General features: G+C 44.4%; 1 protein-coding gene across 1 annotated transcript; it reads left to right on the top strand.

The window, feature by feature from the left end:
- Positions 1–32,006: 32,006 nt before the first annotated feature.
- RCN1 (reticulocalbin 1) lies at positions 32,007–45,122 on the top strand. The gene is made up of 6 exons (XM_049648734.1): positions 32,007–32,389; positions 36,770–36,963; positions 37,986–38,164; positions 39,885–39,945; positions 42,653–42,852; positions 43,980–45,122. The coding sequence occupies exons 1-6, from the start codon at positions 32,136–32,138 to the stop codon at positions 44,085–44,087; spliced, it is 996 nt and encodes a 331-aa protein (XP_049504691.1). The 5' UTR covers positions 32,007–32,135; the 3' UTR covers positions 44,088–45,122.
- The last annotated feature ends 26,967 nt before the right edge of the window (positions 45,123–72,089 follow it).

Genomic DNA, 72,089 nt, shown 5'->3' with positions numbered 1-72,089 from the left:
GACAGAGCATGAACGGGGGAGGGGCGGAGAGAGAGGGAGACACAGAATCGGAAGCAGGCTCCAGGCTCTGAGCCATCAGCCCAGAGCCCGACGCGGGGCTCGAATTCACGGACCGCGAGATCGTGACCTGAGCTGAAGTCGGCCGCTCAACCGACTGAGCCACCCAGGCACCCCGCGGCTACTCTAAGAAGCAATGGTTCTTACTGTCAAATGTCATCATGACAAAATCTTTATGCCTCCCCCCAGTTCATCCTTTAACTGCCAAGGCTTCAGGAGGGCACAAGTATTGTGGCCTCTTGGCAGCCTGGGTCTGAGAAAGAAGCAGACTCTGATCCTGACTCTCCAATCTTCCAAAGCCAACTAAATAGATAACTTTATTTCAGCCCAATTGCCAGCTGATCTGTGAGCCACTCTCTGGCACACTCCTGGAACATAGTAGGTGCTCAATACATACTGTTAGATAAATGAATGAGCTAGGGAGAGAGGACTGCAGAAGAAGCTGAAGGAATGGTTTTCATAGAAGATTCTATGCAACTCAGAGGGCTTTTTGCTGATTTCTGCTCAGAACCCAGCTCTGGAATGCTCAAGGATGCCATCTGGGATCAGTAGAGATGTATCCTTGGCAGAGATATCAGCATTCTTACTTCAAGGGACTTTGCAGGGAACTGACATCTGTAAGGGGGCAGAGTAGGAAAGAAATACCATAGCTGTGAGGCAATTTATGGAAGATATACTAATTCTTGAGTCTATATGTGATATCCCCTAGGAGTCCTTGACTAACTCAGCATTTGTAGGGGGCTAAGGTGGTGACAGCATAGGAGTATAAGAGAAAGAGTCAGTGAAATTAAGGAGGGGGGCTACTATTACAATGAGTCCATTTTGTGCTCTAAAAAAATCTGTATTGAGAGTGAATTATGTGTTAGATCCCATGCTATATTCTTCAGATATGTTATTTTGTGCAATTCTCACAGCAACGCAATTAGGTATCTCATTTTACAAATGAAGAAACTAAGGCTTGAAAAGGTAACTTACATAAAGGTGATGGTTATGGGTCAACTTGACTGGGCCATGGGATGCCCATATATTTGGTTAAATGTTATTCTGGGTATGTTATGTTTGTGACAGTATTCTAGGATGAGATTAACATTTGAATCAATATACTAAGGAAAGCAGATTGCCCTCCCCCAATGTGAGTGGACCTCATCCAAGCCATTAAAGGACTCAACAGAATAAAAATGCAGAGTAAGAGAATTCTTTCTCTGACTGTCTTTAAGCTGGACATCGGTCTTCTCCCACCTCTGGACTCAGTCTGGAACTATACCATTGGCTGTCCTAGGTCTCTAGCTTAGTGGCTGCAAACTTTGAGACTTTTCACTGTAATCACATGAGCCAATTTCTTATAATAAGTCTCTTTATATTCATATACAAATTTGTTTAACTTTAACTCAGTAGTTCCCTGGTGTGTGTGTGTGTGTGTGTGTGCGCACGCGCATAGTATTATTATATTCTGTTAGTCAGGAGAATCCAGACTAAAATACTAAGATCATGCAATTATATAATAGACACTCTTGGCTGAGACACCCCACTCCCCTTGCTGGTAGGACCCACCTTCCACTATGAAGACTTAAATTTCCAAATACTCCCCTTATCAGCTTCTCATTCAGGGCACAGGCATGCAACCCACACCTCGTCATGTGAACCTAAAGGAGAGTTTGGAGGGAGGTAGTCCTGCAAAAGAGTTTCTTTCCTAAAAAAGCAGCCAACCAGGAGGAAATAGCTCTATCCAACTTGGTGGAGGATTTCATCTGCCTGGTGCCAGAAACTACAGCAACATCTTGCAATCAGAAGGAAGACATTGCCTTTGTGCTGAGGAAGGCAGAACAGAAAAAAAAGTGTGAATTCATGACATTACTGTAGAGCTGCTGGATTAACCAATTTTGAAATCACTGGCCCTCCAGATTTCTTACATGACATAATATTCTTATTGTTTAAGACCCCTTTAATGTCAATACTACCCAAAGCAATCTACACATTCAATGCAGTCCCTATCAAAATAACATCAGCATTCTTTACAGAACTAGAACAAACATTCCTAAAATCTGTATGGAATCAGAAAAGACCCTGAATAGCCGAAGTAATATTGAAGAGGAAAAACAAAGCTTAAGGCATCACAATTCTGGACTTTAAGCTGTATTACAAAACTGTAATCATCTCCACAGTACAGTATTGATACAAAAACAGACACATAGATCAATGGAATAGAATAGAGAACGCAAGAATGGACCCACAAATATATGGCCAACTAATCTTTAACAAAGTAAGAAAGAGTATCCAATGGAAAAAAGACAGTCTCTTCAGCAAATGGTATTGGGAGAACTGGACAGCAACATGCAGAAGAATGAACCTGGACCATTTTTTAACCCCATACACAAAAATAAACTCAAAATGGATGAAAGACCTAAATGTGAGAAAGGAAACCATCAAAATCCTACGGGAGAAAAGAGGCAGCAACCTCTTGACATAGGCCACAGGAACTTCTTATTTGACATGTCTCCAGAGGCAAGGGGAAAAAAAGCAAAAATGAACTATTGGAACCTCATCAAGATAAAAAAAACTTTACAGTGAAAGAAACAATCAACAAAACTAAAAAACAACGGATGGTATGGGAGAAGATATTTTCAAATGACATGTCAGATAAAGGGTTAGTATCCAAAATCTATAAGGAACTTATCAAACTCAACACCCCAAAACCAAATAATCCATTGAAGAAATCGGCAAAAGACACGAATAGACACTTTTCCGAAGAAGACATCTAAATGGCCAACAGACACATGAAAAGATGCTCAACATCACTCATCATCACGGAAATACCAATCAAAACCACAATGAGATACAACCTCACACCTGTCAGAATGGCTAAAATTAACAAGTCAAGCAACAACAGATGTTGATGAGGATGCAGACAAAGGGGAGCCCTGTTGCACTGTTGGTGGGAATGCAAACTGGTGCAGCCACTCTGGAAAACAGTACGGAGGCTCCTCAAAAAAATTTAAAATAGAACTACTGTATGACCCAGCAATTGCACTACTAGGTATTTATCCAAAGGTTACAAAAATGCTGATTAGAAAGAGCACATGTACCCCAATATTTATAGCAGCACTATCAACAATAGCCAAATTATGGGAAGACCCCAAATGTCCATCAACTGATGAATGGATATATAATGGAATACTACCCAATGATGAAAAAGAATGAAATCTTGCCATTTGCAACAACATGGATGGAACTAGAGTGCATTATGCTGTGCAAAATAAGTCAGAGAAAGATATCGTATGATTTCACTCATATGTAGAATCTGAGAAACACAACAGATGAACATAGAGGAAGGGAAGGAAAAATAAGATAAAAATAGAGAGGGAGGCAAACCATAAGAGACTCTTAAATACAGAGAACAAACTGAGGGTTTCTGGAGGGGAGGTGGGTGGGGGGATGGGTTAAATGGGTGAAGGGCATTAAGGAGGGCACTTTTGGGGATAAGCACTGGGTGTCATATGTAAAAGATGAATCACTGGGTTCTACTCCTGAAGCCAATATGACACTGTATGGTAACTAACTTGAATTTAAATAAATTTTTTTTATAATGTATGCCCAAAAGACCCTTTAAATGGAAGTCTGTTTCCTGCATCCAAAATCATCCTAACCTAATTAGCTGATTTAATTTTCACTGTACGAACTCACATTAAAGGGCATCAGTTTATCTAGTCACAGGTATAATTAGAGTTTCAACTCGTATTCTTCTTTATTTACAAATAGTCCAACTAAACGCTAAGTATGTCTATACATCTATGTCCATATCCATCCCTGCATCCCTTCATCCTTCCATCCCTCCATCCCTCTATCTATCAATCATCTATCATCTATCTATCTGAGTTCTGTGATTGAAAAAGTTTGGGAAGCTGTGATTAGAGCATACTATAGCTCCTTTGGAGAATCACAGTGAACATTAACATGGGAAAGCCTCTGAGAAGTTCTACAGTAAAGAAACTTCAACTCAGTATTTCTCACGTTTTTGTTATCTAATCACAGAACTCTTTCTTTGAGCACACACTGTAACAGCAACCAAGTTTGGGAAACACACAAGTGACTGGGTAACTCTCTCTCTCTTAAGATCCCACACACACACTTTAAGAGGGCAATTGTTCCCTCTGAAGGCAGCACTTGTTATCCTGAAGCACTCAAGCAAAGCCTCCAGCACAGAGAGGCCACTTGGAATTTGCTTAGCAGATGTTTACATATAGCTGATGTTAATTTCTACACAAAAGGTTTGTTTATGGCCTTGACTTATTGTTTAGGATTCACAACTACATTCTAGGACCCTCGAGTCTGGCCCGTCATCCTGCTTGAGCTAACCATATTTGACACAAACAGTTCCTATTCAGGGTGGCCCTATCCCCTGTTTACACCATCCACAGCCCAAGAGGCAATCTCGTGCTTGTGTGTGAACATAAACTTCAGATCACATGCATCCTAACACTACTTCATGAGCAAGAAATTATTACATCTGGTTCATTGACATTTACTTCTGGGAAGTGTTTCCATCAGATTAATCCGTTTATCTAAATGATCTTCCACTCACTTCACTACATCAGAACTCACCAATACATTTTCTGTTGATGCTTCCAGTCCTCCTTTATGTGGCCCAAGATACAGGGTCATTATTGCCTGCGGATCTGCAGACTGGACCCTGATCCAGTCTGCTGTGAGGTGCGAGGGAGCCCAAAATAGCATGTACCCCATCAGCGTTCAGGAAAGGGGAGAAAGAGTCTGACAGCTAAATGTGTCAGCATCAGCCTGTTGCTGAGACTGCTTTTGGGAAAAGTGGCTTAGACGTGCAGGAGCAAACAGGCCTTGTGTTAGGACAGGTAGTGTATGCCACAGTTTTAACAACCAACCAGGACTCTCGGCGGCTAATAAAAAAAACAAAGGTTTATTTCTGATTCACATGCCCCCCGTGGCTGGCTGAGGGTCTGTGCCATGTCATCTTTACCCAGGGACCCAGCACTTGGAGCAGTCACTACCTGGAACGCTGCCAGTCATCACAGCAGAGGGGGAAATATGAGTGGGGAGACACACACCCACTCTGGGAGCTTCTACTCAGAAGCGATCACATCGCTTCTGCTCAAGTTTCATTGGCCATGTGTGAGCTCCATCACCCAGGCCCCTTACCTCTGAACCCCAGAGCCAGACAGATGTGTTCCTCTAGAACAGGCATCACTGGAAAAGCTGCAGGCTGCATCTCACAAAGAGCAGAGCCAGGCAGGTGCTCTCTGCAGACACACAGATCCCAGAGCAGTCGATGGGGTAAACAGAACTCCCCATCAGGTGACAGGGTGGACATGGCCAGGCAAAGGCAATCAAATCACACTAAGACTTCTGCACAACAGGTTATTCCTTATGGCTTCTTCAGTATGAAGTTCCCCATTTCACTCTTGAACCCCTTCTTCTTCAACATGTCCTCCACCTTCCTCATAATTTACTTTCCCATCACTCTAGCCTGCTTCCTCCTTCTCCAGTGACAGCAGTGAACCCCACTCCACTGCTGGGCGCCCAGTGACATGAGCCAACAACCCAGTGGCTGAATCACAAACAGCAAAGGTGATGTTTAGATCAGTGTGAGACAGGCTTTTCTGTGACTGGCCGCCATAGGCTTCCTGTGGGAGCACTGAGCATGTAGATAAACAAAGAGATAATGTCCCGTGTGCAGTAGGTACAGTAGCTGCTCATTCAATGTCAGTTTCCACCTTCAGTACCTTTGCTTATTCTGGTCCTCTCATGGCATGCCCTGTGTTTTTCTCTTTCTGTATCCAAATGCCAACTATTCCTCAAATGTCAAGCTTAGGTCCCACCTCCTCAGGACACGTTCATATCTCTACAGCCAATGGTGACCCACCGTGATGCTTTGTCTACATCCCTGTGCTAACTCTTGGAACTCAAGTTGTTATCTGACTTCCATGTGTGAAAATGGACTTTACAAGTTACCTGGAAGCTCTTGGAGGGTGGTGGCAATGCCTCATATGCCCTCTGCTCCCCTGACAGAAACCAGGACAGTGCTGGATGCAGAGCAACTTTGTGACAGATAGTTTCTGGAATGACTTGGCATACAGGCTGTGCGGGGTGGTTGGCGAGGTCTGCTCCTATTACAGCGGGTAGGGGAATGAATGAGCACCAGCCCGGGCAGGATGGACACTTGATCATGCCGAAACCCAGGAGACAGTCTCCACGTGAGTCCACGACTGTGGGGTAAGATGAGACTCTCTCTTTCGGGAAAACATGTCAGAACTGCCAAGGGGGAGGGTTACTCAGCTGGAATCAGTAAGGAGATAAAGGAAATCTAACACAAATTTTATTTTAATTATTACATTATTCATTTCTCCCAGGATTCTGGGTTTTTCATTTGCTTGCTTTTACTGGACATTTTTTAACAAGTAAAGAGGTGAATTTTGCCCTGTTAACGACCTAGGAGCTGCAGCTGATTCTGGCTTGATGTCAGTGACTTTCAATGAGGTGCCAATGGCACAGTGACTCTCTTGCCTAAGTTTTGATGTACCAGTAATAACAATTATTATGAGCCAGTTACTATTCCAAACATATTATTTGTACTAATCCATTTGATTTTTACAAGAACTGTACAAAGCAGGTGCTATGAATGTCAATGGCTCAGAGATCAGAAAGCAGTGTAACAGAGAGGTTGGGTTATTTGGCTAAGGTTACAGAGCCTGGAAGTGCTGCAACCAGGTTTTGAACCCCTGTACTCTGCCTCCAGAGCCCTGACCCTTAACCTCTACACTGAAGGGCAGGTGGAGCAAGAATGGGAAACTTGGGCCTTCTGAAACAAGTCACATAGGGCATGGCCTTGAGAGACAGAGAGCCTGGGTTCTTTACTGTCTACTAGAAGTTTCATTTCAGGCCAGTTGCTTCACCCTCCTAGGTCTTAGTTCCTTCATCTGTAAAGTGGGGTTAAAAGAAATTAATATATAAGGTGTCTGGCACATAGTAAATGCACAGTAAATGTTAGGTATGAGTTGTTCTCATGTTCTCTTGTCTCCTAAGACCAGAGTCTTTATTTCATTCAGACTGCATTCCATCTGCCACTCTTCTCACCCAGCTCTGTGACTTGCAAACACAGGAAAAGAGAATTCTCTGATGAAATGGAGTTTCCAGGCCGGCCAAGCAGTGACTAGATCACCAGGCACCTCTGTCCAACACCTGCAGTCAGAGGTTCATAGGTCCCTTAGGAGACCCCAGATTCCACCGCTTTAGCTAGGAATAAAGATGTGGCTGAGAAGAAAACAAGTTCCTTGGGTATTTATCGTTATAGTTCGTTTATGCCTTTTTTACCTTCCCCCTCTCTGGTCCTTAATCAGATATTTCACATTTGTTAATAAATCCAAAGTCCAATGACAGAGCTAAAAACGGCAAACCAACCAGTGTTTCCCCATGGCTACTTCGTAAAATGACAGAGACCTAATCTAGCTGCAAAGAGGGTCAAGCTGGTTAAATTAGTTTTTTTACAAAAAGAGGAATTCTCTTCCATTGTGTTTTACCTCCAACAATATTGAAGGCAATTTAATAGCTTTATATGCAAACAGCCATGTCTGGTTCTCAAGTAATTGCCTTCCCTGATGTAAACACTGGTTTGGGCTATTCACCCTTCACCCAGGATAGCTGGGTGAGCAGGTGTGGTCTGGAGAAAGAGAATGCCTGGGTTTGAGCCCCACACTTGCCATGTGACTTTGGGCAAGTCACTTGCCCTCTGTAGGAGGCCTCTCAAAAATAATCATGTCCTAATCCCTGGAATTCGGGAATGCTAATATGGGGAAAATTTCGAAGGTATGATTAAATTAAGACTTTTGAGATGAGAAGATTAGCCTGGATTATCTGGGTGGGCCTTCAATGCTATCACAAGCATCCTGCAAAGAGATGTAGGAGTTTATGCCCACGCACGGAAGGCAGCCAGTGACATGATGGGGGAAGGAGAGCGACAGATTTGAAGATGCCATACTGTTGGCTTTCAAGATGAAGGAAGGAGCCATGATCCAAAGAACGAAGCTCCAGGAGCTGGGACAGAGAGGCAGCAAATTTCCCCCTAGAGCCTCTGGAGGGAATAGAACCGTGCCTTCAGCCTGATTTCCATCCAGTGAGACTGATGTTGGACTTGCAGCTTCCAGAACTTGGAGGGGAGAGTACATTTATGTTATTTGAAGCTGGGAAGTTTATGGCTGTTATAGGCAGCCCTAGGAAACGACCAGAGCCTCTAGGAGTCATGGTCTCCATGACCACCAGACACAGGATGGGACAGGGCCAAGCAGGTGATGTGGAGGTGGGGACTGTGACAGAGGTGCTAAAAAGTGAGATGTGGAAGCTGGCTACAAACGCCATAGCGGGGCAATTTCCTGGTGACCCAGGGCAGACCTCCACACATCTGCTCAGCACTTCTTGAGTGTGAGGCTCTCGTGTAACTCTACACAAATCCTAGTGGTATAGACTCTGCAGCCAACATTTCACTGTGCCTCTAGGTACCTGGAGCAGGCTATTTAATCCCAATGGCTCAGTTATCTGAGCTGTAAAACGAGCTAAATGAGGTAATGGTACAAAGGACTTGGTGACTTACCTGGCACAGAGAGGTCCCTGAACAAGGCGGGTTTCCTTACGGTCCTCTCAAAGGACAGAGAAGCAGGAGGGGCTTCTCTGGGATCTTCCCCTCCACCCCCTTCCAGCTGGAAGGACACCAGTTCTGGACACCAGCTGGACACCAGTGACAGAAGAAAATGACCTGAACTGTGATTCCTGTAGCTGTGTGAAAGAGCAGCACCGTGGCCACGAAGGTCAGCTTGCAGACTGGGAATGGCCCTTGATGGTGTTCCCGTCAGCCCTTCAATGTTCACTGAACATGTTTGTTGAGCATCTACTACATGCCAGGACTGGTCAAAGCTCCCAGTGAAAGCAGAACAGTATAGCACATGGCCACTGCCAGCTCCAGAAGTGTTTTGTGCAGATTAGAAAAAGTTGCCCTCTCTGGGCAGACACAGCCCTGTTGGCACACAACTTGGCAAGCAGGAAGCCCCTTTGCATAAAGGAAAAGGTGTCCCCTCATCCAAGTGGACACAGCCCATGCAGGGCTCATGGTTTGACCAACAGAGTGAGGACAGGTCCTGCGTACCCTTCATCCAGGTGGCCTGGCTGTTCATAAGTGTCCTGCTAGATGCAGTGTTCCCCTAGTCATACTTTACAATTTTTTAATTTGAATATAGTTGATACATGATGTTACATCAGTTCCAGGTGTACAACATAGTAATTCAATTTCTCTAGGCTTTATGCTATGCTCACTACAAGCACAGCTAACGTCTGCCACCCTATAACACTATACGATACCAGACTCTGTTCCCTATACTACACCTTTCATTCCTGTGACTTATTCATTCCATAACCAGCAGCCTGTATCTCCCACTCCCCCCTTCACCCATTTGCCCATTCCCCCACCCTCTTCCCTCTGGCAACCATCAGTTTGTTCTCTGTATTTATAGGTCTGATTCTGCTTTTTGTTTATTCGTTTGTTTTGCTTTTTAGATTCCACATATGAGTGAAATCATATGGTATTTTTCTTTCTCAGTCTGACTTATTTCACTTGGCATAGAAACCCCTAGGTCCATCCATATTGTTGCAAATGGAAAGACCTCATCTTTTTTTATGGCCGTGTCTTATTCCATTGTAACTATACATCACATCTTCCTTTTACATTCATCTCTTGATGGACACTTGGGTCGCTTCCATATCTTGGCTATTGTAAATAATGCTGCAATAAACACAGGAGTGCATCTATCTTTTTGAATTAGTGTTTTTGTTTTCTTTGGGTAAATACCCCATGAGGAATTGTTGGATCATATGTTATTTCTATTTTTAATTTTTTGAGGAACCTGCATATTGTTTTCCACAGTGGCTGCATCAACTTTCATTCCCACCAACAGGGCAGTGCATTTTTCTTAAAGCTAAATGTGCTCTGTTCAAGAGCGTCTCTTTGATTCTCTCCTTTCAGATAAATGTCCTTCCATTTATGAAATGAGGGTAATAGTAGATGGCCATCGAGAAGTGTAGATGGCACTTGTGGGTTTTATCTCTTTTGTGACATGTTCTTACCTCACAAAATTAAGTTGGCAACTTTGTCAGTTCTCTGGGACATCTTTCTGGCCTGCAAATTTAATACCTTTGGAAATCACCAATCAATGGGAGGCGTTGCATGGTAAGAAGCCCTCTGTTCAAGCAAAGAAAAAGTCATTGCAAAACACAGAGCCAGGCAAGTACTCTATTAACATCAGTGTCCCCGAGCTGCAACGATCTGCATGACATCTCAGAACTGCTGGGTTGCTATGGTTATCACTATACCTCTGTAATTACCTAGGACGTTGCTGTCTTTGTGACACATGAGGCCCATGCCATGCAGATATTCAAAAAAGAAAAGATGTTTGCATCTGAGAAATGTACATGTGAGCAACAAATGCCACTACTGGAATGCAGCCGCATGCACACATGAAAACATTCATGCACACAGTTCTCGAGAAGCACTGCCTCTTGCATGCTTTGGTGATTAGATGTGCCTCATGTGAAGACCACATAGCTGTGAAGAGGCAGGCCTTGGCTCCAGAGCTTAATCTTTCTCTTTGAGAAAGACTGAAAGAAGCCAGGATTCTTTCAATTGCTGGAAGCAGAAAACTGGTCTCAGTGAGAGGGGAGTGAATTGGCTCACCCAACTGAGAACGGAGTGTTTCTGTCAGGAATAGCTTGATCCAGGGGCTCAGTGACAGTAACAGGATCTGGCTTTCTCCTCATCCCCCTGATGCTCTGCTTTCCCCTGTGATTACTGGGCACAGGCTCTCCCCTCAGACGGCCTCACCACGTGGCCGATTGGCTGCCAAATTTCTAGCCTTGGATCCACCAGAAAAAAGGAAAGCTTATCTTTCCCAACAGTTCAAACAAACAAAAGTTCTGCGTCTGGGTCTCATTAGCCTGAGTTAGATCATATGCTTATCCCTGCACCTCCCACTATAATCAGGGGCATGCTGAACCCTGAGCTGGGTTGTGGGGGAGCTGTAGTTCTCTAGAATATGGTCAGGGTCAACGGATGTGGCCAGCCTAGCTTCCTTTTACACCTAAAAGGAGTGGGTTCTAAGAAGTTAGTCCCCAAAGGGACATCGCCTATGCTGCTCATTCTCCCTTTGCCTCTGCCCGCCTCCTCCTTGATCTGTTCTCCCCTTTGAGATGCTGCCCAGTAGGGACTTTGTCCCCAGGCCCCTGGCTGGCTGGCTCTGATTGAATCAGATGATGGGAGGCACAAGCAGGAGATCTGAGGGAGGGAAGGAAGAAAACAAGGTGAAGGTATTTCTTCCCTGCTCCCTCACTGCTCTGGGACCTCCCAGCACCCCATTCTCACTGGGGCAAATTCATGGGACTTCTTCCTCCTGCCCTGTCAGCCTCCTGCTGCTGTAGTCTCTGGGTACCTCAGTGCCCCCTGTTTGTTCCTTTGACCCTGTCCATATATCTGTTCGTGGTCCCTTAAAGTTTTTTCATTAAACCAAGGGTCAGCAAACTCTGGCCCATAAGCCAAATATCTACGTCCCAGTCTCTCCTTGTAAAGACAGTCTTACTGAATGGAATTCAGCCTCACCCATCACCCATCACTTAAGTGTTGTCTGTGGCCAATTGTGGCAGAGACTATGTGGCCTGCAAAACCAAAAATATTATTATCTGGTCCTTCACGGAAAAAAAAATTACCGACCCCTGGGCAAACCATCCGTGATGGATTTTGTTTCCTGCTGCAACCCTGCCTATTACATTTTCTTACAAAACTTAAGAGTAGAGTGCTACTTTTGCTGGGAGATTTGCATGTAAATATCAATATAAAAGGTCAACGCTGCTGGCTCAAGGGGAAACCACATAGGGCAGACAGAGGCATAGCAATTTTTGTTCATACAGCAAGCCCTGCTCTCTCCCAGCCCTTGAGATGAGGGGGGCAGGACAGAGGGTGCTTCCAGGGCTGGCCGCTGGCCAGCACCCATATAGACGGCGCACCTGAGTACTCCAGCTTCATCAGAGCATGCCGGCGAACGGGAAAATCAATATGTAAAGAACCAAACCGAAATGCTGGAAGAAAAAGATGAACATTGCTAGGTTTAGAAAATAAAAATGTTCTAAACAGATAAACAGTAAGCATTGCGCTTTGATTTGTACTGTTTTCCAGTTCATAAAACCCTAATATCCACCGACGTTTCATTAAGAGCTTCTATGCCACTCGGCAAGCCTGCGGCAGCTTGAACAGATTGCTGCAAAAATGTTATCCGAGCCGCAGACCCAATCTTTAGCAATGTTTTACATGGGTGCTAAATGGGGGAGAAGTCTGATCAATCATGAACAGAGCTCTAGTTTAGGGGAAAAGTAAATGCTAGAGTTAAATGAACAATATCTATCATTCTGCAATGCAGTTCTTCCAGTCAATCAAAAAAAAAAAAAAATGCTAGGCAAAGAGCATTTATGGGAGTGAGGGGGAAAAAAAACTCAGCAATGAACATATGCAACCATATCCTTTGGCTTTTCAGAAACAGGGAGGATTTGTGTTGTGAATAATAACTCCAGTGAAATAAATGTTCAAATTATGTTGGAAAATTGTTCATTTGGACTCCTAGCCTTTCACAATCTCCAAAGCTAATAATACTCCAGTTTATGAAATCCCTAACTAATATATCAAAACCTCTTCGTCTGTTGTCATACTCAGTCCCCCAGTGGCCCCACTGAAAGTTTTCTGAATGATCAGCCAGCACTGAAGCCACTACAGAGGACACTTTCCTTTAATGATCTTCATGCTGTGACTGCAAGGAAGAAGAAAAAGCCCTAGATAAGAATGCAGCAACCCTGAACTGGATTCTAGGCTAAGCTGAGAAGCCTTCAGCAAATTACTGAATCACTCTCTGAGTGAGCCTCAGCTTCTTTATCTATAAAATGGGACCAACTCCCCCTGCTCCCCGCCACCCAGGTTCTTATGAATTCATCTATTTCCATTTGATGAATATTTTCTAAGAATCTTTTATGTGTCAGGAAAGTGCTGGGTGGGGAGGAAGGTGGAGGCCCTGCCCTCGTGAAACTCGAGTGCTGAGAAGAGAGGGCCAGTGACAGCATGCTGCAGTAAGCCCGAGAATAGCCACAGAGACAGGTCTCTGGAAGCACCCAGGAGGCACCTGCAGGCCAGAAAGAGCTTCTGGAAGGAAGGGATCCCTAAATGAATTCTTGAGGAATAAGTCAAAGAAGAGGGGTAGAATGGAGAATATTATCATCAAGGAAGACGAGAAAGAAAGTGGCCCCTTGGAGGTACTTCAAGCATCTTTGCATGGCCACATCCTGAGGTTCAAGGTGGAGTGTCACGAGCCCAGGGAAGGAAGGAGAGCTAAGCAGGACCCAGCTATCAAGGGGCCTCCTGGTTCCGCTGTGGAATTTGGACTTAACCTTAAAGGCAATGGGGAGTCCACTGAAGAGTTTCTGCTGGGGGAGGCAGCCTGATTTGCTGTGTTTTAAGAAGGCAATTGTCACCCCCCAACAGCTGCCAGGTGGAGGAGTGAGAGAGGAGGCTGGAGGCACGGAGGTCCACAGGCCAGAGGCACTGGCAGCTGCGGAAGAAGATACAGGGAGCAGAGATAAGGTAGAAGACGCCTTGTAAGAGGCATGGAGTTGACAGATCAACCTGCTAGACTGGTGGGAAGAGGAGAGGAAGGTATGAAGAAGGACACTAGGATTTGGGCTTGGACAAAAGGGCAGATGCTGGTTCTTGTCACTGAGAGGGAGCATGCTTGACCATGGTGCCTGGCACAAGGTAAGGTACACAGTAGGTGCTCAATAAATGTTTGCCAACTCAAAGCAGAATCCTTATTCTCCTAGCTTCGTTCTCATTCCACTCCTGCTGCCCCCACCCACTGTACCTCATTCTGTACATCACTGCCTCGTAAATCTTCTTAAAATACCAATTTGTCTGTCAAATTGAAATGGCTCATTTAAATGGCTTAGGATTTCCCCAGGCACCACTCAAAGCCCCTCCGCTCAGCCTCCCTAAGCCAGCTCGCCCACACTGAGCAGTGTTGTTTCTGTTCTACTTCAGCCAGGCCGTCCACACAGTGGCCCCATGACCTGCTGGCCTTCAGGTCTTTATTCGGGTTGTGCCCCCTCCCCGGAGCACCTGCCTCACCTCTCTTTTATTCTGCCACTGCAAATTCAAATCAGAGAATCACAGTGGAGACGAGGAAAAGAGAAAGCAATTCTCTCTGTACTCCTGTTAATTCTGTTAATTCAAGACAGGCATAGTTCTTTGACATCCAGGCGACTCACAGGTCTGAGGTTAAGGAAGTTACGAAAGAAGAGAAAACAAGAGGTAAGATTATCTAGGTTATAAATAAATTGGCTGATCAGATGAGTCTTAATGCATCCTCCTAGTACATTCCAGACTCTCGGAGTCCTTTTGATTTTGAAATGCGTTCTTAAAGCATGAGTGGATTATGATTGTCAGGGGGGAAAAGCAGTTTTCTTACAGGCCTGAAGCTGTAAAAACTGCTATTCCTGTTCTTTCCACAAATGAGCCCACTTTAGTATGTCCCGCTGGGAAATGAAGGCAATTGCTTTATGCCTGGGAATTACCAAAGATTTACTTGAAAGCACTACCTCACACTCAGTGGGAAATAAGTCTAAATGAAAGGGAAGACAATTAGCCCAAATGTGCCAACTGCAACGGTGTTGGCTGGCTGGTTGGTTGATTCTGAAAGCCCATTTTTGTTTCTAGAATCAAAAGTTGCAAAAACAAACAACAAACAACAAGACCCCCAGTGGTCATATAGTCCAAAGATGAGAAGCCCGTGGGGCAAACGCAGACAGGGTTACTTTGAAGGCCACCCATCTTTGTGTTTGAGCCCTTCCCAGGACTCTGGGACAAACTGCAATCCTTTGGGCCAAGAAAGCCACAGAGCTCCCTAAAACAACCAGCAGACCCAAGTTCTGTCCACCAGGCTTCCCCATTACAACATGACCTACCTCCTGCCCCAAGCTGGTTCCACCCCCTTTCCAGCCACCAGGGCAGTATTTCTCAAACTATGTCCACGAACTACCTGTACCTGCATTAATGCATCCCATGCTTCCTGGGTCCAAATCACTGAAGGTGGGTTCATTCTTCAAGGCTATTTGTGTGTAGTCAGACTAGCAAGGCTCCTTTTTTTCTCCCGGTAAATTGGCATTCTCCTTCCATTGCTCTCCTTATCCAATTTAGAGTATCCAGTCCATTGTTTTATTCTAAACATCCTTGCAATTCTGTGCCCTACAATTCTACTCTGTTCCCCCAGGAAACTCACTCCTCACGCACCTCAATAGTGTTGTCAAATCTCTTCTACTCTCTTAAATTACAATTTCCTAATTACCAATCATACAACCTTGTAGCAATCCCCTAATTCTCTGAAGATTTAGATGCTACCAAATGAGAATTCTCTCCTCCTCTAGATACCAACACACACACACACACACACACACACACACACACACACACCAGTCTTCTCTGGCCCCATCCTTCACCTTGACTCTGGATCCCACCCGGCCTTCCTTCTCAGAGCCTTACACTTTCATGTGCCTCCTCTCACCTGTGTTCTTAGTCATATTCTCTTAACTGAACTCTTCCCTTGGCTTTCCTTTCCCATTATAGAGCATCACTAGAGTAACAGATTAGTGTGGGGCCCTCTCCAATATCCAAGTTAGAGAATAATTGCATCCATAAGGACATGTTCTACATTCGGATACCACACTTGAATGTTCACCTGATTGTTGCCTATAAATCCTTAATAAAATGAAGAATATGTTCAATACAGCTTTTAACATTTATGATTATGGAAATTTCCAAATATATTAAAAAACAGAGAAACTAGTTTAATGAACCACCACGTACCCATCACCCAGCCTCAACAATTACTACCATTTTATGGATGTATTTTAAAGCCAATCTCACATATCAAGTGATCACAATATGCAACTCCAGATGATAAGGGCATATTTCAAAAACATAACATCTACCAATTACTACAGCTAAATAATTGACAGTAATATTAATCACCTAACATACAATCCATGTTCCATTTTCCCAACTATCTCAAGATGTCTTTATAAGTTGGTTTGTTCAAAAGCAAGATTCAGTCAAGATTCCCATATTGTATCTCATTGTTGTGTTTCAAGTTGTTTTCATCCTATAGTAGTCTCCTTGCCTTTATTTTTTTAAAAGGTTGATTTCGTGGGCCATTTGTTATGTAGATTATCCCAAATTCTTGATTTGGCTAATCATATCCTTACAGTGTTGATAACTTGTGTCTCTATTCCCCACATTTCTGGTAAAGTGGTAATTACATCAAGAAATTTCATTAGATTGGGGTGCCTGGGTGGCTCAGTTGGTTAAGCGTCCAACTTCAGCTCAGGTCATGATCTCACGGTTCATGGCTTTGAGCCCCACGTCAGGCTCTGTGCTAACAGCTCAGAGCCTGGAGCCTGCTTCAGATTCTGTGTCTTCCTCTCTCTCTGCCCCTCTGCTGCTCACGCTCTGTCTCTCTCTGTCTCTCAAAAATAAAGAAAAATGTTTTTAAAAAAAGACAACAGAAAAAGAAATTTCATTAGATTTGAGTTCAGCCTTATTTTTAGTAAAGTACTTCATAGATAGTGCTTTTTAAACAGGATGTGGTAGAGACCACTTTTAGAAAAACTCTTCCTCATCTCACATCCTCTTCCATCTATCAACCTTTCTATCTCCTCCCCATCCACAGCCAAATGTTTCCTGAAAGTGGCTGTCTTCACTTTCTTAATTTTTTTTAGCTTCTACCCACACTTTAACCCACTCAGATCTGGCTTCTGCCCCTGTTGCTCCTAGAAAAAGTAATGACCTCCATACCACCAAATCAAACAGACTTTTTTTTTTCAATTCCTATTTTGTTCCAGTATAAAATTTAGGAGGTTAAAACAAGAATTTATTTTTCTCCCTCATGGTCCTGTGGATTGACTGGGATCAGCTGGGAACTTCTCACTTGGGGTCACTCAAAGGGTTGGAATCATTTTGACATTCAAGATGGCTTCTTTCCTCATATGTCTGGTACCCAGGCTAGAATAGCTAGATTAACTGGGGATTGGCCAGGCATCTCTCTTCTTGGTCTCTCTCTCTCTCTCTCTCTCTCTCTCTTTCTCCCTTTCTTTTCCATGAAGCATTTCACAGTTAGTTTGGACTTCTTTACAACATGATGGTCTAAGGATAAACGGACTTTTTACTTGGTGGCTGGCCTCCGTCTGAGTAGGGAGGGAGACCAAGAAACACTGCAAGGGTTCACATGACCTAGTCTCAAAAGTCACACAGTGTCCCTTCTGTGCAGTTTATTGGTTGAACACAGACAACCCTCATTCAATGTGAAGGATACTACACAAAGGTATGAATTTCAGGAGGCATCCTTCATTGGCGGGGCGGGGGTGCGGGCGGGCATCTTTGGAGACTAGTGGTCATACTTCCTCTTTGACTTTTCAGCAATTATCAGAACCTTTGGAAACTATCTGTTTTCTTAAATACGCTAGTCCCTTGTTTCTATAACACACCACATTTCTGCTCTCTTTCTGCCTCTCTGACAGAGGTCTATCCATGGTCTTTGCAGGCCTCATCTTCCTCTGCCATTATCTTCCAGGCCTGGCCCTATGCCTCTTCTTTTCTATATCTCTTCTCTCCCAAAGCCATTTCAATGTCCACAGTTTCAATTAATCCCTAAAATGTGAATGATGAAAGTATTAATAGCTCCAACCCAATCTATCTGCTGAGCACCATACCTCACTATCTCAAAATCTCCCTTTGAATACCCAAAGGGACATCCAAGTTAGCATGTCCAAACTGAACTCCAAATGGACCTCTACCCCCAACTGGGGCCTCTTCCAGAATTTTCTATATTGTCTAATGACACCACCATTTCCTCCTTTTGCACAGAAATCTGAGGGTCATCTTCAACATCTCTCTTTGTCTCTCCTTTATTGGTTCAATTTATTCTTTCACCAAAAGACTGTTTCTGAAATATTTCTGCCCCCTCTCCCCCACCTCCATCTTTTATCACCACCTACTATCCACGCTACCATCTCACACATGTCATCTCTAGGGCTATCCCTTGAAGAAGGCGAGATCCAGGGCACCGCAAGGCAATGCCAAGTTCACCCAAAGTTCTGGCCCTTGAAAGGAGGCCATTCTGTATTGGCATATTTTATTGGCCCCTTGAGATATTGTTAAGAAAAGCAGCATCAAAATTGAATTTTAGTGATGTTGATTACAATGTATTCGTTCTGTCGCTTCCCATCCTAAGTGCAGGGCTCAAGAAAATGCTCCATATTCTCTACCCAAAGGAAAGGCCTGCTAAATGGTCTCCTTGCATCCACTCTTGTCCCTTTAGAATTTCTCACACTTAACTGACTGAGTTACCCAGACACCCCTAGAATTTCTCCATGCAGCACCAAAAGTAACCTTTTGCAAAATGAAACTATGGATCATGCTCTCTGATTAAAACTCTCTAATGGCTTCCAACTGATCTCAGCATAAAGGCAGAAAAAAAAAACCCAATCCTTAACATAGCCTCCAACACAAATAAGAGACATGGTCTGTCCCCTTCTTTATTGTTATGATGTTTTGACCACAAGTAAGAGAAACTTGAACTCAATAAGGAATCTCAGGAATTATATAGCCCATATAACAGGAAGTCCTGAGGTAGGGTGGCCTTTGGGACAAGTTAATTCAGCAACTCAGCCTATGTCAAGGAAAAAGGTTCTTTCCACATGTCTCCTCCATCCTTGGTGACAGCTTCATCTTCAGGAGGAGAGGATGGCTGAAGCTGCCCCAGGCTTCACATTCAGGTTTGACAAAATTCAGAGGAACAATTAAGGACCCGATTTCTTTTGACTCACTCTTAGGAGCAAGGACACTTCTCTTGGAAGTCCACAGGAAACTTTCCTTCTCTTCTCACTTGCAAGAATCAGGGCACAAGCTGATAAGTAAAACACTAACTGGGAAGGGGATCACCCCCTTGAACTGGGAGTGAAGTTAGTGTCCCCTGAGGCAGAAGACTGTGTTGGGGGGATATCTAGATTCCTGAACAAAGTGGGGGTTCTGTTGTGAAAGGAGAAAGGTATAGGGCATGCTGGGTAGACTCTGCAGTCTGATCTCACTCCAAATTCCCCTGCTTCTCTCCACTGCAGCTACATGAGCCTTCTTTCACACCCTTGTCTGTACCTGCTTCCTTTGTTCAGAGTCTGGTACATCCCCAAGAATGCTTCCTCCCTGAGGAAATACAAAGTATCCTTCCCGTCTCAGCTAGAGCATTACCTCCCCTTGGATTCACCCCTGACCTTTGCAAGATGAAATCTCTCTGCCAGACAAATGCTCTTAGAGCCATGGACTTCTCCCTTGTAGCACTCACCACTGCTGCAGTTGTACATGATTTCTGTGATTATTCCATCAATATTTTTCCCCCATCAGACTGAAAGCAGGGACCATGTCTGATTTTCCTCACTATTGGATCATCAGTGCCCAGTAGTGTCTGACACAGAACCACAAAGAAACAAAACCCAAAATATCATGAGTTGCATGAAAGAGTTTGAAATCAAAGAGAACGATTTTAGTTAAGGTGACTTTTACCTGAGCGTCACATAATCTGTGGTCCAAAATGGGAAACTTTTGAGAGTGAAAGCGGGCTCAGTTAATAGTTAAGCCAGGACAACAGGGTAAACCAAGATGTTTCCACGAACACCAGGATAGGTGGTTACCCTCTCTGTCCCTCAACATTGTCCCAGACTTCTTTTGTTGTTGACGTTGCTGTTGTTTTTTTTTGTGTGGGTGTTTCATTTGTTTGTTTGTTTCAAGTTTTTCCAACACTTCTTCAGGAAAGAATAGGGGAGGCATGCATTTCCAAAGGACCACACTGATGTACCTCTCTTGGGATTTCCAAGGTGACCTTGTTTTTCTTGGTTTATGTCTATGAACCTTTGGGGCACATTATGCAACTAGAGCACAGACTCCTAGAGTATCCATAGTTTGCATAATTTTTTTTTCTATACGTCATGGTCATTGAGAAATCTGCTCTGTCACTTGCTGTTCATGGTAATGTAAACTGGTACACCTTTCTGGACAGCAGTTTGATAGTTTATCTTCAGAGTCTTCAGAAAAGGATATACCTAGCAATTCTACTGGTAGGAATTTGTTCCATAGAATGGATCAGATAACACTCAAAAATATTTGTATAGGAATTTACTATTAAAAAAGTCCCCCAATTGTTCATCCTTCCCTGTGTCCACACCATTTGCCCATAATTGTGCTTAGCCATTCTACTCTGTGCAGTTGGCCACATGGCCTGCTTTGGCCAACAGGATGTGAGCAAATATGCCACAAGCAGAGGCTTGCAAAAGTGTTTGCACATTTCTGCTTAGCCGTTGCTCCTCTGAACAGCCATGAGAACATGCTTGGGCTAGCCTCCTGGAGGATTACTACCTGGAACAGACCAGAAGTGCCCTGGCTGTCCAAGCCATGAGCATCCTAAGGAAGCCAGTAGCCAGCCAGTCACAGACATGAGCAGGTCAAAATGAGAAGGACTGCTCAACCAGCAGGCAGTTGGCTGCAAAGGTGTAAGTGTGCCCAATGGAGAACAGCCAAGCTGAGCCCAGATCAGCTGAACCCCCCCCAATCTTGCAAACCAAGCAAATGTTTATTCTGGTATGCCACTGCAATTTTATCAGTTGCTCACTACATAGCATCATTGTGTCAATAGATGATACAATTGCAGTGCATCCAACAATTGAAGAATGGACCAATATCATGCAGCCATTAGGAATGTTGTGTAGATGTATACGGACTTGAAATGTTCACAGTAGACCGATAAGTTACAGAAGGAATGCAGAACATTGTATATAATATGAGACCATTTTCATAAAACGTAAATGTTTGTACCTGCAAATGAAAGTGTCAGGTCTAATATACAACAAGATGCTGACATGGTTATTTCTGGATGATAGAATTTGAGATGATTTGCATTTTTTGTTTATCTGCATTTATAGTTATTCTATAAGAACATGTGTTACTTGCATAATTTTTCATAAGGGAGAAAAAATATTTTGTTTGATTATCCTTTGGTTTGTCAGTAATAATCCTGAATGCTTTTTGGGTTCTTTTTGCAGATAAGGTCTTCAGTACTCTATTTCTACAATATCCTGTGCAGGAAACTTGGAAACATTGCCTCTTTCAAGATTCACTAGGGAGTGCAGGTAGTAGAACATCCTTTTCTAATCCCTCCAACAAACCTGAGAAATAAAGCTCTGCGTGTGGGGGTGGCTTTCACACCAGCCCCAAAGTTTAGAAGAACCCTGTTTCCAGCTCCCCTGCTGGAGCCAAGATACTGTAGAGCTCCCTCCCCCAGAGACAAGGGCTGGGGAAACTGGGAGCAGAGGAGTGCACCCAAGCAACTTCCGACCTACAGGGCTTAGTGACAACCCTTGAACAAACAAAAGAGAACTTTTTCTAAATTCCTAGTAACAGGGTATCAGATTTCATACATTCAGAAAAAGAAATTCAATGCCCCAAGGCAGGCCAAGCATACCTAATGCTAATTCTTCCAAAGACTAAAAGGACTTTTTCTTTTCTTTTCTTTTTTCTTCTTTCTTTTCTTTTCTTTATTCATTTTTTTCTTTCTTCATTTCTTCCCTTCCCTTCCTTTCCCCTCCGGTCCCCTTCCTCTCCCCTTCCTCCCTTTCTTTCCTTCCTCCCTTCCCTCTCTCCCTCCCTCTCTCTCTCCCCCCCTCTCTCCTTCCCCCTCCCTCCCTCTTTCTTTCTTTTCTTGCTTCCTTATCCAACATTTTGTAGTGAGACTCTCATTTAAAATCAGCCCTAGTTTATATAGCAACTCTATCCCTGCATTCTCCTTGCCAATCCTCAATTTGCAATAAATCGCACATCCACTTTTTTTCTGCCACAAGTGCTGCTGTTGCTCACACCTGCTTCACAAAGCTGGTGAAATCACACATCAGGCTGAAGGATTCTATAGCAGTCATATAATAATAGTATTATATGTAATCCCACCCCAGCTGGCTACCTTAAAACCCTGGATTTCTTTTTCTAATTCCTACTAATTTCCTCATCCTTTTCCCTAATTTGAGTAGATCTTAACCTTTTCAATCTTTTTCATGCCCAAGCATCTCTGCTCCCTTCCTCACACACTCTGTGGAATTGACTCCTAACATGTGAAATCCAAGGACTGGCATTCCTCCTTCTCCAACTGTCTCCCTGCCTCCTTGTGTCCTATGAACCCCCCCCACCCCCCACCCTGCTCTGCCCCAATCTTCCTCCAAAGCTCTTGGTCCCAATCAACAGGTTTCCCCAGGACAGAGGCTCTTTAAAAGCTCGGTTCAGGGGATCAAGCAGAGTTCACAAGGCACTCCAGATGATACAAGATCCTTCTCAAATTAATGCAGATTTTTGCCCTTATGTCAATCTTTAGGTGAGAGTCTCTAGCTTTCACCTAATTTCCAAAGGGTTCTAGTGATTGAGAACTTTGCTTCATCAGTTACCCACACTTTCTTGCATTTTCAGGCTCTTCCCTTTTGACAGGCATCCTCTTCCCTATCTACAAACAACCTAGGGCCGTGGACAAGCATGAAATATAACTGACAGGTTGACAGGTTATGCCAGGTCTGCTCAGGCTGCCATTACAAAATAGCACAGGCTGCGTGGCTTTAACCACAGAACTGTATTTTCCCACTTTTTCAAAGCTGGATGTCCAGGATCAGCTGCCAGCATGGCTGGTATCTGGTTTTTGATTGCCTGTCTTTGATTGTCTTTCCCTGACTAGTTTGCTTTGACGGTGAAATCCAAGGTTGGTAGTAACAGTCCCATCCACCTCAAGGATATACTTTATATTAGTTGAATCTGTTTAAATTTATTGAGACTTGTTTTATGGGCCAGAAGATTTTCTTAGTAAATTTTGTACACTTGAGAATAATGTGTATTCTGCTGTTGTTGGGTCATTTTTTAATTTATTTATTTTAATTTTTTGTTATTGTTTAATGTTTATTTATATTTGAGAGAGAGAGAGAGACAGAGAGAGAGAGAGAGAGAGAGAGAGAGACAGTGCATGAGCAGAGAAGGGAAAGAGAAAGATGGAGATAGAATCTGAAGCAGTCTCCAGGCTCTGAGTTTTCAGCACAGAGCCAGATGCAGGGCTTGAACCCACAAACCTTGAGATCATGACCTGAGCCGTTGTAGGATGCTTGCTTAACCATTTAACTGACTGGGCCCCTCAGGTACCCTGGGTGTTGTTGTTGTTGTTGTTTTCTTTTAAACATCAATCAGGTCAAGTATTGCTAGAGTTTCAAATCTACTATATTTTTACTGATTTTATGACTATTGTTCCATTAGCTATTGAGGGAGAATTTTTAAAAAGTTTTTGGCTATAATTGTGTATTTGTCTATTTCTCTTTGCAATTTTTTTCTCCATTTATTTTAAAATTTTGCTGTTAGGTACATAAACATTTAGGATTGTTAGGCTCGCTTGCCTAACTGACCCCTATGTGATTGTGAAAGGACTTTCTTTACTCTTGGCAATATTCTTTGCTCTGAAATATACTTTATCTGATATAAATATAGTCACTCCAACGTCCTTTTGATAAGCATCAGCATGGTCTATTTTTTCTATCCTTTTACTTTTAACCTATTTGTGTCTTTATATTTAAGATTCATTTCTTGTAGGTGGCATATAGGTGGGTATTGCTTTTTTACATAATTTGACAATCTCTGCCTTTTAAACTGGAGTATTTATACAAATTACCTTTAATAAGATCATTAACATGGTTAAGTTTGAGTCTATCATCTTGCTATTTGTTTCTATTTGTCTCTTCTGTTCCAGGTTCTTTTTCTACTCTTTTACCTGCCTGCTTTGGGATTAATTGAGTACTTAAAAAAATTGTTTTTAATGTTTATTTATTTTTGAGAGAGAGAGAGAGAATGTGACATTGGGAGGGGCAGGGAGAGTGGGAGACACAGAAACCAACGCAGGCTCCAGAAACAGAAACCAAAGAAGGCTCTGAGTTGATAGCACAGACCCCAACGTGGGGCTCAAACTCACGGACCACGAGATCATGACCTGAGCCAAAGTTGGATGCCTAACCGACTGTGCCACCCAGGTGTCGCAATTGAGTACTTTTTATGACTATTCTATGACCTTTGTTGGATCATTTAACTCTGCTTTCATAGTTTTGTGTTGCTTTAGGGTTTAGAGTATACTTCACATTAACAATGGAAGTTGAAGAGTTGACTGCTAAAGATTAAGACTCATGGAACCAAAAATGACAATATTTACATAGCTATAGTGTGTGTGTGTGTGTGTGTGTGTGTGTATACATAACAACATTAAAGAAAAGACATGCATGCTTCACATCATAGTGATGGGTCTGGAAAGGTCAGAAGGGTCTTCTATTGCCCTGCTTTCTATAAGGACCACAGCCGAATACAATTTATCTCTTGGATCAGGAACCACAGAACTCCTCAGAAATAAGCAGCCCCAAAGGGCACCTTGCCAGTCATGTAGCCATATATATTCTTGCTACATGCAGGCAGACTCCTCCAGGAGTCCCAATAAATGATGGTACAAAGTTGTAAAACTTGCACCCAAGTTTCTCAGACCCTTGGTTTCAAGGCAATACTACGATGGAGTGTGTTTCATGACTTGATTAGGGGTCATGTTTACGATGCAGAAACGTTAGCAAAATGGCTCAGATTAATTCCTACTCCACTGGAATTAAGCCTTACAGCATAATCTTTAATATATCATGGTCTACCATCAAGTGATAATACACCACTTCATGTGTAATATAAGAACCTTGGAACAGTGGACTTCCATTTCTCTTCTCGGGTCCTATATCCTACATACAGTTATTATATGCTTCACGTATGCATGTTATAAACCCCAAAATACATTGTTATTATGTTTGTTTGAGCCATCAGGTACATTTTTTATCTTTTAAATAATAAGAAAAATGTCTTATATATTTATCCTTTCAGGTGAACCATTTCTGGTGCATTTTGTTTCTGTGTGTTCGGCCAGATTTCTAGCTGGTGATGTTTTCCTTCTGTCTTTTTTGTTTCTCTAGTCCTCTTTTACTGCTTTCTTTTGCATTAAGTGAATGTTTTCTAATGAACATTTTCAGTCCTTTAATGATTTTTTTCCCTGTATATTTTTTGAGTTATTTCCTTAGTCCTTGTACTAAGGCTTATGTTATATATCTTAACTCATTAGAATCTACTTTAGATATTAATTCCAATGAAATATAGAAATGTTAATTCTATATAACCTTTCTCTTCCCCCCCTTGTGCTATTATTTTTACATGTATTACATCTATATATATGTTACAAACTCAACAATACATTGTTATAATTATTACTTTGTATCATTTTATGTCTTTTAAAGGAGCTGAGAAAAGAAAGAACAAACATATACTTGTAGCTTTTGTTATGTTTACCTTTTATTTGCCATTTCTGGTTCTTTTCATTTGTCCTATGGATTTGATTTATCACCTGGTCTAATATAGCCCAATATAGCTTTGTTCCTACCCACTGTCTTTATATTGTTTGCCAAATATGTTACATATCTATGTCATAGGCCTAACAATACCATTGGACACATATTTTACATACACCTTTTAAAATCAGTTGTGAGAAGAAATATGCATTTATACTGTCTTTTATAATTACATTATTATCTTTACTGATGCTCATGTAGGGGTGTGTGTGTGTGTGTGTGTGTGTGTGCACGTGTGTGTGTATTTGAATTGTTGTCTTAAGTCATTTGTTTTTTGCCTGAAGAACTTCCTTTAATGTTTCTTGTAAGGTAAATCTATTAGCAATGAATTCTCTATTTTTACCTATCTGGGCATGCCTTTATTTCATTATCACTTTTGAGAGGCAGCTTTGCTGGATACAGGATTCCTGGTTGATTGGCTACAGGATATGGTTCCTCTCAGTGGCCATTTCTGTTGCCTATATTTTTTTCCCTGTGTATGGGTCATATTTTCATATTTCTTTGAATGTCTTATAATTTTTAAATTAAAAAAAAATTTAGGGGCACCTGCGTGGCTCAGTTGGTTGAGTGTCCAACTTCAGCTCAGGTCATGATCTTGCGGTCTGTGAGTTCGAGCCCGCGTCGGGCTCTGTGCTGACAGCTCAGAGCCTGGAGCCTGCTTCAGATTCTGTGTCTCCCTCTCTCTCTGACCCTCCCCTGCTCATCATGCTCTGTCTCTCTATTTATATAAATAAATAAACATTAAAATTTTTTTAATTTTTTTTTTTATTTTAGAGAGAGAGAGAGTGCAAACAGGGGAGAGGGGCTGGAGGGTGGGGGGAGAGAGAGAATCCCAAGCAGACTCCATGCTCAACACAGAGCCCAATGCAGGGCTCAATCCCACCACCCTGGGATCGTGACCTGAGCCAAAATCAAGAGCCAGACACTCAACTGAATGAGCCACCCAGGCACCCCTGAATGTCTTGTAATTTTTTTTTTTTGAAAACTGGTTATTTTAGATAACGTACTGTCCCAACTCCAGATACTCATCTTCCTCCTCTAGGTCTTCTTGTTGTTTGCTTGTTTATTTGCTTAGGAACTGGCTGGACTCTCTTAGAGAAGCCTCTTCCTCCACATTGTGAAGGCTGTGGCATTGCTCCTTTGGAAGTGCTGCCTTAGACATGCACACAGTCACTGTCACCCTGGAATGACAGTGGTTTAAAGAGAGCTCTCTTCGACTATTTCCTGGGTCACAACCAAATTTAGACACCACTAATTGCCAGCTAATTGCTCTATAGTTTTAGACAATGTCCTGGGGCAAAGACAGCTCCCCAGTCTGATCCCATTAAACTCATAATCCTTGCCAAAGTTTTTTGGGATCAGTATTTGAGGTGGTTCTGACCCCAGGAGGCACCTAGCTGTCTCTTTTCTGGGTTCTCTCTGGTAAACTTGCTGGCTTGTGATTTCATGTGTGTTCTTGTTACTAATTAGCATCCTTTCTTTTCAACTTAAAGAAGGCCCTTTACCATTTCTTATAAGGCCAGTTTACTGGTGAGCTCCTTTAGTTTTTGTTTGTCTGAAAAACACTGTATCTCTCCTTCACTCCTGAATGATAACTTTGCCAGGTAGAGTATTCTCATTTGGAAGATTTTTTGGCTTTTTGTTTGTTTGTTTGTTTGTTTGTTTGTTATCCAGCACTCCCTTCTGGCCTGCTACTTTCCTGCTGGAAAATATGCTGATAATCTTATGAGGATTCCCCTGTAACATGTTGTTTTTATGTTGCTACTTTTAATATCCTCTTCTTGTCTGTAACTTTGGACATTTTGATTGTAATGTGTCTTAGTGTGGGTCTCTTTGGATTCTTCTTATTTGGAATTCTCTGGGCTTCCTGGGTCTGGACATCTATGTCTTTCCCCAAGTTAGGGAAGCTTCAACCGTTATTTCTTCAAATCAGATTTCTGCCCCTTTTTCTCTCTCTTCTCCTTCTGGGAGACCGATAATGAAAATGTTACTCTATTTGACATTGTTCCTAAAGTCTCTTAAGTGATCTCCACTCTTTTCTACTCTTTTTTCTTTCTTTGTTTTTGCTGCTCTGTTTGGATGAATTCCACTGCTCTGTCTTTGAGTTGACTGATTCTTTCTTCTACTTCATCTAGTCTGCTGTTGACCCCTCTAGTGTATATTTCAGTTCATCTATTGTATTCTTGAGCTTTGTGGCATCTGTTTGGTACTTTCTTACATTTTCCAGCTCTTTGTTGAAGTTCTCACTGTGATCACCCATTCTTCCCCCATTTGGTGAGCATCTTTATGACCATTACTTTGCATTCTTTATCAGAGATAAGTATAAATTCCTTATCTCCACTTCACTACAGCTTTTTCTGAGTTTTTAGTTTGTTCTTTCATTTGGAAACTATACTTCTGTTTTCTTCATTTTGCCAGATTCCCTGTGTTGGTTTCTATCTAGTAGATGAAACAGTCCCCTCTCCCAGTCTACACAAGGAGTAGCCTTGTGTAGGAGATGAACCTTGTCACTCAACCCTGCCTCAGCTCTTTGTTGCCTTTTAAACCTTTGTGCGTGTCCAGGGAGGCTATTATATATTTAACGGCTCCCAGTGGTTGAGGATGTACCAAGACTTGTCAGTGTCTCAAAGGGGGAGGATCTCAGCAGCTAGATTCAGACTTACTGGAAACCAAACCCTCAGGCAACAGCTTTTAAAAGTATGCAAATATAGGGGCACTGGGTGGCTCAGTCGGTTAAGCCTCTGACTTCAGCTCAGGTCATGGTCTCACGGTTTGTGAGTTTGAGCCCCACATCAGGCTTTGTGCTGACAGCTCAGAGCCTGGAGCCTGCTTCAGATTCTGTCTCCCTCTCTCTCTGCCCCTTCCCCGCTTGCATCCCCCCTCAAAAAAAAGTGAATAAACATTAAAAAACATTTTTTAAAAAGTGTGCAAATATATATAGTCCTGTGGGATCACCAGCATAAGCCCTACTGGCCACCAGAGCCAAGCAATGTAAATGTGTCCCCTGGCAACAGCCACCAAAATGGGGCACCAGACATGGGCACCCTCCAGGAAGACACTGGCACTTTGGATTGCAACAGAAGGTGAGACTAAAGATAGAGCCTACCCTCAGAGTTCTGTGGAAAGGATCACAGTTAGCACCTAGATGCCTGTTTAATTAGAACGTTGCCCCTAAAGTCTCAGTCTGATGATGATTAGCTAATGTGCCTCTTTCACAGAAAGACTGAGCTTCTGGGTCTGTTTCCTCTTGCTCTTCCTTCCCTGGGGTGTCAACTGGTTAAGAACTCTGTCTCCTTTGTTCATAGTCCTGTGGGACCCACTAGCATAAGTCCTGCTGGCCCCCAGAGCTAGGTGATGTAGAAGTGCCCCCCAGCAGTAGCCACAAAAATTGGTGCACCAGATAGGGCCTATGATGGTGACACCAATTATTATGGTTCCACGGGACAAGGGTTGCAAGCTCCCTGGTCTTCAGAGCCACGTGATCAAGAGAGTCCCAGGCCACAGCCACAAAACTCAGGGCACCACATGTGTGTAAAAGCTCCCTTCTGGGAGATTCTGGTGCTCTGGGATGCTTTCATATAGAGAGGTGAACCCCCTTCACTTAAAGTCTGGGTGCAACCAGCCATTCCTGAGCTGGACCCAGAAGCTGATGAGCCTGAGCCCTTGAGCCCTTGAAGAGCAGTTTCTCAGCTCACTCCCAGTCTTGTGGGTCTTGGGATGCTAGCCCCATTGGTTTTCAAAGTTAAATGTTTTGCAGGCTTGTCTCTCAAGTGTATGTTGTAAAACTTGGGATGCCTAATGTGGGGCTCACTGTGGGTGAGCTGTTTTCTTTTGTTGTTGTTGTTGTTGTTGTTGTTTTTTACTTTAAATAAATTGAGTTTTTGAAATGGTAAAGAAAACCTAAACTCCAAATAAATAAGGTCTTTTAACAAGTAGCGGGGGATGGGAAGAATAGTTATTTTGACATTTTAGTTTCCATCAAAAGAAACAGAAAAAGTGTATGCCATCCCAGGGGAAATTATATAAGCTCTTCCGGGTTTACAGCAGTGCTGGAATTCTCTGGTGATTCTCACAGGAGCCAAGATTACCTCTGGAACAATCTAACTATTGGAAAGCACTAGTGTCTGGCAGAAAGCCAACTAGGATAGGGCAAAGGATGTGCTGTCCTCAATCCTGAGAGTCTGGATCAATCCCAGGGGCGCAGCCTGCCTGTGGCAAAGCTGTGAATAAGCAAAGCAAAGACTATCTCCAATCCCCACCCACTTTCCTATTCCCTTCCTAATCCTCCTCCTCTTGATCTTTCTGTGCCTCCTCCCACTCCTGTTTCTCCCCCCTACTCAATTCACATCCTGCTTGTGTGATGAGCACTGAAGGTACAAAGCCACCTACTCAGGGCCCTTGCATTTTAATAAGGAGCTCTTATACACCCAGAGTAACGTTTCTCTATTGCTAGAAATTCAAGCCTCTGTACCGGCAGTGGGAAATACATCTGGTCTCAAGCACCACACTTCCTGTTCCACGAAAAGTCAGCTCAGGTTTGGTGAGGCACCGAGGACTACATCCCTGCATCTCACTGCGGGCAGATGGGGATGTACAGCATCACCAGGATAATACCTCAAACACCTCTGCTCTGTGCCCGCTCACACAGAAACTTGTTCTCCCCTCATATATCCACACCCCTGCTGTCTGGCTTAACCCACCTACCTTCAGTCTCTGTTTAGATGTCCCTTTCTCTAGGAGGCTTTCCCCAGTGGATCCCCAAATCTGGGTTCTGTCCCTCTGATGTACCCCCATAATACTGAATGCCTTCCCCCGCAGCACTTATCACACTGATTTGCTACTTGGTAAACCAGTACCCATCACAGCCCTGACATTTAACAGGTGCTTAATTTATTGAATGAATGAATGAATGAATGATCTATTCACAAACGCTGTAGCTGCAGAGACCATGAAGGTCTTATCCTGCATCGTACCCTCATCACCCAGGCCAGTAATTAGGCCATGATGGGCATACAATAATTATTCATTAATTGATTGAAAGAAGTCCTCATAAAAAAGGTACTTGGATCTATGCCAATAATGTCCTGGCATCCTTCTTACAAGAGCAAGAGGCACAGCCCAGTGACCTTTTCTAGACTATCAGGATGGGGAGACAGAACAAGATAAAGGAAATGCTCCAGGAGTACCTCTGTCCAGGGGGCTCCTCTCTTCGACCACAGGATTAATTTTCTAGGGATGCTGAACCTGAGGCACAAGAGTAGGCCTTCAGACAATCCATGAACATCCTGAAACTTTAATCAAACATTCATGTCAGTAATTATATGCACATTTTCCTGGAAGGAGGCCCTTGGTTTTCAATGAGTCTCAAAAGGCTATGACACAGAGTCATTGCTCTAGACCTGTACCATCCAGTATGACAACCACTGGCCACATGTAGCTATTTAAGTTTGAACATAAATTAAAATTTCAAAACCTTAGTTACACTAGGTACATATCAAGTGTCTTAATACCCACTATTGGACAGCCCAGAGACAGAACATTTTTATGGCTGCAGAAAAGTTCTACAGAACTTCTCTATATTGGTAGCATTGCCCAGCATTCAATGTATAGGCAAGATTTGTTTGAATTGCGCAGTGTTTTTGTAAAATGAGTTACCGTGGTTTAGAAATGGAAACATGGACCTCGAAATCCTGATTTGGCGGGGGAGGTAACAGGACTATCTGCCAGGTTGGGGCCTGCACTCCTGGCAGCAGGCATATACAGGACCGCTCAGTTTAGCTGGCCCCTCGTCATATCTACTTGTTGGGCCCTCCCCAACATTTGGGTTTGCGCCCTTGTTTCTAGTGGACCTCAGCCACCCAGGTTTCTTTCCAGCCTCTTGTGTTTGTACCAGACTCCAAGTTTGGGTAAGTGGGGATGAATTTGGTTTAAGAGCGCATCTTGGGGTTGAGGTCTAGGGCTGGGGTTCAGGCGCCCAGCTGGAAGTTGGGGAGCGGCAGCGCCTCGTTCCTTTCAATTCTCCATAACTGGAAGAAGAGAAAGGGAATTTTATCCTGAACATCTGTTGCTTGACAAAGAACTTCCCCGTCTTCCTAGGAGCCCGGAGTCCCCAGCCCAGTACGCCTGGGCCCGCCCCTCGCGACGAGATCGCGGGGAGGGGCCGAGGAGAAACCCGAGCCCCGCGCCCACCGCCCGGGCTGGCGACGTGGCTCGGCCTCCCCGGCCTCCCCCCCTCCCCGCAGCCCGGCGGCCAATGGGCGCGTTAGCCGGGCTGCCCGAAGCTTCCCTGCCCGCGGCCCGGGGCGCGCCCCTTCGCTCTGGCGCGGGGCGGGCCCGTCCCCTCCCCCGCCGCTGCCGCCGCCGCCGCCGCGCTGGGAGCCCCCACTCCCCAGTCGCCGTCCTCGTCGCTCGCTCCGTGCCTCCCCGCGGGCCGCTCTCCCGTTCTGACGATGGCGCGTGGCGGCCGTGACCGCCTCCTGGGGCTCGCCCTGGGGCTGCTGCTGGCGCTGGCGCTGGCGCCCGGGGCGCTGCGGGCCAAACCCACGGTGCGCAAGGAGCGCGTGGTGCGGCCCGACTCGGAGCTGGGCGAGCGGCCGGCCGAGGACAACCAGAGCTTCCAGTACGACCACGAGGCCTTCCTGGGCAAAGAGGACTCCAAGACCTTCGACCAGCTCACCTCGGAGGAGAGCAAGGAGAGGCTGGGGTGAGGCCGCGGTCCGGGCCGCGCTGGGGGGCGTCGCAGGTGCCCGCGGGGACACCCCGGCGGGAGCCACGCGGGACGCGCGCCGCAAAGCAAAGCGAAAGCGAAATCGGGCGCGCGGTCGGAGGGCGGGGTCCGGCGGGTGCTGCGGCGGCCGGGCTCGCGCTGAATTGCCCGCGGGCCGGGGACCAAAGCGTGGGGACAGCCGCCGCGCCCGGGCCGGGGTGGCTTCCCGCGGGGAGGCAGGAACGTGGCAGCGGCAGCGGGAGCCAGGGCGGCGAGGGCCCGCCCCCTCCCCTCGGTTGCATCAGAAGGGAGGGGAGAGTGGGTACAAAAGAAGAGTTTGTGCACAGTGGCCTTTTAGTGACATGAGTTCTTCCCCACCTTCCCAGTTTCCCTCTTCTCCCCCAATTCCCGGGGTGGAGGTTTTGTGACACTGCTAAGAAGGTCTGCAGGATGAACACAAATGGATCAAAGCTGAAGGAGCAGATGAAGGAGAGGGTAGATTCCTGGCGGGTGTTCTTGGGCCGCGGCAGGGGTGTTCTTGCCTTCTGCCTAATAGTAGAGATAGCAGAAGCAGGGATATACAAACCTTGGTGAGAAGATAGGGACATTAGGGGATAGGGAGTGGGAAGTGGGAATGGAAACCGGTCCCCCAGTTTCTCTTTCCAGCAGATGTCTGCGGAGGCACCCAGTCCTTTGGCAACTGAGGGCAAAAAGCTGGAGGGTGTGGTGGCAGATTGTGAATTTCACAGTTGAAGGCAGTTGAATCAGGAACCAAACCTGGAAAACAAAACTTAGGTACATCTCAGTGCACCCTCTCCGGGTCCCCTGGGGACACACTTGGTCATTGTGCAGAGGTATCTGGGAACCCTTCCATAGAGGAATCAGCAGCCATGGCCTGGTCCCAAGTGGAGGCTGGGCGGGGAGGGTCCCAGTAGCCCTGCCTACTGGGCACCAGGCCTCCTGGAACCTGCTTCCTGGGAGTGGAGGATCTTTCTGTCCTGATACATGAAAAAGAACAGCCATCCCTGTGCTGAAGGGGGCCACCAAAGGCCAATGTGGTTGGTTAAGATATGAGGCTAAATTATACCTATTGTGTGGGTGCACCATCTGCCCGCCCTGATAAAAAGATCTTTGGACTTCAAAGTCACCTCCAAACAATCACCTTTTATTTTGCCGAGAAGTACTTTTCTTGTTCAGGACTTCACAATGGAGGCCATTGATGAGTTCAATCTATTGTATTAGCTTTGAAGCACTTGGAAACTGATTTATTCTGGGACCCTGAGAGGCAGCACTGTCACCTACGAGGAGGAGGGGAGGTTTTGGGATTTGGAGTAGGGAACTCTACAGTTTGCAGTCCTAACAGCTTCCAGTTTAATGCCTTTACCATGACCATAAGCCTAGTGGTAAGAGCTAGTGCTGGTGAAGTTGCTCTGCATTTGGCCCTGGTAGGGACACCTTAACTTTGTTCATGTATTCATGCAACAAACATTTCCATGGCTATTGTGTGCCAGGCACCGTGTTAGATGCTTGGCAGATACAAAGATAAAATCTTATGCTCTAGGCCTCAAAGTACTTATAATTAAAAGTAGAGGAGGGGAGCCTGGGTGGCTCAGTCGGTTAAGCAGCCGACTTGGGCTCAGGTCATGATCTCGCGCTTCGTGAGTTTCAGCCCTGCGTCGGGCTCTGTGCTGACAGCTCGGAGCCTGGAGCCTGCTTCGGACTCTGTCTCCCTCTCTCTCTGCCCCTCCCCCGCTCACGCTCTGTCTCTCTTTCCTTCAAAAATAAACATTAAAAAAAATTTTTTTTAATAAATAAATAAAAGTAGAGGAGAGAAACACAAGCAGACACTAATGTGTAATTGCTATGATGGCGGCAGGTAAAAACCACAGTGACCATACTCGGGAAAAGGAGCCCCTAGGGCTTCAGGTTGGAGAGCCGGGTTTAGGGGTTTGGGGACGTCACCTGATCAGAGATTGCGGGATGGCTCAGAGGTCGCCAGGTGCACAAGCAGAGGAAGGCATTCCTGAAGACAGCCTGCTTATAAAAGTTTTGAAACCTGTCCTGGGGGATGAAGGCTGTTGGGACAGTAAAGGGACAGGGCAGAAGTGGGAGGTGGGAGGGGACCTAAGAGCAGAGCAGGAAGGATCTCTTTGAGGTAGAGATTAGGTGTTATCCTGTACGTAATCAAAATGTCACCATCCCAAAAACTTGTTAGTAATGTCAGACAGGCAGGAGGACAGAGAACATAACTGAGGCACAGATGGAGAGACCAGGGGCAGGGGAGTGGCCACGAGTGCCTTAACCAGGCACAGCTAGTCCTGAGGGCAGGAGACTGTGAATCCAGGCACGTGGGAAGGAGAACAGTCAGTGCTTGCTCTGGACTTAACGTGGGGTGGGGAAGTGGTCTCTGGGGAGACATCTGGTCTCTGGCCTGAGCTACCAGGGAGGCAGTGGACAGACACTCACCTGTAAGGTAAATCCAGGCTAGAAGGTGGGTGGAAGGTTGGGACGTAATGGAACGTGAAAAGCCACCTTTCTGCCCACAGCTCCTGGTGCAGCAGTCCCCTCTGCCCCCCCCCCCCCGCGCCCCCAGGCTTGGGCTGGATCCAGGCAGTCACCACCTGACCTTAGATTCTGAAAATGTGACAGTTCTAGGGCTTCTGGAGACTTGCAGAGCGGAGGCCCACAGGCCACACGCAGTCACAAACATGCTATGAGTTCTTAGAAAAAATGTAAATTACTTGCCCACATTTAAACTGAGCGATTTCACATACAGACACTGATTTCTGGTTTCTCTTGACACCGTGGACTTCTATTCCCATGTGGCATTTATCGTCTGGAGCAGAGATGGGCATCTCCAGGTTGCCCGAGGCTCCACCTGGAGTCTTGGCTCACTTCTGTTACTTCTGTTACCTGCTGGGTGTTTGCTGAGTTCTCCATCCACCTGTGATCTAGATTGCGGCCCTTAGTGAGGCTGGGCACACATTCTCTCCTGTATTCCCCACAACATCCCTTGTAAAGCAGGTGTTCCAATTTATAGTCAGGCAAACTGAGATCCAGAAAGGCTGTGAATCCCTAGAAGGAAGCCCGAGGACACTTGAGGCTTAGTCTGTTAGCTCTGGGACCTGTTAAGATGGCAAATGAGGGGACACAGGAAAGCTGTTCGTAGCACTCACACTTTCCTGAGAAAGAGGGAAACGGGTTCCCCAGATTCAGGTAGGAGACAGTAACTTTATACGTACTAATAAATTCCTTCCCCATTTCTAATTAATGAAAGAGTGTCAGTTAGAACTTCTGTTGACAGTAAGAAAGTTTTCCCGCTGAGTTGATAGACTGCAGCTCTAAGCAAAGAAATAAATCCCTAAGTATCCTGGCTGACCATATCCCAGGTAAATCGACTACTGGAACTTTCTTGAGCATTGGAAATGGCTTGTGGGTGTCCTTGAAGTTCCCCACAGGGACTGCATCTCTAGCTTGGGACCCTCTGGCCTAGAGATGGACACTGGTGAGTTCCCGGCCTGAAGTTTACTTTGGACCAGGGTTTGGGGGTACCTCAGTAGAGTCCAGCGGGCAGTTGCTGGACCCCGGGCTAGCTGTGGAGCAGGAGACCCCCCCTGGACATAGGCATCTTCACCCAAAGGGCAGGGTGTAGGCTCCTGTAGCTGGCTCAGCTGGTCAGGCTTCTTGAATAGTTTTCATGATGTGAAGGCTCTTTCATCCCTGACGTTTTATGCTTTGGCCAACAAGATCTGGTCTTCTAAGTGTCGAGTATGAGTCCAAAGTGGTGATATTTTAAAAAAGAAGAAGAAGAAGAAGAAGAAAAAGAAAAGAACTCACTTATCTTCTGGTTTACCTAGAATTTTCCTTTTTTTCAAATTTTATTTTATTTTATTTTATTTTGCATTAGACCTAGTGCCAGAAGACATGGGTTCTTACCCTGTCATACTAAATACTAGCTGTGTGATCTTGGAAAAGTCGTCTCATTTCTCTCAGCCTCTGTTTCCATCACTGTAACACAAGGGAGTTGGACTGCATCTGGAGAAGACTGTTGGGTTTCATCTCACAATCAACTCTGATCGATTGGTGGTGTCCACCTGCACAGTGCTGTGTTGAGAAGGATTCAGAGGCACGCCTGGGTTTATCAGGACAGAGGGCGTGGTCCGCTGGTAGTATCTGCCATTGGCAATGAGGGGAGGACGCATATTACCCTCAGAAAAGATGAACTTTAAGATCCTTTCCAGCACAATTGGATCATTGCTTTTATTTCACTTGCTTATGCATTTTAGATTCTGTGGTGTTTGATCTTTTTCTGGATCAGGATCACACAAGCCTTGACAATAGCCTTGTGGGTTGTTTTTTTTTTTTTTTAAACTACAGGAAGATTGTTGACCGAATTGACAATGATGGGGATGGCTTTGTTACTACTGAGGAGCTGAAAACTTGGATCAAGCGAGTGCAGAGAAGATACATCTACGATAATGTCGCTAAAGTCTGGAAGGATTATGATCGGGACAAAGATGATAAAATTTCCTGGGAAGAATACAAACAAGCCACCTATGGTTACTACCTAGGTAAGAGGTGCTGCCTGAGCATTTGCACAGCTGGGGCCCATATAACAAGCTCCTTGCGGGAGCCTCTCCTCTCTCAACACATCTACTGCCTCCGGGAGATGTCACAACCCCCTAAGTAGAGCCTGCTTGTATAACATCCTCCTCTGCTTACTAAGAATGTACAGAGATCCTTACCCTGAGTGAAGCTGTGGGTGGTGAGTAGCGGGAGGGGGCCCGGGTCCAATAAAAAGTGACTTAGGTTGCTGCCCAATCTGAGCTTACAATCTCAGAGGTACAAAGAACAAAGAGAACAGAGCAGAGATGAAGTGTGCCTGTGCTACAGTCTCAAAATGCTGCCAAGTTTCAGACAGCAAGGACCGAGTGAGCTGAAGCAGTCAGGGAAGTTTTCCTGGTGGAGGGTGGTCTGGGAGCTGGGCCTTGAAAAATGGATATATATTTGGAGAGATAGAGGCAAGTGGGGAAGGTGGGTCCATTGGAGGAGCAAAGGTGCAGCAGTGAATTCAGCAGTGGGTAGGGTTTGGATGTAAGACATGCTTGTTTGTGAAGGTAGAGGAATGTGTGCAAAGCGTAGAGTGCAGCCCCACTGGGTACGTGGTAGAGAGAGCTAGGAGATAAGTCTGAGGAGAGCTGGTGGAGCACACACTCGTGGTTACATTAAGGGAGATTATGAAGGCCAGACAGAAACGTCTAGATAGAATGTTGCAGGTACTAGGGAGCCTGTGCGTGTTCTAGGTCAAAGAATGATATTATGAAAGCAGAGTTCTGCGAAGAAAAGTAGGACATTAGTATGGCCTCAAGCCAGCACTCCTAACCACTTGCTATAATGCCCCCAATAAGCCGTTGGGGCCTGGATTATAGGAGGGATGAAGGGACAGATGCTAAAGGTAAAATGCTTCAAAGAACTCAATTGGTCAGGACCTTTTTTGTCCTGTGTGTACCATTTGGGCATGAAGGATGACTGATCTGGAAGGAAATGCTTTCCTTAGCAGCCCAGTTTAAATGTTTCTGCACACATCTTGCAGGAAACCCTGAAGAGTTTCAAGATCCTTTAGATCATAACACCTTTAAAAAGATGCTGCCACGTGATGAGAGAAGGTTCAAGGCTGCAGACCTCGATGGTGACCAGATAGCCACTCGGGAGGAGTTCACCGCCTTTTTGCACCCTGAGGAGTTTGAGCATATGAAGGAAATTGTGGTTTTGGTAAGATAAAGAGCCCGGACTGGGAAAAGACCAGAGCGAAATCTGAACCAAAGTCTTGTCCCTTCTTCTAAAGAAAGAGCATTCTTCATTCAACCTGCGGGGAATTGGAGAAGAACTCTGAAGTAGAATACAATGGAATACTTGTCTACCACTGTGAGTCAGGGCAGGCTAGCTGCTGTAACAAACAGCCCCAATCCTAGCCATGTAAAACAGAGCCTATTTTTGCTTATACCAAGTCCAGTGCAGATGGCCTGAGTCAGGTGGGTCTTCCGGGCACTTCTCCAAGTACTTTCAGGCTGCTTACATCTTACACTCTGCCATCTTGTGGCTTCAAGGTCATCCTGGCAACAACCAGCTGGGAGACAAAGGAAAAGATAGGGAATGAGGAGAAGGCAACAGTCTACCCTTACTGTTCTGGCCAGGAAAGGAATCATCTTCCCTTTTACCTTCCACGGACTGCTTCTAGATATGACAAGGCAGGGAAATACAGATGTGTGCCCGAAAAGAGCAGAAGGGTTTTGTGAGCAACAAGCTAGTCTCTGTCCATTTTGCACCCTTGAAGGAACTGGGAAAAGACTCTGAAATGGAATGCATGATTGTTAAGACATATAGAAACTTAAAATAAAACTGTAGCTGGAAGGACACTCCTCTTCGGGTTGGGTCTTTGGAGGATGAATGAGTCTGACCCTAGGCTTTGAGAGATGCTTATAAGGCCTCTGAGTGTAGTTGCTTTCCATAGTGGCTGGCAGGGTCCCAAATGTCTTCATTTGCCATGACAGTAAAATAAATGCTATCATCTCTTTCCTGGGCAGATATGCCAGGCCAGTTCTGACTGCTTTGATGCTGGGGAACAAGTGGCTAAAGTTTTTGTTCATAATCAGCTCTGGACTATATTTTAGTTTTCCAGCTGGTAGATGGGATCCACTCTTGCTTTATTCTTCCTTCTCATGACCACCAAGACACTAAGGACTGGGCAGTGGCTCTAAGAAACATTTCTTTTTACCATCCAACATCCACTTAGCCACACCTAACTTGCCAGAGGCAGATGAAGATTAGGGAATTGTCCACAAGAAGATTATGTGCCTCTGGATTGACGCTCTGCTCTTGGGTGGCTATTTTCTTTAACCCAGGATATGCCTGTGAGTTGCTGTGACAATGGACAGTAAATTCATTTAATTACTCACCCTAGCAATAAACCTAATTAAGAAGTCTAATGGACTAAACATAGAACATATACATTCAAAAGTCAGATACACTTTTATTTTTTAGTTGCTCACTGTTTCGTATTTTTATGACACCAACCCAGTCTTCATAGTCCAGTTAGCACTGGAATCTATTTTTTTGTGATTGTCTAGGCTGGTGGTTCCCGAGCTGGGTTCCTCACAGGTACCGCCGAGGGATGATTTGGCTGGATGATGGAGATAGTTGGCTTGGCATGGCTTCTTGATAAAATCAGAGTCCCTCTGGGCTTATACGTACATTTTCATGTGAAGAGAGTGTTGTGCTGTTACAATTATGGGATGGGGGAGGAGGAACCAAAGCCACTGCCTATTGTTTTACAGATAAGAAACTTAACACCTGGGGAGGAAAAGAGATGAGCCAAAAGTTTCCAAGCATTTTCGGCCAGAAAAGCCAGAGAAAGGAGGACAGTAGGTAGAATTCTCAGACTTACGTAGAGCACATAGCCATCTTGCATTCTCTGTTCCCCTCTGCTTCCTAGGAAACTCTGGAGGACATCGACAAGAATGGGGATGGGTTTCTGGATCAGGACGAGTATATTGGTGAGTGTGGCCTGGGGTCTTGTTCTTCTGTCCCAACTGGGCAACATTCTTCCACCTACATGTCTAGCTGCTTTGGTCAGACGTCTCTTTTAGCAACAGCTGCAAGCCTGAAGTTGCCATTGTTGTGCCTTCCCACTGGGGAGGGCCTTGTCATACCAGTCCCTAGTGGTACAATCTCAGGGAGGCATTTATGAGACTTCACACAGCGGCCAAGAGCGGGCCCACGGCTCTGAGAGGTGCCCTCCTCCACACTGTGTAGTTTTACCTTTGCAGAGTGAACGTGGGGATCCAACAGATTTACAGTTAGGCTAGAGCAGACTGACCCTGAAGGACCCTGAAGTCACACTGTGGGTCAGTCTGTGGGATCTAAAAGCACTAAGTAGATGGAGCTGTGTTGAACACCCAGGCATCTGCAGAAAGGTGCCCCTTCTTAAAGAGGTACATCCTTTTACGGAGCGCACGGTTGCCCCTTGATTAGCCATTGTGTGCCTCTGGGTTTTGGTCCTTTGATTGGGAGTACCGAACCTAGCATTTTGTTCTGATGGGCTCCCCTTCAAGCATCAGGAAGTGTGTTGTCAGGGGCCCAAGCACTGGTGGAGTGGGGCTCTGATTAATGCCCTCGGGTCAGAAGTCACCTGGCTGGCTAGAGCCCTCCCGAGCAGCCTGTAGGTCTCCAGGCATAAAGGACTGGGGCAGGCAACATGGCAGCTTCCACTCGACCCTTGTCACTGCCACTTCAGGGCTCTGCTACTTGGTTCCAACAGCAGGCTGCCTTGTGGTGGTGGCTCTTCTCCCGAGTGTCAATAAAGTAAAGGCTGGAAAATCATTTGAGGGATGGGATGCATATCATTTTTGTACTCCTATTTAATAGAGGCAGTTAATTATCTTTCAGCATAAAACAGGAGCCCGAGTCACCATCAGTCTCTAGTCTGTGGTTGTATCACTTTGCCACCCCAGGCACAGGAACAAGTGCCTTCGGTAATGGAGAGCAAAGTTTCTTCTAATCATTAGAAATTATATCTGATCTGCAGGACTGAACGCCGTTCTTCGTCGGCCTGTGGTAACAGACAGGTGGCTCTCACTACAGTAATTAAAGTGATCTCGGTGGCTCTACCTTTGTGGGATGACACATGCTGACAGGCTACTCGTCCGTGCAAGCCGCAGAGCCGTCCTCCGGCCCGGTGCATGCGCAAGGGACAGTTCAGAGCTGCGGACGCCTCACCTTGACAGTGGTGATGGAATTAGACAGAAAAGGCTGACGGATTGAAACAAGCAATGTAGCACTTTTGATTAAAAGTGTGTGCTCTTCCTGGCCCTCCTGAACTCGGCATTGAAACGGTGCAAAGTCAGGGGCAAAACTCCCAGTGGCTTTGCCTAAAAGAAACATTCCGTTCTTCACACTGGGCAGGGAGGGAGGTGGGGGGCATTGTGCTGGAAAATCCAGTTCTGAGCAGCTCGCAGTCAGAGAGGCCTGACGTGTGGACTTGTCCTGCAAGTGACTTCACTGATGGAGAAGCCTTCTTTTCAGGTGGGAGGGAGTGGAAAACCGGTGGTGATGTGGTGCACTGGGAACAACAGCCCTGCACTTGGGAGCCCTGGCTTCTCCACTTACTAGCTGTGTGACCCAGTGGGAGTCACGTAATCATGAGAAGCCTCAGCTTCCTCATCCATAAAATGGGAATACATAGCACCCAGGCTTGTAGGATTAGACGATGCCCAAGTTAGCTAATAAATGTGACAGCTCTTTCTCAAAAACACTCTGCAGATTTCCAGTGTGGGTCCAACGTGTGCTGAAACAAGAGTCTTCCTTCTCTTTTCCCTTGATTCACTACCTGCTCTCTCTACCTCCTGACATTTCCAACTTGGGTTTCCATTAAAGAGAAAACTGCCCACAGAGTAGCTGTGTTGTCCAAGAAGATCTAGTGACTTAGCAAACAATGCATATGAACATTGCCTTCTTTTTTCTTTCCCTGCCATTTTGTATAATAAGGATAATAATCCATCGTATATAATTGTTATAAGGGTGAAATAAAATGATCTATGCAAAAGCCCCTTGGGAATGATGTCAGCAACGATAGGAGTAAGCGGTAAAGGCCATGGGTTGGAAGCAGAGTGCTCCTGCTCCTACATTGTCTTGAGCTCATGCTAGCTGTGGGTCTTTGGAGTAAGGCTGTGCCTCAGTGTTTTCATCTATAAAGTGGGAATAATAACAATACCTACTTCATAAGATTGTTAAGAAAATTAAATGAAAAAAGTGTATGTAAAATATTTTTTATATAATACCTGGACTGTAGAAAGTGCTTGATGTTGGTTCTTATTGGTTTTTCACTTAGATAGTGCCAATTTGGGTTGTAGAGTGTATTTATAGAGAGTATCCTATGTAATCTTCATAATAACTCTGTGGTTTTTAAATATTACCTCCATGTTATAGACAATTTAGGACTCAGTCACTGAATTAAGTAACTTAATCCCAGTCACTGAACTCACTGGATTCATCTTCTGATTCCTAAACTCAGTTCTTTCTATTCTGCCAAGCAGCTTTCATAGTGGATAAATCATTCTGTCATTATCCCCAAGAAACTGCCCACGAGACTTCTGGGTTAGGTCTCTTGATTGGTCATCATCCTTCCAAAAACTCAGGAGGTCAGGTTTTCCTTGACTTACCTTCCCACTTGTCCTCGTAACTAAGAACAACCTTCCCTTCTAGCGGATATGTTTTCCCACGAGGAGAACGGCCCTGAGCCTGACTGGGTTGTGTCAGAACGGGAGCAGTTTAATGAGTTCCGGGATCTGAACAAGGATGGGAAGTTGGACAAAGATGAGATTCGCCACTGGATCCTCCCTCAGGACTATGACCATGCTCAGGCCGAGGCCAGGCACCTGGTGTATGAGTCAGACAAAAACAAGGTATTTCACGTTGTTCTGGAATCGTTCCTTGAAGGGAGACAGTTTACATAAGATTGGTTCTGTTTGCTTCTTTAGTGATAGCATTTGGCCCGTGGCCCATGCAGCCGTGTCATTCTTGACCTACATTACAGACTTGTAAACTTTAGCCAGACCTTGATTTTTAAAAAAAATTTTTTAATGTTTATTTATTTTTGAGAGAGAGAGAGAGAGAGAGTGAGTGGGGGAGGAGCAGAGAGAGAGGGAGACACAGAATCCAAAGCAGACTCCAGGCTCCAAGCTGTCAGCACAGAGCCGGACGCAGGGCTCAAACTCAGGAACTGTGAGATCAGTGACCTGAGCCAAAGTCAGACGCTTAACTGACTGAGCCACCCAGGCGCCCCTAGCCAAGACCTTGGTAACCCACGGTGAACTCAATTGGCCCAGACATTCCTGGATAGTCTGCTATGGACCACACACTTAATTCACTGCCATCTCCTAGGACTGCAGAACCAGTAACTTTGTTTGCTGTGGGCAGGGCAGGGATTTAAGAGATATACCCTGAGTTGCCCTAGGACAGGTTTGTTCATTCAGCCAGTCACTCAGCAGATAATTTATCAAACATCTGTCATTTATCAGACGCAAGGATGCCATCCCATTACATCCCAGGCATCTTCAAGCATGCGCTTACTGCTGGCTCTGATGCCCAGCACTTCAATACCTGTTGATAAATATCCAAGTAAACAAATAAGATTTAGAAAGAAGTCCTGTGTCTTCCAGTTGGATCACTGTTGCAAGTTCTTGGGACGCAGTAGAGTTTTGCAGTCAGGCTATAAAAGGGGAATGGAATTCTTTGCGGCCTGTTTGGGGAATGTCAGCACTGTGTGTAGACATAACTGGGTTCTAGCTTCTGAATTCCTCGAGGACTTGCCTGATGTATTTTAGCACAGCTTTTAAGCCAGGGGGCTGTTCCGGTTTAGTTTTTGCAGGGCAGTGTGATGGTGACTGCTGGAGGTAACTAGCAGCTTCTTCATTATGACCTGTAATATTTTAGATGTTGAAAACCCATGAAATAACATGAGCTTCATGCTGAACTATTACTCAGAGTTACCAGAGCTGCTGTCACAGAGGTCTTTTCCTCTCTCTTGCAGGATGAAAAGCTAACTAAAGAGGAGATATTAGACAACTGGAACATGTTTGTCGGAAGCCAAGCTACCAATTATGGGGAAGATCTCACAAAAAATCATGATGAACTTTGATACATACAGCAGACTATGGGAGGCTTTCTTTTCATGTCTGGGATGGTTGCTACAGTTGTCTCATTTACAAAAAAAGCAAATTTATAACCTCAGATTGGGGTTAAAATTGTTTTTCACTCAGTATTTACTGGAAAATCATTATTGCTATTCTTTCAGTGAGACTTCTCTCCAAACACATTAAAACCTGGGTAAATTGCTATGGGGATACTTGCTAAAACATGATTTTTTAGCTTTTTCCATTAAACGTAGACTAAAGGGGAAGAAAATTTGAAAGAGCCCCTATATTCAGAAGTTGGGTGGGTTAGGGGCAATATATGAAGCGACTGCTATGTTATTTTAACCGCACGTTTTTTGCATTTGCCACTGTTGAACGGCTGATGAGAGAAAGTTCTGATGAAACTACAGTGGTGTCCTCCTGTGTAGGCTTATTTCAGAGCACGTCTAATATTCCAGATTCTTTCTTCTTGACTTTGTACTCTGAGCTGTCACTGTAAATGGTATATAAAACCTCCGTGCATTTTTCTGCACGGACCTGCTAATGTGCACAACAAATCCCTATCTTTGTGCTTTTTGTTTTTACATTAAGAAGCAATCAAGAAAGATAATGTGAAAAAGAAAGGAATTTTAGAGGTAGGGAAAACATGAATGCCAGGCATTCAAAGAGCTATAGGAAAATGATAAACACTTTATTTTACTTGAGAACATTTTCTTGACATGTAAATGAGGTAGGTCTGATCTTTGAAAAATGAATAGAAATACCATCCATTTCCTCACTGATCACCAGTAGGAATGAGGCTGTGGGGTCCTGGGGAAGCGCAGCGTGCGGAGCTCGAGCTCTGGAACCCGCGCCGTCTGGTCCCCGTGAAGCTGCGACCCTTGGATCTGCCCCCCGGGACTATACACCGTGGAATGAGGACACGATGATGTTCCAGGCCATTGGCTGAACTGGTAGAAACAACTTTTACAGGTTGACATTTCACCTTGTAAGTAGCAAGTGAACAAAATAAAGGATCCCGCTGAGGATTTTCTACTGTGTCTGTGGTGTTTGACCTCACATGTTCTATTTGTGACATTCTTATTCATATTGAATTAACAGTGGGATGGGATTACATGAGGAAGATTATAAAGGTTCTGGGTTTTAATCCGATTGCTACAATGTTTGGCATATACTCATTATTTAATCAGTCCGTACGTCTTTCTCTGCTCGTAAGGGCATCTGCAAGTCATTATAAGTGTTAGGTCTCCCTGAGGTTACAAGGCTCTACAGGGTCCGGTTCCTTCCTGTCTCAGCATCTCCCTACCACTCTCCCCTGCACCTCCCATAATCAGCACCACTCACTTCCTGGTCTTTGCACACACCAAATTAATTCCCAGGTTAGGCCCTTTATACTTGCCCCCTCACCCTCAGATTCAGAACACCCCTCTCCCATGTCCTCAGGGAATTCAGCTGGTACATCCTAAATGGGGCCTTCCAGACTCCATCATTTATGGTGGTCACATCTGAGTCCCTGTTTATATTTTGTCTCATTTGCCCATCTTATTTTCTTCTCGGTACGTGTTACCATTTATGCCATTGTTTCCTAGGGTTGATGTACAAATGCCCACAAAGAGGGAGGCTTACAACAACAGAAACTTAGTTTCTCACAGTTCTAGAGGCCGGAGTCTGAAATGAAGGTGTCAGCAGGGCCATGCTCCCTCGAGGGGATATAGGGCAGAATCCTTCCTTGCTGCTTCCAGAGTCTAGTGGCCCCACATGCTCCTTGGTTGTGGCTGTATCACTCCAGTCTCTGCCTCCCATTTTATGGCCTTTTCTTCCTCTCTGTGTCTCTTCTGTGTGACTTGGAAAGTCACTTGTCGTTGGATTTAGTGACCACCTTGATAATCCAGGATGATCTTCTCTCAAGATCCTTACTTACATCTGCAAAGACCCATTTTCCCAAGGAAGATCACATTCACAGGTTCCGGGGGTTAGGAGGTAGACATAGTTTTTGGGGGGCCGCCTTCAGCCAACTGCACCATTTGATATGTTCTTGTTTGTACACCGTCTGTCTTCCGTGCGCTAGAATGTGAGAGCAATGGTCCGGTCCATCTTAGTTGCTGAATGAATGAGAGGTAGTTGGCTTTCGTCAAAGAGGATATTCTTCAGGGGGAAAAAAAATTGTGTAAATTATTTAAAAATTAGCTAACATTTGCTGAATGAGAAGTTCAGTAATTCGCCTGACTCCACTAAGTGGCAGGGCTAGAACTCAGATCCAGGTGTTCCTGGCTGCAAAATCTCCACTGGTGAGTGCTAAGTTTTACTGCTCCAACCTTTGATTCTGATATATGTTCCCTTTATTTCTTTGCTCACCCACGGTGTATGATTATATGGTCAGGAAATGAGAATAACTCCTCTTACCCAGAAATAAGCTGACACCTTTTTTTTTAAAGCAATGAAAACCTGTCTTTTGAAAAATGAGAAAATAATATCTTGTAACCTAATTAGAAGCATAACACTTGTAAAAGGTGCTAACATTATTTTTCCCCCAAAAGGGAATACTGGTTGATTTATTAAGTTATGCATAGTAAAATGTTAAATATATTTTGAGCACTAAATTTTTCCTTTCAAGTCGGTGCACATAAGAAGAGAACCCTCACAGAGACTAGTGCTTCTGGGGCTGAATTTAACACTATTTAAGGAAAGAAAACCTTAGCTAGGGGACATAACTGTTAACATGGTGATTTGTAAAGCCTTAGATTTCTAATAGGGTCTGACTGTTTCAAGGAAAACATATTTTGTTTCTAGGTAATATTTCAAGTTGGATTATGGACAAATGCTACAAAATTGATCTGTAATGGGAAATACTGTAATGTCACAAAGCATTATTTATATGCTTAATGTGACTGAAAGCATTAATTGCTAGGAGCCAAAATCTGTCCAAGCAAAACATGAACACACATTTCGTACCTCTTGTCTCTTATGTAGGTTTTTGAATGAATTCGAGTGTAACAAAAATGTGGTTAGAGCAGCAACATCTGAAGGTTTTCTTCACCTGCTTGGATTATTGTACTTGTTTCTTGTTAGCAAAGGCATGAATCGTATCTGCTTAGAGGTGCCCAGCAAATCGTAGCTGCATGGCTACCTGTTAGCCACCCAGGCAAAAACATCTTGTGGAGTTAAGTTGTGAATGGCCGACTGGATGTTTTTAAGTCTTTCTAGACGGATTTTGTTACCTTTATGATAAAATCCGGCTTCCTCCAAGTATACACAGCTAAGATTTGCCTCTCTCTGGAGTCTTAAAACAAGTTCTAGTGCTAGAATTTCCCACTAAAAACCAGTGAGGGCGGTAATGTTCGCTGCTTTGGCTCAAACTAGGTATTAAAAATTTGAGCCGTGGAAAGACTTTCATTAGAACTTATCAACTCCTGGATTTACACTAACGTGGAGCTATTTCCACAGAACCTATGTGCACTCTCAATTCTGGTCAGTTCCAGAGTCCGAGGCTGGCTAAACACACCCTAGGAATGATGCGTCCCACCATCCCATGTGTTTTCAGTACCTCTGTCATTTTTCTCCCATAAAATGGAAAACAGCGTGCAAGTCCCCACGGAGGCACAGGAAAGAACGGGAGTGTGAGGACTGGCTACTCTCCTATCGTGGAGGTGCTTGTATAGCGGAAGCACATAAGCATTTCTTTTCTCCTACACTAATAGCTGTGTGCCAGCCACTGTGTCAAGTTCTTACATACATTTCTCCTGGAACCCTCGCAACAACCTGTGAGGCTGGTACTTGTAAGAAAGAGGGATAAGCCTCGTTATGCTGCGGTTAACAAACAACCCTGCCGTCTCAGCGGCTTAAAGCAACACAGGTTTAATTGTTTCTTTTGCAAAGTCCACTCTAGGCCAATGGTGCACGGCGGCTGTGGTGTGGGGGCACCGCAGTGTGAGAGTCAAACACAGGCAAGCAAACGTGGTGACTCCTGACAGTACCCCAGGTCAGATCACGTTCTTCTAGAAGTGGCAGAGCCAGGATACACATCCAGGCTTCTCTAATGGGGGGCCTGCCCTCTTAATCACCCCACCATGTTGCCCTCCATTAAAGTGCCTCTTGGTGAATATGCCACTAATTTTAAAAACTGGTGGCAATGAATGGTGTCACTTGAAAATTCAGGACCCCTGGGATGAGAGGCAGAGTTGGCGGCAAGGAAAGACAGGTCTAAAGCCTTGGCTGGATTGAATTCTAGCTCTGTACCCAGAAGTTCTATGATCTCGGCCAAGTCACCTTCCTCCTGAAAAGCCTGTTTTGACTGCACAACATGGACAATAATGACAACAACAATAATACCCAGCTCTCAGAGTAATCACAAAGATGAGGTGCAATAATGTACATGCCAGAACCACATGGACACTGAAAATTTTTCCTAACAACCTTTCTGAGCTGGTCAAATGTTAGTGGTCAGAGACGTCATGCCTACAGACGCTGGTTAATAGTCTCTCCTTCTTGTGTGAAGTGTTCCTAAAGCCTCAAGATCCATCTACTACTGGAGGAAACTGGATCAAATGACAAAGGAATCACATTCAGCACTGTTTTCATCATGGTGAGGGAGTTCCAAAGCTCTGTGTATGTGGCAAAGATTTGGAACTTACTTCAAAAGCAGATCAAAAGAGGGGCGCCTGGGTGGCTCAGTCGGTTAAGTGTCTGACTTTGGCTCAGGTCATGATCTCTCTGCCTGTGAGTTGGAGCCCCGTGTGGGGTTCTGTGCTGACGGCTCAGAGCCTGGAGGCTGCTTCGGATTCTGTTTCTCTCTCTCTCTCTCTGCCCCTCCCTTGCTCATGCTCTGTCTCTCTAAAATAAAATAAAATTAAATTAAATTAAAGTAAATTAAAAAGCAGATCAAAAGAGTCTGCACATTCATAAAAAACCTCCAGGGACCCAACTAAAAAAGGTCACACGGGGTCATGTTTTCAGATGGGGAAACTGAAGCTCAGAAAGATTAAGCTTGTAGCTTGCCCTTCCTCGGGACTGAGACAGAGGTTAGACTAGAACCTCTCTCTCCCCTTACTCCAGCTGTTCACTTTAAAGCCTCAACGATTTCATCTGAAAAATGGTGATAATAATCCCAACCTTCTAGAAGAGGAATAAAGGATTGGTCAAGGAAATGCCTGTAAAGCACTTTGTGAAGGCAGTGCTCCCTCAGTAAATGGTAACCACGTTTATTGTTACACCTAAGTAGAGTCCTTTCGGCATCAAACATTGTATTTATTTGTGGTTACTTTTAGGCTTCAACCATGGCATTAGTGAAGGAGGTTGTGTTTTTATCAGAACATCGTCAGAGGCTTGTTTGCTGTTTTAAATATACAAAAGAAAGGTGTTGTTGTTTTATAAAGGTCACATCTTTAAAAAAAAAAAAAAGATGTCACATGATTATTAACTGTAAGAAGCTGAGGAGATTTATCAGATCAGTGATCCCAAACCAGGGAAGTATGTGGCTGTGCTGCTAAGATACTGGTGATAAAGCTGTACATAGAAAGCACAGCCGGGTGACTGAGAGTCCGCTGGACCCCCCACTGGAGGACACTCGGCCAATTACTCCCACTCGCAAACTTCCTTTTCCTCTTCTGAAAAAGGCAGTGAGAGTGGTACCTGCCCCATTGAGTGGCTGAGAGGGCTCAGGGAGACTCTGTAAAGCCCTCTGCCTCTGGCCGGACACAAGCAGATGCTTGATCAGTGAAGCCAGGTGACGCTTGTTATAAAAGCTTGTAAGAAGCTGACAGTCATTTCAAGGGTTAAAAAATATGCTAAGGAATCAAAAGAAATCGTCTAGAGAATAATCTGAACTTTATTTTCTGACAGGCAACGTCCTACCTACAGACGATTCACACTGAAGCTGGGCTCACTAGCCTCAGAAGGCCCCTCCTGAAGTCTTCTGGAAGGTCCGTTGGCTTGCGGGGGGCTGGATTCACAAAGACATGGACGGAAGACCCGTTAGTACAGGCCAAAGAGTCAAAATGGACCAGCTTGGGGTGGCCAGAGAAAAAACCATCCCTGAGGTCCCAGTGATTTACAGAAGGCAGCTCCTTGGTGGCCTTAGGTGGAAACAGAGCAAGGTGGTAATACACACTGGAGTGACCCACTTTCTCCACAGCCAAAGCAGCCACCGGGACCTGAGGAAAGCTGATGGGTTTGTGGGAAGTGCACTGATTGGTCACCATGAACCCCACCATGGGGGACGTGAGCAAGCTGGTTCTCAGGCCGCAGTATCTAGAAGGTTGAATCACAACGCTTATTCCGGGGCACTAGGACCCTCTCTCCCAGCCCAAGGATGTGTGTTTCAGAGTAAAGGGCTCTAGCGTCAAAGGGCCACCACTGGCTAGCTGTGTTACCCGGCCAAGCTATTTCACTTTGCACCTCAATTTACCCAACACGAGAAAGTTCATAACCGTAATACCAACCCCATGGGCTAACAGGGAGAATTAATGATGTGTGCCATTTAACACAGTGTGCCATTTAATACACGAACAGTTCCTGGACCTAGTAAGCTCTCATTAAACATGAGGTATTATTAGCATTATCATTTCCATCTTATCCTTAATTCTGATTGTGAATAGCCAAGTACTTTTGTGTTAAATTGAGAGAGAAAACTCATTTGTTATAGTTACTGTGTCTCTTATCTCTGCTATTAGATTATAATCTCTTCAAAGGACAGTGGTTGTGTCTTGTTTATTTTCTAAGTTTGTTGACTAGAAATGAGGTTGCATTTGAGATAGATTTGGTGGTTGAACAGAATGGGAAATAAAAGCATAATGCTGAGTTACAGTCCCCCCACCTCCACCCCCTGTCACCTCAGAGGCCTATTTACGACCTAAACATTTTCACTGCACTTACTGTCTTCTTTCCTTGAGAGAATTAACATTGAACATGAGAATTCATTGTAAGGGAACAATCAGGGGTTGTATAAAGGCTTGACTACAAAGTCGCTCACTGAATCCCTGTTCACAGAAAGAAGCTACCAGTCTCCACCCAAGGAGGGCACGGTGAGTGCCTGTGTCCAGCCCCCCTGGGCACCTGATGATGTCACCCATTGTGACATTAGATAACGTTCATTTGCTGACATGGAAAACTGTTCCGTGAGAAAGATCAGGTTACAGAACAGTATGTACCATTTGATCTCATTGGCTGTACAAGACCTATCACTGGATGTACTTATTGCTTAGAAAAAACTTTGAAAGGATAGACTCCAAAATGTTTCCAGGAGTCCTGTAGCTGTGGAATTTTGGATAACTTTTTCCTTCTTTTTGTTTGTATGAATTCCCCAGAATGAACATGATTTCCCTTTGAAATAAGAAAAAAAAAATTATTTAAAAAAATGTCTGAATATGGTTTGTTTTTTTTAAGCACTGGAGTGTTGAACAGCTTGGAGAAGCAAAACTCCTTCTGCCCATTAGGATCCTCCCCCCTGAATGCCTGAGTGGCTCAGTCGGTTAAGCGTAGGACTTCGGCTCAAGTCATGATCTCACAGTTCATGGGTTCAAGCCCCGTGTCGGGCTCTCTGCTGACAGCTCAGAGCCTGGAGCCTGCTGCAGATTCTGTGACTCCCTTTCTCTCTCTGCCCCTCCCCTGCTCATGCTCTGTCTCTCTCTGTGTCTCAGAAAATAAATAAACGTTAAAAAAAAAAAAAAAAGGATCATCCCCCTGGCTACCCTCGCAGAGGAGGCTTCCCCAAGAACACTGGAAAGGGAAACGGAAAACATGGAAAGAAAAGCCTTTGCCCTTCAGCGTGATTCCAAGATCCAGTGAAGATCTAATTCTTGCATTTTCATTCCCATGCTTCTTTCTTGCTATTGCTTTCCTATTTCTCTGCTGACATTTTCATTCTTTTAGGACACGGACAGTAAAGAAACAGTGCCTCTTCCCACGGGGAGAGCAGTATTTCGTGAGCTCCCTGTACCTCCAAACCCAGCCACCATACTTTAAATAACTGAAATGCAGAGGTACTCTGAAACAAGGTCATCTATGGGCACCTGGTCACCAGGGCTGTGCTGGGGGGTTTACATTTTATATTCAGTCTCCGAAACAACCCTGTAAGGCAGGTCTCATTTTCCCCATTTTACAAGAAAGAAAGTCAAGTGGAGAAGCTAAATAAATTTCCCAAAGGCATGTGTGCAGTAAGTGGTGGCTGGGGCCCAAACTTCAGGCTCTGTCAGGCCAAAATGCACACTTTCTCCTCCATGCTGGCTTACTAAGGTGGTAAAGCCAAAATCTACTTTTGAGTCCAGTGCATGAATTGCATATTTTAAGTGTTTCTATGACTTTAAGCATTACGTTTTCTTGGGGTGCCTGGGTGGCTCAAATGGTTAAGTGTCCCACTTTGGCTCAGGTCACGATCTCGCAGTTCTTGGGTTCGAGCCCCGCATCAGGCTCTCTGCTGACAGCTCAGAGGTGGGAGCCTGCTTCAGATTCTGTGTCTCCCTCTCTCTCTGCCCCTCCCCAGTTCTCTCTCTCCCTCTCTCAAAAATCAATAAACATTGAAACAAAAAATGAATTACATTTTCTTTAAGTGTTTGTCATGAGTCAGCTTTATCATGTTTGGACAACAGAGCTCCTGTTTATAAGTTCATAACCTAAGCTGATTTGGTTGGTGGTAACAACCAAATTTTTCTATTATTACTAGGTGAAATTTATCAGTGTTTATATATTACTAGGTGAAATTTATCAGTGTTTATATACATGTACATACTCTAAAAAGTCAAGTTGTTGCTCAAGACTTATTCCAAAAAGTAGTTCTCTGACTGGTTATGCTCTGGGTGATAGTCCACGTCCAGAAGTTCTTAGAATGAATTCATTCTTTCAGCAACCCCCACAGCACATCTACTGTTTGTCAGGTCCCTGAGGATAGGACACTGAAGAAGAGAACTAGCCCTGTAAGTTCTCGATGTCAGGAGACTGGGGTGGGGGATGGGACGTGGCAAGCTTCATCTTCCCTTTGGCAAGAAGGAGGTATCAGTTGTGTTCATTTCTGGGTCTCCTTCCATTCTTTCCTCCTTCTTTTTCTCTCCCTTTCTTCCTTTCCTTGGCACACACTGTGCGTTACTCTGCCCCAAGCATGTGCTAGGCATGCAAAGAGAGCAGTGAACAAGGCAGATGGTGACTGTCCCTGCACTCCCTCGTGCAGCCTGGGCCTAGAGAGGATGCGATCCTGATGCAGCAAGGGCTATGCCCAGGGCAGCGGGGGGCGGGGGTGGCTCTGCAAGCTCCTAGCAGGGGGCCTGATTTGATCTTGGTGTCAGGGAAGACTTTCTCAGGAAGTGACAGCTAGATGGGACATGAAGAACAATAGAAACAATTCAACTAAAGACTAAGGGGAATAAAAGGTGCCTGGGCAGCTCAGTCCATTAAGTGTCTGACGTCAGCTCAGGTCATGACCTCACAGTTCCTGAGTTCGAGCCCCACGTCAGGCTCTGAGCTGTCAGCACCTCACCTCACCTCACCCCCCACACTCTGTCTCTCTCTCTCTCTCTCAAAAATAAACATTTAAAAAATTAAAAAAAAAACACACACACACACAAAGAGTAAGGGTAAGAGTCCTCCAGGAGAAGGAATGGCATACGTAAGGGCCCAGAGGCCAGAGACAGTAGGGCACATCCAGAGACAACACAAGCCCCACATGGCCAGAACACAGACTGCCAGAGGAGGCTGGGGAGGAGGTCAGAGCCAGACTGGGGAGGATCCTGGGCCAATGGGAAGCCAATAAATGGGCTGTACACAAGGCAGAGGCAAGATCAAGTTCATTTAGTTAAATGAGTACTGTGACTTTGAATTGAGCAACGGGTTAGATGGAAGCAATAATGTCTGCAGGAGAATAATCAGGCAACTACCACAGTCCTGGCAGATGATGATGTTGGGGATGGAAGTCCCCTTGGGTTTGCCCAGTACGGGGCTCTCCAACACTGGTGTGTCTCAGAATGCCCTAGGGAGCCCCTGAAACATCCAGATCCCCAGTATCATCCCAGACTTCCCAAATCAATCTGCATCAAGCTAGGATGGTGACAGTGAGATGCAGCAAATGGAACGGAATCAAAAGAGATTTTGCACAAGATCTGATGACAAGTCAGGGTGAAGGAGACGAAAGGGCCCAGGATAGCTCCCAGTCTTGGGCACTTTCTGGTGATTTTATTTGTGGAAACAGGGACTGTGGAGAGGCTGGGGGTGAAGGGGAGGAAAGTACTGGGCTCTGTTTTGAATACTGTAGGTTGAGTTGAGGTGCCCACAAGACTCTGGGAGGAGGTGCACAGTAAGAATAATAATATCACTAATGTTTACTCGGCCCTGCACTACGTGCCAGGTCTCCCATTAAGTACACAACTGGATTCTGTCTCCACGAGGCATGTGGATATATGGGCCTGATGCTCAGAAGAGGTTCGGGCTGGAGACAGGAGCTGAGACACTGCATTAAATCTAAACTCAGGGTCTAGACAGGTAATGTAAAGGATTGAAGCTGGATGGGTGTAACACACTCGGGTGTGGTGGGCCTATGGTGAGCCAGAAAGTAAATACCCAGTCTGACCCCACATAAATTCAGACCTTAAAAAAGTACTGGGCAGACCAAATAAAATTGATGTGTGGCCAGACCAGATTTGTCTTTCTGGCCCCCAGTTTGCGTCCTCTGCGAGACATGGTAATTAAGCTGTGGGAGAGGGAGGGGTTGCCTAGGAGAGAACATACAACGGGGTAAACTCACACATGAAAAACTGGCTTTGGCTAAACTCCCATTTGGTTATTTCTTGGGGGGCAGCAAGAGACTGATGAAGTGTCTGATTCTGATGCTGCCTAATCACTGTGTGAGACGAATGCCTACTATGTGTGCTTCCGTATCCCTGACTGGGTAAACTTTAGAATACAGGGATATTGGGGATGGAAGTCCCCTTGGGTTTACCCAGTACAGGGCTCTCCAATGCTGGTGTGGCTCAGAATGTCCCAGGGAACCCGTGAAACATCCAGATCCCCAGTATTGTCCCGAATCAATCTGCAATGAGGGTTCCAGGCATCTTGATTTTGACAAGCTCCCAGGTGATTCCCATGCACACACATGGCGTAGGAGTTGTATCTCTAGGCCTACAGCTTTGGATGAGGAGAGAGCTCACCGCCATGCAGCTAGAAAGGGACATGGCCCGCCAACGCTCTACTGGTCACCCTAGCCCTTCCTGGGAGTCCATTAACCCCCCACATCCAGACTAAGTCCCAGCCCAGGGTTGGGGACCAGTGGGTCTTTGGTGTATTCATGGCTCAGGATCAGATCACCAATGCTCCTACCCTGACTTTTTACCCAATTCTAATAACTAGATTCAGTCTCACCTCACTCCCCTCTTCCTAAGCTCCTGCCTCCTTCCTTGAGTCCATAACTAGGTTCTACCTTGACCCCTGTGCTGAAGCCCTGCATTGGTATCTCCTCAGGCTCTGGGCACCCCTGGAGCAGGAGATGAACACACCTGAGGGCATGGTGCTTCTGGGTCTGTGTCAGAAGCTCTTCTGCCATCTGAGCTCTGGAGAGAAGCATCTTTCAGATGGTAGGAGACCAGTGGGCATATGGCACAGGCACACCTTTCAAGGGATGAGGCTATTTTTGTCACTCACTATAAATAGCAGAATAGGCCATAGCATGTGGTCAGTTACCTGGAATGCCAGAGTAGGATTCTGGCAAAAAGTCTCTCCCACACTCCCAAAACTAAGAATAAGCACAAGCTTGGCAGCATGTGCCCATGACCATGCCAAGTCCTCAAGGAGTATCACATGGGCAGCAGAAGGGGATGTCAGCTCTTGGGAATCTGTACAAGGAGGGAAAATAGACTGGGTGGTGTTAGTAGGTTATGGTTACAAGGAGAAACACATGCATTTAGAAATATAGACATGGGAGAAAACACCTTAAATGTGACCATGTATAAAATTAAAAGACTAAGATGATAAAACTAACACTTAGGAATGAAGCGTGTGTCTTTCTATAAATAATTTATCTTCAGGCAAGCCTATTTGGATAGCACCTTTACAGGATGATTTTGGACTACAGGGCTAATTGAAATTAATTGTATGCAAGTCCCTGTATCAGCCATTCCTACCGATAGTGGCTGGCCTACGGAATACTGGTTAAGAGCTAACATCTTTATTTTTATTGTCTTTAGACCTGGGTTTGAATCATGGCCCTGCTGCTGTGTCAGTGAGTCACTTGATGTCCCAGAGCCTCTGCTTTTCTCACCTCTAAAATGGAGATAATAGGGGCGCTTGGGTGACTCAGTCAGTTGAGTGTCCTACTCTCAATCTCAACTCAGGTCATGATCTCCCGGTTCGTGAGTTCAAGCCCTCTGTCAGGCTGTGTGCTGATGGTACGGAGCGTGCTTGGGATTCTGTCTCTCCTTCTCTCTGCCCCTCCCTTGCTTGTGCTTGCTCTCTCTCTCTCTCTCTCTCAAATAAATAAACTTTAAAAATAAAAATAAAAAATAAAATAGAGATAACAACAGAGTCCTGAGGGTACTTTTATGGCAATTAAATAAGGTGATGCATATTTTCTACATCTTGGCTGATTTCTGGAACTTAAAGTTTTTTGTTGTTATTGCTGCTTTTTTAGTTTTTGAACTTTGTAAACAGTTTTGGCCTGTAGGGATGGAGACTTACATTTGTCTTTGGGCCAAATTTTTCCCTTATTTTGGGAAGACTCTTTGTGTTAGGACCCTGGTAACCAACTGGTGATCTACCAGGGGGCCTATCGATGAAGACCCCTGCATTGTTCCTTCCGGCAGCTTCACGGCAGGGAACATGAGAACCAGCCACGCAGCAAGAAGGAAAGCACAGGTTGGATGAGGTCTGGAGATTGCTACAACTTTAGGGACTTCAAAGAAGAGCCAAAGCATGCTTCGAAGGGGAGAGAGGACAGGTCCCGCAACTGAGCCAGCGTAAGTTTGAACCAATGTAATTGTCATGGTAAATCCAGTAAAACTGAACTAATGTTTATTGCATTGTTATAACAGACAGGAATTTACTCAAGAGGCACAAAGTCTTGCTTGGCGTCTTTGTGGCAGTGACACAAGTGCACCCATTGGTGGTGCTAATTCTCCTCAATGGAAACTGGTAAATCAATCTCGACTTCATCTTAAGTTTTCCTGACTTAACCACACCTCGGGGGTTGGTGCTGGTGACATGGCAGTGATTGGGTCCCTTCTCTAGCAGAGCTTCCACTTAAAGAGACACAATAATGAATATGTTGATACAAACTGTAGGTGAGCATTCAGCAGGAGAGGGACACGGCTGTATGAGATGCTATAACAAAGAAGCCTCCCCCAGGTGGAGGCAGGTGGGAGTGCAGAGCCTCTAAGGAACTGAAGGGAAGCCAGGGAGGCCAGTGAGGTCCCACCACAGGGCTAGACGGGAGAATGGCAGTGGGTGATGTGGAATAGGAAGGTTGGGCCCATCCATATACAAACTGCATTATAGCCCAATAGAGTGAGGAAATACTGTGGAGGTTTAAAGGGGAGGCAGGGTCATGGTCACCTCTGCATTTCAAGTGTAGCCCCGTTGGGAATGGACTGGGACAGACAAGAGTTTGTGAAGAGGTACCAGTGAGGAGACGAGGAGATGATGAGAACGAGGCTAGGTGACAGTGGTGGGATGAAAACTCGTGGCTCCAGAGATATTCAGGGAGGGGCTCAAAAGACCAAAACCTGGGCCTTGCTGGCCAGTTGGCTCCCAGCCTCTCACAAAGGTCAATGTTTGATAGTAACAGCCCTACAGCAAAAGCAGGACCTCCTTCAACTACTTTCTAATCTTTGGGGCTATTTTCCCACTTTTTAGCTGAGTATAAATTCAGGTCCAGGTGGGGCTCAGTCAGTTAAGCATCCAACTCTTGACTTCGGCTCCCTCAGGTGATGATCATGCGGTTAATGGGATCATCTGAGCCCCATTTTGGGCTCCATGCAGATCCTGCTTGGGATTCTCTCTCTCCCTCTCTCTCTGCCCCTCCTCTGATTGCATGTGCACTCTCTTTCTCAAAATAGATAAATAAACATTTTTTTTTTAATTTAGGTCCAGGTTTTTCAAGTACTTCAGGAAGACTATTATTCCAAACCTAAAGGAAATGACCATGCAAATAAACTCATTTGCAAAGTTTTAAGCTGTTTTGCTTCCTAAAGGGCTGAAAGGGATATTTTGAACAACAATGACCTGCAGAATACTGAGTTTTTCCTTTGGTTAGTTTCTTGTGCTTTTTTAGCACACACTGGCTTTGTTTTAAAGGATAAATGATGAGCATAGATAACAAGAAAGATCCCTTAGAACTATGGTCAAGGAAGACATGAGACTAAGCAAATATCTAAACAAGACTTTACCCCAAGCTATGTTTATCTTGCTACTTGGTAATATAGACAAAAATAAAAATAAATGTGATATTTCTAAACCAGGTTATCTATATCCAAATATAAGAAACTGATGTAATGAGCTGGTGATAGCTCACATTAGGGAAATGCCCAGACGCTGTGGACTCAGATCATCACCACTGCAATTTCCACAGCGTATGCATTGGGTCCCCAAACTGAGCAAAACTAACGACAATCATCTGCTGTCAGAGCAGAACAATTTCTTCGCTACAGTGTTCTCGCAGGAGGTTCATTCTGGTAAATCAGTGTCAAAATGACAAGAAAATTCAACATGTCTCAAGAGGTACAACATATAACAAGCAAAAATCTCCAAATCTATGTTCAGAAACTGAACGTTAAAGGGCCTGATGAAAAATTCAAGACAAAGTGAAGGGCTTGTAACAGATTCATTAAAACATTTTGAATAAAAACAAGAAGACCGTGACATTATGCTCAATTAACAGGAAAACAACAATCTTAAAGGGTAAATGTGGCAGACGATGATCTGATTTTTTTGGACATCCAGAAGCCGAATCAACCATTAGAGAGGACTCTGCAAGAGAGACTAGGGTAGGGAGAAACTTTTAATTTGCACACTAATGATACGGTAGCTGTCATGCCTTTGTCTTCACTGGGGTTGCTCTCGCAGTGAGAGATTTCAAAGAAAGCATCTCTGAAGAGTTACTTTTCCATCTTCTAAGCCCTCACGTTCAGCAGGCCAGGGGTGTAGTGATCACTCAAGCACCTGCTGAGAATGACCGAGAGTGGAAGGGAAGAAGGTGAGTGATGCTTCCCCTCACCCCCACTGCCCACAACACTCAGTGAGGTCCCCAAAATCCAGCATCTCACAATTAGTCATGGAAATTTGCAGGAGACTGGGAGGAGCAGCAGTTGAAAAACTTATCTTAAATCCACCAGGTAGCATAAAACACTTAGAACCCATGGAGAGCAATCTAGAACCCATGCAGAGCAATCTAAATATACCAGAAAAGACTCACTGAGGGCTCTATCTAGAGAAGGAATAGTTACAGGAGACAGAGGACAGAAGATACAGAATTTTTCTTTTTATTTATTTATTATTTTTTAAATTATTTTTTTAAGTTTATTTATTTTGAGAAAGAGAGAGCACGAATGGGGGAGGGACAGAGAGAGAATCCCAAGCAGACTCCACGCTATCAGCACAGAGCCTGACAAGGGGCTCAATCTCATGAATAGTGAGACCATGACCTGAGCCAAAATCAAGGGTCAGACAGTTAACTGACTGAGCCACTCAGGCACCCTGATTGTTTGTTTGTTTGTTTGTTTGTTTGTTTGTTTGTTTTAAATCACCACAGGGTGATGTTGGAAGCTGACAGAACGTGAAGCTTCTGCTCTGGAAAGAGGATAATGCAGGGACCCCAGCTCCGGGGCCCCTCATCAGTCCATGCATGCGTGTGGTTTTAAAGCTTTTTTTGTCACTTGTTTCTTCATAATACTTAGTAATTAATTTTATGGCACAATTAATGAATGCACAGTGTAGAATAAACAGAAAATATAGCTAAACACAAAGAAGAAAATGTAAATTACCCTTCATTCCCTAACCCAGAAATGACCAGAATCAACATTTTGGCACACATCTTTCCAGACTGTTTTTTAGAAAAGGAGATTTTTGTGTTGTTTTGAATAAAAACAAGATTGTACTGCAACATGCTCTCTTCAATCAACTATATATCATACACTTATTTCCACATCAATAAATATAGTTCTTTTTTAAAAGTTTAGTTATTTATTGTAAAAGAGAGAGAGAAAGAGAGAGAGCACAAGCAGGGAGGAGCAGAAAGTGAGGGAATCCCAAGCAGGCTCCATGCCTAGCATGAAGCTGGATGAGGGACTTGATTCCATGACTGTGAGAGCATAACCTGAGCTGATACCAAGAGATGGACGCTAAACCAACTGAGCCACCCAGGTGCCCCTCAATAAATATATTTATCATTATTTTAAATCACTGCCAAGTATGACCTCGTAACATTTATTGAATAAATCCCCTGACAATTTTAAAAACTTTTTAGTTTTTGAAGTTTTTGAAGTACTTTACTGCTTAATGAAAAGTCTGCAAGAATAGTACAAAGGATTCCTGTATATATATTTTTAAATTGTTTAATGTTTTTTGAGAGAGAGACAGAGACAGAGAGAGAGAGAAAGAGAGAAACAGAATGTGGGCAGGGGAGGGACAGAGAGAGAAGGAGATACAGAATGTGAAGCAGGCTCCAGGCTCTGAGCTGTCAGCACAGAGCCTGACGCGGGGCTCAAACTCACAAACCATGAGATCATGACCTGAACCGAAGTGAGAAGCTCAACCCACTGAGCCACCCAGGCACCCCTCCTGTATATCTTTTATACAGAATCAAACATTTGTAACACTTTGCTACCTGTGCTTTTTCACTAACTTCTATTACTTCTGAACTATTTGAGAGTGTGTCATACATAGCATGGCACCTTCCCTCCAAATACACAGTTCTGGGTGTATTTTCTAAAAACAAGGATAATCTCTTCCATAAATTATCACACTCAGGAAAAGAAATACTTTTTATAATCTATAGTCTATATTCCAAATTTACCAGTTGTCCCTTGAAGAAGAAGAAGAAGAAGAAGAAGAAGAAGAAGAAGAAAAAGAAGAAGAAGAAGAAGAAGAAGAAGAAGAAGAAGAAGAAAAAGAAGAAGAAGAAGAAGAAGAAGAAGAAGAAGAAGAAGAAGAAGAAAGAGGAGGAGGAGGAGGAGGGAGAGGAGGAGAAGAAGAAGGGGGAGCGGGAGCAGAAGAAGAAAGAAACTTCTTTTTTTCTGGTGCAGAACCTGACCCAGGCTCATGTATGGCATTTAGTTGTCATCCCAACCGGGCACAGTCCTTTAATCTGTCCTTATCTTTTATGACATTGATATTTTATGAAGAATACAGGCCAGTTATTGTATAGCATGACCCCTGATTTGGGTCTGTCTGGTGACTCCTCATGGTTAGCTTGAGCTTACATGTTTTTGCTGGATGCTATGGACCCTTCTCAGGTATCACATCCAGAGGCCCATGCTGTCCATTTGCCTTTTCTCAGCAATGTTAATTTTGATCACTTGATTAAGGTATTTATTGTCCAGTCTTTCTACTGTATAGTTTTTTCCCCTTGTCAATTTTTTTATTATGGTAAAATATACACAACATGAAATTTACCATTTTAACCATTTTTAGGTGTACAATTCAATAGCAGTAAATATATTCACATTCTTGTGAATATATTCATATATTCACATTCTACTCTATAGTTTTTATTTTTCCTTGTGACAATTTTTTTTGTGTAGAAATATTGAGATCATCTTAGTCTCATTCTCAGATACTGTCCTTAATAACCTTTCCATTCATCTCTTACCTCCCTATTTAGTATCCACCAATGATTCGTGCCAAGACAAAAGTGTAAGGCCTTATACTAACTCCAGGCTTCCCCTTTGCCTTTCCCTCAGTCCTGAGAAATGGGTGGAAATTTCCATAGTCACTGGCTCTGAACCTAGGTGAGGAAATACTCACTTGGATGATTTCTAAGAGCCATTGCTGCACCGAACCGTTATAATTCTTCATAAAAATAGTCATCCCTTGTCTGGTATCATGTTTAGATCTTCAAACAATTGTTGGTTCTACTCTGAGCCAGACTCTAGGCTAGATGTCAAGAAATAAAAATGCATAAAGCAACACTGCCTTTTATTGAGCTGCTTACATTTTGATGGGAGAGGCACAAATGGTACTTACCGTGCAATGTGGTAAAGGCCACATGACACTCTGGGCATGGAGGTAGCTCCTAGAGCACAGTATGAACAGAGAAGTAGCAAGTCTCACGGCTAGAGTCAAGACTCATGGAGGTGAGCAAGATGTGTTTGTGGGGACTCAGGGAGTCAGGGGGTAGGGAGGGAGTGGGTTCCTGCACGTAAAATATCAGCAGGGAGCAGGGGAGACGAGGCTAGAGTGGCATCAGGGCTGGAGCATGGAGTGCCTGGATGCAAATCAGAGAGCTTAGACTTGACCCTGAAGATAATACAGGGTAAGCAGGGATAACACAACCAACAAGGTTTGATGGATCACCCTGAAGGCAGCAGAGAGGTCAGGTCAGAGGGCAGCAAACCCAGAAGCAGCAATTAGTCTAGATGAGGAAAGAGCCTGGCCTAATGAGGAAAGTAGGGGTAAGGGTCGTGAGGAGACACCTGATTCAAGAAATACCTAGAAGTACCTGAGTGTGGCAATGATGGTGAAGAAAGAATCAGGGTTGACTTTCAAGTGGAAAAGTTTGAAAGTTGAAAAAGTTTCCAACATTTCACAGAAAAAGAAAATCATGAGCAATATTATCTATCTCAAGATGAATCTCTAGAACAACCTTGTCACATAGATAGGGCCAATAACTATGATCCCCATTTGACAGATTATTAAACTGAGATGTGGAAAGTCAAAATGACTTGTCAAAGGTCACACAACTATTCAATGGCACAGCAGAGATACCAAGCGCATGTGCAAAAAGATGATATGAAATTATTCAAAATCCTGGAACTGAAGAACCGTATGCAAAACAAAAAATATGAACTTGGATCCATATCTCACATCATATACAAAAATTAAAAAATGGAGCACAGATTCAAATTTAAGAGCTGAAACTTAAAAGTCATACAGAAGAAAACACAGGAGAAAATCTTAGTGGTCACGAGTTTAACAAATATTTTCTTAAACAGGACGCAAAATGTACGAGCTATCAAGAAAAAAATCAATAAACTGGACTTCACTAAAATTAATATCTTTTGCTCTTAAAAACCCACTAATACAAAAAATGAACAGGCAAGCCACAGACTAGGAGATGTTGGACAAACCCTCCCACAAAGGGCTTCGATCTAGAATATAAAGCACACTGACCACTCAACAATAAGAAGACACACACTATACTTTTAAAATGTGCAGAAGATTTGAACAGATGCTCCACCAAAGAAGACACATGAATGGCAATAAACACATGAAAAGATGTTCAGTATCATTAGTCATTAGGGAAATGAAACTGATGGAAATGTAAAATGATACAACTGCTTGGGAAAATAATTTGTCAGTTTCCTGAAGAAAAAAAAAAGTAAAAAATACACCTACCATGTGACCCAGCCATTCCACTCTTAGGTATTTACCCAAAAGACATAAAAGTATACGTGCACATAAATTCTTGCTGTAGCAGCTTTATTTATAATAGCTGGAAACAACCCAAATGTTGGTCCACAAGTCCACAAAGTGTCGAACATTCATACGGTAGAAGACCAGTCATCAATAAAAAGGAATGAACACACAACAATGTGGATGAAACTCAAAATAATTACTCTGAGTGAAGGAACCCAGGCAAAGAAGAGGACATTCTGTATGGTTCCACTCACGTAAATTTCCGGAATACGCAAACTAATCTCTAGTGGAAGAAAGTAGATCAGTGAATACCTGGGGGTGGGGAGGATCAGGAAACTTTGGGGTGATATTTGTTATCTCAATGGCAGTGATGGTTTCACAAGTGTGGAAATAGGCCCAAACTCATCAAATTATATGCTTTAAATGTGTGTAGCTTAGTTTAATGTCAATAATACCTCAGTAAAGCCATTAAAAAAATAATAACAATGGGGGGACATATACCAATATCTTTAGCAATAGCAAATATACCAAAATATTAACAAAATCAGGCTCTGATTATGGGATTATGAATGATGACCCCTTTATTTTTTATCTTTTTCTGAATTTTCCAAATTGCCCAAAATGATCATGATATATCATCAAAATCAAAAAAGCTACTTTTGAGGAAAAAGAAAGAATTAGGTGTACAGAGACATTTGGAGAAAACAGTCTGTGCTTATGAACCTTAAGACCATTGGTTACAAAAATCAAGGACATGACATTTTCAAATGACAAATATCCTCTATTCTTTCCAAACCTATGGTAGGCCAGAGCAGACTATGAGGCGGTTTTATATGTTCCACAAGAACAAAAATATCTAAATCTAAAGCAACCTATGGAGAAGGCACCACATTAACACAAGGTCTCATTCAGCTGGACTGTTCAGCTTAAATGTTTTTTGAATACATCAGTGGGAAACAGATGCAGGGAACAAGGAAAAGAAAGAGACCATGCTAGAGAGCAACAGAAGATGAATTTTTATGTGATGCCATTACCCATCATTTCTAGAGTTCACTCAGGAGTATAAGGTTTAAGGAATAATCCAACATAATTAGCAAGTAGTCTACACTGTATATCCTTAAAAAGAATACACACCGTAAAGTACAAGTTAGACCATGGAAAATGCTATTCCACATCTGACCAAATATGGTGAAGAATCATTTATCTGGGTTTCCACTCTCGGAAATATTTGCTAAATCTGTCTGTTACTGGGCTTAGGATTCAATTCTGGGTTTTTATTAATAGTGAAAATAACAACGTTTTAAAAGCTTTCAGGGAATGCATTTCACTTACTTAGATGGTAAACAATTTTTTAAAGCCCTTGGTGCATTAATCATTTAGATATCAAGTATTGAGTCTTATCAGGTCATTTTTTATGTCCATTTACTCAACAAAAAGTCACTGTTAGCAACTGTGCTATGTCCTAGAACATAAAGAAGCAAATACAACCCATGCCCTTGAGGAGTTCTTAATCCAAAGACTAGGAAATCTATAAACAGTTGCCATAAAAAGTGTCTGTGGCTTGAGAGAATAAGAAAGAAGTCAGAGAAGCTATTGAGAGGTGGTAACATTGAAGCAGAGTCTTGAAGGCTATGCACAAGTTCTCTGCTTAGGAAAAGAGACACCTTCTTGGCAGAGAGGCCAGCACAAGGCAGGGAGGCACAACAAAGCTTAATTTGGTGAATGGTGAGAGCTTCAGTGAGGGTTAGGAATAGGGTCCCCTTGAAGGTGACAGGACTGGAATATGAAGCTCCTTTATCCCGTGCTGGAGAGGCTCAGGCTTTATCCTACAGGGAACGAGCACGTGTGTTGGTTACAGCTTTGCATCTTAACAAAAATGAATTCATGTAAAAGAGAGAGAGATGGTCCCGTGTCTTTAGAGACTTCAAGGGCCACATGCAGTCAGGCCTAGAATGGGGCTAGAATTGAGGGCTGGAAAGCTAGAGGAACTCTCCTCTACCTTTTGTCTTATTTTTTTATTTCTCTCCTCACATGTATTTGATATTAGCCAGGATTCTTTTGGCCATAAGTGACAGAAATATAACTCAAAACAATCCAAGCCCAAAAGGGAATTTATTGGAAAGGCTAGGCATATGCTTCGACACAAATGCATCTTAAAAGACATTTGGTATGTGAAATCAGCTACTCACAAAAGGACAAACGTTGTAGGATTCCACTTATATGAGGTACCTAGAGCTGTCAACTCCACAGAGACAGAAAGTAGAATAGTAACTTCCAGGGGCTGAGGGGATGGTGGGGAGTTGCTGTTTAATGGTTTCAGTTTGGGAAGATGAAAAAGGTCTAGACAGATGGTGGTGATGGTCACACAACAATGAGAATGTACTTAATGCTACTGAACTACATTTAGAAGTGGTTTAAATGGTAAATTTTATGTTCTATAAGTTAACACAATAAAAGTGGGGAGGGGGCACCTAGGTGGCTCAGTCGGTTAAGCACCTGACTCTTGGCCTTGGCTCAGGTCATGATCTCATAGTTCATGAGTTCAAGTCCCACATCCCTGCTTGGGATTCTCTCCCTCCCTCCCTCTCTCTCTCTCTCTGCCCCTCCCCCTCTCACTCTCCCTGTCTCTCTCTCAAAATAAATAAATAAACTTTAAAAAAAAAAACTGGGGACTCTAGGAGTAAACACAAGTTCAGACACTGCTAGATGCAGGAGGCCGAGAGACATCATCGGGATCCTGATACTCTATTTCACTCTCCTTTCTTCTGTGCTGGCTTCATTTTCAAAAGTGGAAGCAAAGATGGCCACTCTCAGGGGCACCTGGGTGGCTCAGTCGGTTAAGTGTCCGACTTCGGCTCAGGTCATGATCTCGCAGTTCGTGAGTTTGAGCCCCGCATTGGGCTCCGTGCTGAAAGCTCGGAGCCTGGAGCCTGCTTTGGATTCTGTGTCTCCCTCTCTATCTGCCCCTCTTCCACTCACACTCTGTTTCTCTCTCTCTCTCTCTCTCTCTCAAAAATAAATAAACAATAAAAAATTTAAAAAAGATGACCACTCTCAACTGAAATTATCTGTGGAGCTAATGCCACACCCAGAAAAGAGCCTCTCATCTGAATGTTCCAGCAGTTCAGGCGGTGACTTGGCATGGGGCCATGGACTGCTTCTGAACCAATCACTGTAGCCAAGGAGTAGAGTACTCTGATTGGCCAAGCCTGGGTCATGTGTCCAAGCAAACATTGCCATCCCCAGCCCAAGTTCTGCTTTCTCTTTGGCCAAGAACTTTCAGCCCCAATTCAAAACCCCTGGGCGAATCTGACTAGTGCAGCTTGTCCAATTAGCTGTGATGGCGAGAATGGGGATAGTCATAGGGATAATATGGCAGCTATAGGCCCATTTTTGTGCATATAGGGGTAAGTTACAAGGGTTACTGAGCAAGACAGATACTTCAAGAGGTGTCTTTTACAAAAGATAATAGACAATCTTTACAGGAAAGTGGTGTAGGCAGTGTGTATGAAAATAGTTCTGGCAGCTAAACATAGGATAGGATGGAGGAAGAGAATTTGATGACAAGAGGGCGAATCATAGGGCTGCTGCAGAAAGATGACTCTGAAATGTCTAGCTTAGGAGAATGGAAATATAGTGATACTGTCCACCAAGAATGAAACTATAAAAGGAATATTTGGTTTGGGGTGGGGTAGGAAGGAAAGGATGATGAGTTTAGCATCGGAAGTATTTCCTTCAGATGCTTATGGAACAGCCCGGTGGGAGGCTCAGCAGGCAGTGGAAAATAGAGTCCTGGAGCCCAAGAAGGAGCGTGTAGCTGGGGCCAGAGATGTGGGAATTGCTGGTATACAGATGGGTGTTCAAGTCATAAAGCATCTGGGATTGCTCATGGAGAGCACTGAGTATAGGCAGAAAAGAGAACAGAGGGCAACACCCTGACAGATGCCCTCAGAGCCCTGCCCGTGGCTGCTCAGCGCTCACTGTTTCCAGCTGTGCCAACGGCATCTTCCTAAAGCTCTCTTTCCCGGGGCTTGCTTTCAGGTTGAGCTTGCTTCAGGCCAGAAATGCCAGGGTTAATCGCCCTCAGCCAGTGACAGGTGGGAGGCAGAGCGTAACTAGCCCAGCTTCCTCACTCCAGTGTGTCCCACCCCATCTCCCAGAGGTCTCCCTGGGATGAGCCCTCGTTGCCCATGGAAGTCACCTCCTCCTTCCTATCTGCCCTGGCTCCCTTCACGTCACACTCTCACTTGTCTAGTCTACTTGCTTGTCCTAGCATCACCTCCCAAATAAACCACTTCCACCCAAATTCACTTCAAGGTATGCTTCTAGGGGAACCCAACCTAAGACACAGGCACACAAAGAAGAAAGCTCCAAGAAGAATAAGACTGGGGGGGGGGGGGTGGAGTCCAAGCGCTGTAAGGAAATCCAGGAGACAAATGGTTTCCTAGGAGCAAGGAAGGAGAGAATGAGAGGCGAGGTAGGGCTCCACTGGAAATACTTGAATAGTGACAGATCCAGGAGGAGGGGGCTGTTCCTAAACATCAAAGCCAAATGTACCTGAATCTCTACATCTCCATGTTAGAGATGAGAAAACTGAGGCTTGTCTAGAGTCACATAACTAGAGGATTGATAGCCATGAAATGCAAACATAAGTCTATTTGACTCCAAAGCCCATCCATTGAGACTGCCTCATGAAGAAACCACGTATTTTGGTCAGAAGAACATAGGGAGTTTGTGAATGAGCCTTGGTTTGGAAATGGGCTAAAAGATGCTTGGAGACATTCCAAATGAGTCGATACCTAGGGGAAGACCAGGCAGGCAGGCCTATGAGAAGGGAAGGGAAAGCTGTGACAGAGGCACATGCACAGGTGCAGATTCGAGAGGTGGCTGACAGCGAGCATTTGGACACAGAGGTGGGGGTGGGGAGCTTCCTGTGTGCTACAACAGACAGCCCATTTCACCTCATCAATGATGGTTTGTAATGATGAAGAAATTGTGAGTGCAAGCATCTATGATCCAATTAAGTGGTTTTGTGATAGGAAATGGAGCATACTTTTCAAGTGGTATCCAGTCAGAGATTAATAGGAGGCGCTGGACCATGGCCGGAAATAGTGCTAGTGGATGGTAAGGTACATTGCATCTGTGCTGAGGTTACAGCTTAGGAGGTAAGGAAGGAAGGCAGTGGCAGGGGGACTCAGAGCCCATGCCTACTTTCTGGAAGAGCGTGAGTAGCAGCAAATAGAATATCACTGTTGCAGCACCACTCCTACATGGGGCCCTTCGTGGCCTCCAGTAGCCAAAAGGCTGTGGCTGGAAGGGTGGTCCCTGGGACCTAAACCTCACCCAAGTACCTGCCTAGAGAAAACTGAGCCTCTTTTCCTCAAGGCTCTTCCAGTTACAAGTGATAGAAAGCTCAAAAGGCTTAGGCAGAAAAGGAGAATTTATTGGCTCATGTAACTGGGAAGCTTAGGAGTAGCCTAGGATGCTAGGGATTAAAGTCTTGTTCTCAGAAATTAGCCCTGTACCGCCTTCCTTTTTTAACTCTGCTTCTGTTTGCTCCTGCAGACATGTCTTCCTGCAGCAAGGCTGCATCAGCCCAGCCTCACACTCATCCAGAAGGGAGCAAGCTCCAGCCTGCCAGTATCTGAATATAAATCCTCGCTGGTCCACCTTCACTCATGTGCCCATCTCTGGTCCAATCGGTGAGGCCAGGCAGGTGGGTGTCATGACAGCCCAGGCCTTGGTATGGTGCTGAATTGGCAGCTTCGCCAGAACCACATGGAAGAACGAGGCACTTCTCACCAAGTAAGGGGGTGCTGTTACCTAAAGGAGGAAAGGGATGCTGGATAAATAGAAGCTGAATCCCTTAATTAGCAGAACTTGCCAGGGGATTCTCAGACCCAGAGCAATGGCTAATATCAAGGCTACAACTATTATGAGGCCAGGGCTTTAGTGTCTTGACAAGACAGTGAAGAGGGAAGAGTCAACTACTGTGTGAAGGACAGTCGGTGGTGGTCCACACACTGCCTCATCTAGTTTTCGTAACTGTTATCATCTTCATTTTACAGATGGGGAAACAGAGGATCAGAAAGTGGAGCAATTGTCCAAAGTCATCCAGCTAGAAAGTGTCAGAGCTGGTAAATGGAGGCACAGGTCTTCTTCATCCTCTGGTGGTGAGGAAAGTGTTGTTTCCTGGTCCCCTTTCTTATCAAACTTCGCTGTCAGAGCCCTATATATATATATATCTTGTGACCCTCCAACCAGATTTTCTTTGGGCTGTTTCCAAAGCTCAAGATGTGAAAGATGTCTCCGTTTTCATCTCTGGTTTTAGGAGGGTGGGACATGCCATGTCGGTGTCCCTGAACAGACACAGAAAGCAGTAAGAAAAAGGGGAAGGATGGTGTTGCTTACACTGCCAAAGTGGTCACTAGGTCCCTAACTGAATTAACCAGCACTCAGCCTGGCTGTCGAGCCTCCCCTGTTCTTATACCTCGTGTAACAAATAGCACAGATGTGGCACAGTCAGCACACCAAGTGAAAAGTAGGAGATTGTAGTGAGTCCCAACGTGTCCCTAGTTCCTGCCTCTGATACTTGCTGGCTATATGACCTCTAACAAATAATCTCCATTAGCCTCAGTTTTCTCATCTGGAAAATGGGTTCACACCTGTTTTAAAGATGCATTATCCTCATTCTAGTTGTTTTGCCCATAACTCCTGTCCCTTTTGGCCATGGTGGATGAGGGGCATCTTTCTGACCCAAGGGAAGAAAAATCACTACATGATAAGAGACCACTGATGTTCTACAGAGAAATTCAACTAAAAACAGTAAGGCTGCTGCCAAACCAGTGGTGGGTGCCTCAGGTGAAAGGCCCTGGGTGAGTGGGGTGGGCACAGCTATTTGGGCCGAAGCACAAAAGAGATGAGCAGAGGAAGCCAGTCAAGAAAAAGAGAGCTTTGATAAGAGAGAAGCAGAACGAGAACAATGGCATGGCTCCTGAATGGTAGCATAACATGGGAGAACTGCCCTTGGCTCCTTCCTCTTTGGATTGAGTGACATCCCTATTTCTACTTCATCTGAAGTTTCCACTCCTTATAGCAAACCAGTATAGATCACAGCACTGACAGGAGCAAAGAAGTGGGTGAGAGTTCTGTGTTTCTGACACATAGTAGGTGCCCGTAACTTTAGTACAGTTTTTCCCCTGGACTTAATTGAGGGAGATTAAACTCATTCACACTAGCCCCGTGTGACTACCGCCAGGTCTGTATTTGGGTCATCTTCCCTTCTATTCCAAAAACCATGGTCAAACTAACTCTGCAAGATATACTGCACAATTAGTGTGCACCTCTTAGCCTTGGCTAATTACCTCTTTTATCAATTAAAAATATTTTCCCATTAAGCCAAGGAATTGAGAGGGAGAAAGGAGTCTCCTCTATTTCTAAAGCCTCTGAAAATCCAGCAAGATAATGTCACTGATTTGGTTAATTTCAGGTGCACATCGGGCCATTCAACCTAGGTGAATTTAATGACTCAGGACAGGTCGGGCGATGAATGTCCCTGTAAATCATTTATAATTGCAAGCATAAAAATTAAAAATCAGTCTGAAGAGCAAGATAACGTAATGCTAATGACGGAGGGCAGTAATCTGAAGATAGAGGTTCCCCGCTTTAATCAGGCCCATTCGGATGACGGAGCACTAAGCCTCTAGGGGATTGTTCTGGAAACAAAAGACTGGGAACCTACTTCAGTCTTTAATGACTCACCATGATAAAAGAAATTAACTGAATTTTCATATTATAATTATAAAACTTAATAGGGAATTTTTTCCCCTTCATACTTTTTATTTTTCTCCTAGTCGAGATAAACCAACATATAGTCTATTCTCCTTACGAGGATGACTTTAAAAGGCCAGTTATGTTCAGCTATGTCATGTTGAAAGTCCAGTTAATAAATTATGTCCAGGAAGAGGAGTTGCCATTGCTATAATGGAAACAGTTTCTAGAGGTCTTAAGAAACTAGAAAATTCTTTGCCTTATTTTCAGTGTTTCTGTAATATATCTCCAAGTCAGTAATATACCTCCAAGTCAGTCAGAATCAAGAACGGGGTGAGGAACAAAATATCACATCTGTCCCTTGGAATACTCTCAAATCACCAGTTAAACACCCTCCTTCCCTCACCTTTTCTGCCTGGTGGATACCTAATCATATTTCCAAGTCTTGAATTCAGGTGGAACTTCTTCCAGAAAGCCTTCTCTGACCATCATCCCTCCTTCCCCTTTTCCCCACTCTTTTCATCACTCTTTCTTCTGGTTTCCTCTGAATCTGGTACACAAACCCAACCCTGGACTTATCACACTGTGTTATAACATACAATACAGTAAGACTGCATTCTCTCGTATAAAACTATAATTTCTTTGCGAGGAGACTGTCTGGAAACCATGACCAGTTGACTCTGAATACTTGGCACATC

The sequence above is a fragment of the Panthera uncia genome, chromosome D1 (assembly GCF_023721935.1).
Source record: "Panthera uncia isolate 11264 chromosome D1, Puncia_PCG_1.0, whole genome shotgun sequence".
Taxonomy (NCBI): domain Eukaryota; kingdom Metazoa; phylum Chordata; class Mammalia; order Carnivora; family Felidae; genus Panthera; species Panthera uncia.
The sequence above is the reverse complement of the archived record's forward strand: the minus strand, read 5'-3'. Positions and strand labels throughout refer to the sequence as shown.

Coding starts and splice junctions, on each gene's coding strand:
- RCN1 (XM_049648734.1), top strand. CDS start 32,136: ATGGCGCGTGGCGGCCGTGACCGCCTCCTGGGGCTCGCCCTGGGGCTG. Junction 36,964..37,985: donor CACCTATGGTTACTACCTAG/GTAAGAGGTGCT, acceptor CACATCTTGCAG/GAAACCCTGAAGAGTTTCAA. Junction 38,165..39,884: donor TGAAGGAAATTGTGGTTTTG/GTAAGATAAAGA, acceptor TCTGCTTCCTAG/GAAACTCTGGAGGACATCGA.